The 56,597-nt window shown below is 43.7% G+C and overlaps 2 protein-coding genes across 2 annotated transcripts; one reads left to right on the top strand and one right to left on the bottom strand.

The window, feature by feature from the left end:
- The first annotated feature begins 16,541 nt into the window (after positions 1-16,541).
- On the top strand, positions 16,542-53,369 carry LOC118096576 (pancreatic lipase-related protein 2). The gene is made up of 14 exons (XM_035138534.3): positions 16,542-16,629; positions 32,696-32,782; positions 35,495-35,543; positions 37,034-37,188; positions 38,284-38,409; positions 40,702-40,836; positions 42,081-42,210; positions 46,498-46,614; positions 46,697-46,819; positions 47,441-47,559; positions 49,222-49,351; positions 50,646-50,757; positions 51,808-51,975; positions 52,449-53,369. Exons 2-14 carry the CDS (start codon positions 32,780-32,782, stop codon positions 52,510-52,512), a joined length of 1,431 nt encoding a protein of 476 aa, XP_034994425.1. The 5' UTR covers positions 16,542-16,629; positions 32,696-32,779; the 3' UTR covers positions 52,513-53,369.
- Positions 19,918-26,413, bottom strand: LOC132592799 (uncharacterized). The gene is made up of 2 exons (XM_088670532.1): positions 25,203-26,413; positions 19,918-22,242 (listed from the first exon to the last, which is right to left on the bottom strand). The coding sequence occupies exons 1-2, from the start codon at positions 26,011-26,013 to the stop codon at positions 21,668-21,670; spliced, it is 1,386 nt and encodes a 461-aa protein (XP_088526658.1). The 5' UTR covers positions 26,014-26,413; the 3' UTR covers positions 19,918-21,667.
- Positions 53,370-56,597: the final 3,228 nt, after the last annotated feature.

Raw genomic sequence — 56,597 nt, 5'->3', positions numbered from 1 at the left:
CAGGAACCACAGAACTTCAGGGAATGGCTGCTTACCCAATTTAGTGGTGAGTGGTGGTTGTGGCCTGCCACGGTGCCACCCCATGCCTATTGAGCCTTGCCATGTTTTCACGGTCATTGCTGCTCCTCTGTGGCCACCACAGAGTATTCCGGGCACTGCCAGGACCTCAGTTCAAATTCAGCCAATCCACGGCGGCCTGGGGGGCAGGGCTTAGGCAGAGGACCTGAGTGTTACAGTCTCCACTCAGGTCCACTCCCCGGGTATAAAAAGCAGGCCAGCGCTACTAAGCACTATCCACCGTTCTACCCACAGTAAATTATACCAGTCCCAGTAACATTTTGAAATTTCAAGTCCTGAGATACTTCTTAACTCAGATTCATTACTTCATTTCTAAGCTCTTTAATCACCCCTGCTTCATAAGGCAATAACTTTATAGGATGAAAGATATGAGTGTCATACAGTGTGATAAGAATGTAAGAAGTTCTGATGATACCCTAGCAGCATACTTTGCAGATGGGTACCTCTCCATGCAATTTGCAATCAATGTGAAGCACAGCCACATGACTCGGGCTGATTTGTCCTGCCTACCTGCCTTCTTACCAGAAGTGGCATTGTAGGCTCGGTGTGATAACAGGGTGTGTGTGTGTAAGCCATCTCCTAGCTTTGGCCTGATAGGCGGGATGGTTTCCCACTCTGTGTGGCCACGTTGGGGTCAGGGAGATCCTGCAAGACATTGGGGGCCAATCAGCACCAAGCTGGGTTCCTAGTAGGCGGGGCCACTGGAGCAGACCTGGGGGTAGATTTCACCCATCCAGATCAGCACAAAGGGAACAGAATGTGGGCTGTGCTGTATTTGGCACTGCAGTTCCCACGTGGCTTTCTGTTCCACCTTCCCTAATTTGCTATGGTTTCATGGCTGTCATAAGGGTGACAGCCTGATTTTCTGACCTTGCCATGGATATTGATCAATCGCTGTTTTCAGGGCCAGAGAATGATTTCCCCTGCAAAATGTTCAGGCTGGGTCTGCAGGTTTTGCCTTCCTCATAGCAACCATCACAACCTTAGGGACATGGGATCTTGGAGGGCAGTGTTTCATGTTCAGGCACCAAACTCAGGGGATGGTAGGCCATAGCCCCCCCCCCCCAATTTACCAATTGGGTTCACCGGATACAGTTCACACTGCAGGGGAACCCCTATACAGGGGTACCCTTGGTTAAGAACTTAATTCATTCCGGAGGTCCGTTCTTAACCTGAAACTGTTCTTAACCTGAAGCACCACCTTAGCTAATGGGGCCTCCTGCTGCTGCCGTGCCACCAGAGCACAATTTCTGTTCTCATCCTGAAGCAAAGTTCTTAACCTGAGGTACTATTTCTGGGTTAGCGGAGTTTGTAACCTGAAGCGTTTGTAACCTGAGGTACCACTCTATCTATGTTCATCAACCAGGAGGTGGGCTGGTTGATCATTGGATACATGCCCAATGCCTAAGCCGAACCTTTTTGTCTGTAATCAATAGAGTTGTTTCCGATTTGAATCCAACCCATGTCTCCCAGTATTTACTTGCCACCTGCAGACCTCACCATGGACTTACTGTGCCTGGGCCTGCAATAAGTGTGCTAGGGAATTTCATTGTTCATTTTCTCAACAATACAGTCATACCTCTAGTTACGTATGCTTCAGGTTGTGTACAACACAGGATACGTACGCGTCGAACCCAGAAGTAACAGAACAGGTTACTTCTGGGTTCGGCGATTCAGGCATGCGCAGACACGCTGAATGACGTCACGTGCGTGTGCAGAAGCGCCGAATTGTGCGGGGAGCATGCGCAGATTTGGCGCTTCAGGGTAAGTACTGCTCTGGAAGGGTCCGGGGCTCCGGAAAGGATCTCGTTCGTATCCAGAGGTACCACTGTAGTGACTTTGCAGTAGACTATCCACTTTCTACTAGTAAACACTAGTAACCAACTGAATGTGGTTTTCACAACTCCTACAGTTCTGGTGTGTTCATTTTACATGTGTTTCAGTTTAAAAGAACAAGTGGCATTATACCAATAAAAATGAATAGAATGTTTAAAATCAGTGTAATGACAAAGTGGAATAAAGCCTTCTCAAATAAAATTGTGATCAATATAAATCAGTAAGGTCTGAACAAATCACTCAGCAGCACTGGAATAAAATACAGTTATGGTTAAAAGAAACATTCATGCAGGGTGAGTTTAGTTTATGGTGACATATTGTATGTGAAAATGTTCAAATTAATCACCATTGTCTTATGCATAGAACAGTCTGGGGCTCATTTAAACTATTCTTGCACAAAGTGTGTGTATGAACGTCTATGTGATTCTTAAATCAAAGATGAGTAATTCTTGAAATAATGAGGAAAGAAAAGATGGATCTTATGTCATTTTTAATTAGAATGCTAGGGAACAGAACATTTCCAAATTGCTAAGGATACATGGGATTATTAGCAATACACCGGATATTCTGAGCAAAGAAAAATGCTTATAAATGAAACTCGGTAGATTTGATTTCAAAAAAAGATTAAGAACATCAATCATCTAAACAAATCTTTGCAAATGAAGAAAATGTCGGAAAAGTTTACTTTGGCTAGCAAAAAAAGTTATGATTGTCCTCATACGCTTCCAGATCTGTTCTGTGTCAACATCTAAATAATATCCCTTGACTTAAACTGAGTTGGAGGTGCAACACCTCAAGTATAGAGACACCCATAACCATGAATCCTAACTGGTAAGGCATTGGGACTTGACCTCCCACTTGTGTGCCCTAACATGTGACACAGGTCCTAAGCATGCACACCTGTCATCCCTGTGTTCATTTTGTGTAATTCTTCAGCTTCAAAGAGGGAAAATGTGGCTGAAGCAAATTAGGTGTACACATATTCCACCTAGATATCATGTTATGTTGCTGCTTTGATTGCCTTCCATAAACATAGGATTCAAAGACAAGTCAGAGTGTGTGCATCCATCTTGAGATAATACTGTTTCAGTTCAGTATCAGTTCAGACCAGCCTTCCACCCAGCTACAACTCAGCATAGCTTATGGGAGTTGTAGTCCAAAATACTGGGAGAGCCCCACGTTCAGGAAGACTGGCTTAGACAATGAACAAAATGCATCTGCTGTATCATAGACTAGTATTTCATATTTTGGCTGATTCTTGTGAGGGATCAGCCAAGCCATCAATGATTGTGTTCCTTTATTCCGTTACAGTCTTTTAACAGCAAGTCCTCATTTTAAAAATGCACAATATCACATTTCAAAGAATGGAAGCGTGGGGGCAGAATAGCCATACATTTGATGTTATATGCTCATTATTGTGCATGAAAAGAAAGTGCACATCTTTCAGAGCACTAATTAAAAGCAAAACCACCACAACAACAATGGCATTATTATGATTGCTATTCAATTTATTGTGTGCCTTTCACCATCAGGGCTCAGGTCAGGTCAGAACAATTTGGAAATTCAGTATTAAAAACAGTTTAAAACTAACTTAAATGTCCAAGGTCAAGAGATATGTTTTCAGCATATGATGCAAACTAAATAATAATAATAATAATAATAATAATAATAATAATAATTGACTGGGCGGCTTCCAACAGAAATATTAAAATATAATAATTTATTAAACATTAAAAGCTTCCCTAAACAGGGCTGCCTTCAGATGTCCTCTAAAAGTCTGGTAGTTATTTTTATCTTTGACATCTGGTAGGAGGGCGTTCCACAGGGCAGGTGCCACTACCGAGAAGGCCCTCTGCCTGGTTCCCTGTAACTTGGCTTCTCGCAGCGAGGGAACTGCCAGAAGACCCTCAGCTGGACCTCAGTGTCCAGGCAGAACGATGGAGATGGAGACGCTCCTTCAGGTATACTGGACCAAGGCCGTTTAGGGCTTTAAAGAATAATGAAACTGCCAGATGCACTTCTGTGGGAAGGAAATTCCACAACCTAGTAGCTGCCACAGAGAATGCCCTCTTTCAGTCCACCACCACCCTGAACTTCTGAGGGCGGTGGAACTACCAAAAAGACCCTCTTGGTAGGGTCAGGACACCTGAGAGTTTGCAGGGGTAGCTTTACTGGTATTCACTTAAAAAAAACAACCACCAACAAGCTAACTATTCCCCAGCAAGACTGGTACAGTGGAGGAGTACCCAGCCTTAAAAAATGATGATGATTGTGATGATGAGTTAAACTCACAGGTGGTTCAAGCTTCTGGGAATGTATTGGGGGCCATTGTCTACTTTGGCAGTCCACTTTTTCATTATTGGATTATTTCACTTGTCACCCTTGACATCACAAGTGATATCTAATACCGGTAGGTGCCAATGACAATCCTTTAACACCCATATACCCTGTGGACACACTTAAAAATACAACTACAACATATAGCTTACCTAATGCTGAGAAATGGAGGTAAAGGTAAAGGGACCCCTGACCATTAGGTCCAGTCGTGACCGACTCTGGGGTTGCGCGCTCATCTCGCATTATTGGCCGAGGGAGCCGGCGTATAGCTTCCAGGTCATGTGGCCAGCATGACAAAGCCGCTTCTGGCAAACCAGAGCAGCACATGGAAACGCCGTTTACCTTCCCGCTGTAGCGGTTCCTATTTATCTACTTGCATTTTGACGTGCTTTCGAACTGCTAGGTTGGCAGGAGCTGGGACCAAGCAACAGGAGCTCACCCCGTCACAGGGATTCGAACCGCTGACCTTCTGATCAGCAAGCCCTAGGCTCAGTGGTTTAACCACAGCGCCACCTGGGTAGTGAGAGATTTTACTTTCTTGGGTACCGTGATCACTGCAGATGGTGACAGCAGTCACAAAATTAAAAGACGCCTGCTTCTTGGGAGAAAAGCAATGGCAAACCTAGATAGCATCTTAAAAAGCAGAGACATCACCTTGCTGACAAAGGTCCGTATAGTTAAAGCTATGGTTTTCCCAGTAGTGATGTATGGAAGTGAGAGCTGGACCATAAAGAAGGCTGATCACTGAAGAATTGATGCTTTTGAATTATGGTGCTGGAGGAGACTCTTGAGAGTCCCATGGACTGCAAGAAGATCAAACTTATCAATTCTTAAGGAAATCAGCCCTGGGTGCTCACTGGAAGGACAGATCATGAAGCTGAGGCTCCAATACTTTGGCCACCTCATGAGAAGAGAAGACTCCCTGGAAAAGACCCTGATGCTGGGAAAGATTGAGGGCACAAGGAGAAGGGGACGACAGAGGATAAGATGGTTGGGCAGTGTTCTCGAAGCTACCAACATGAGTTTGACCAAACTGCGGGAGGCAGTGCAAGACAGGAGTGCCTGGCGTGCTCTGGTCCATGGGGTCATGAAGAGTCGGACACAACTAAACCACTAAACAACAACAACAATGCTGAGAAAATACAGTACGCCCACAACAGAAGCACAACCTTGAGTGTTGGTATATGGACAGTGCTTAACACAGGGATAACAACTATTTAGCTAAATGCAACATCTGAAATCAGAAATATTTCAACAAGCATGGCTCTTTGTTAAAGAGAAAGGAATCCTTCTGCACCATCTAGTGGCTTGAACTGCTATGTAAACACTAAATCCCAAATATAGTATCCTCGAACTGGTACATGAGAAACAAGACCAGCATACTCTGAACCAGCCATATTCTGAACCAACTGATCTTTCCAAACCATCTTCAAAGGCATCACTACGTTACACCAGTCAATTTTAGATGTTACTAGAATATCCATCATCATTGTATCAAAGTTATTTCTGTTAAGGAAAGGCTGTGGCTGATGTAGTAGTCTCTGCTGGTAAAAGGTGCTTCAGGCTACTGGTGATACTTGGGCATCCAAAGTAAGATCTGGGTCTAAAACCACCCCATGCTATGTCCTGTTCTTTAGGGGATGGGGGTAAGTGCAACTGGAACAGCTCAGTTTGTAGAGTGTGAGACTCTTAACATAGCTGCCAAGTTTTCCCTTTTCTCGCGAGGAAGCCTATTCAGCATAAGGGAGAACTTGGCAGCTATGTCTTAATCTCAGGATCATGGGTTTGAGCCCCATGTTGAGCAAAAGATTCCTGCATTGCAGGGGGTTGAACTAGATGACCCTTGTGGTCCCTTCCAAGTCTATGATTCTAACTCTGATCTATAATGGGTTGACCAAAAAAAGTATATTTGCAGGTTTGCATTTTTATATGGTGTTTTATTTTAAAACCATTTTAAGAGAGAATGTTTAAGACTTCACAAGAAAAGGAAGAGAAAGGTAGAATCAAGGTGCCATTCCCCTTTATGAGAGATATAACATCACAGCTTCCTTTTAGATGTTGGCTGATGTATATTCATGCTTTGCTAATTTCTATCTGATGGAGAAGAGATTCTGAAGAGGGCAATGGATGGGCCTTTGGTGTTAATCATACCCTTTCTTTAGGATGAAGGTATTTGTTTCCTAGCCACTGTGAGTAAGTAATTTCACAAAGGACAATTTCTTTCTTTGCCCATATTATTTAGAGCTTTATCCCACCTTTCCTTTCAAAGAAGGCCAGAATGGCAAGCAAAATTAAACACACACACCCCACCATGGGTCTTCGGCAGAGAGCCATAGAACTCAGTATTCCAGGGGCAGTCAACATGGCGCACCCCAGAGGTTGTCAGACTCCAACTACAGTCCACTCTAGCCAGCAGAGCCAATGGCCAGGGCTGCTGGGCCATTGGGCCCAACAGCACCAGGAGCGCACTACATTGGCTGTAGTGGATCTTGCAGTAGCAGATCTTGCGGTCTCAAATTTCAGTGGCATCCTGTGCAACACAAAATTTTTATGCCCCTCTGCCTCTCACACTCCATTGTAAATCATAGTTGTGACACCTCAGCGGGACCCCCAAGGCTCCGTGCCCACTGTGACCAAACCAGTTGCACTTCCCTAAATCTGCTACATGTATTCTGTGTAGGAGAACAAACACAACAAAAAAATCATAATTCAACTATACATCAGAACATAAGAGCCTGCTGGAGCAGGCCAAAGGCCCATCTAATATTGCACCCTTTACACACAATGGCACCATAGGAAACCCATAACCAGGACATGAATGAAACAGCACCCCCCCCCTCCAAATACCTTCCCTATTTTGGTCTTTACTTCTAGAGCTGGGAAACATTTTGTTATGTTGGGGGCTGCATCTCCTTAGGGATGTGAGTAGGTTTGGAGTCAAAAAACAAGCAGTGGGTGGGTCCACCCCCTTTTCTCTGAACCGCCCCCCCACTTCACCCCTCCTTGCCCCCAGATGAAATGAGGCCGTGGGCTGCATGTCACCCATCTCCTGCGCTATAGGAAAGATAATAAATAAAGTTCATGAAAGGATGCTGCAGCTTCCTCTGGCTTAAGATATAAAATAGCTTTCTTAAAAGTAGGCCAACAACAGTTTTGAGACTAAATTGTGGTACAAACTATCCCGAAAGAGATGGAAGCAATTCAAAGCTTCATTGTTTAACCCCCTCCCTTCAAGAATCCACTTATCCATGAAAGCTCATTACTGTAGTAAAAGGCAACAGGCAAAGAAACAATAAAACAGAAGGCAGGCATCCAAAGCTCCTAGGAAACTGACAGAAGCAAAGGATGAATTTGAAACCAGAAGTTATATTCTATACAACAACAAAAAGTTGCAATTGTATTCAAGTGCTTTATTCAAGATTGCGGTGAGCAACACTACTCAGTAAAAATAATTGAACCGTTTACTGAAGACGGTCTTGCTGATGAAATAAAATGACTCTGTGGTTTATGTCTAATAGTTGATACGTTTTATGTTTTCTAAGGCTGCAATCCTATACCCACTTGTCTGGGAGTAAACCACATTGAACTCAGTTGGACTTACTTCTAAGGAGACATGTATAGGATTGCGCTGAAGGTTTCCAGAACAAAGAAGAAAACACATTAGTTGGAGATGAATCTCAAAAGGCAATCTAGCAGCAAGTAGGAGTTCTCAGCAGAATCATCCTATCACATCGGGAAGCTCACAAGCCGCTACCCAAAATCCCTGCATCAATGCAAGTTTGGCTAAAGGCAAATGAAGATTTGCATTTGTAATGCTTATTTGCAAAAATGCAAGAACAACCACTGGAGGGAGAATGGACTTGCAGCAAAAGCCATAGCTAGGTGATCTTGTGCCGCTGGCAGAACTGTCCAGATTGCACCCCCTAGTAGCCACTGACAAATTAGCTCTTTTTTCCACCTCTGCTTCAACCCCCCCCTTCAATTCACCCTCTATTAAAAACCTTTTCTTATGAAGCAATAATCAATATTTTTATTTATAGACATATTTATGGACATATTTTTAGCGGGTTTTGTGACCCCCTGCCTGCGCCCCTGGTGCGGGCCCACTTCACCACCCTTTCATTCCCTATTGTGCTCCTGGCTACCACCCAAAATAGATTCACCAAAACGGCTACTTGCATTGGGAGGGGAATTCTCATCAGCTCCAACAGAGAACTACTCTGCGATGCAAATGGCAGCTTCAGAAGAGTGATTTTGGCCAAGAGTGCCACAGGGGAAGAAAGGGTTAAACTCCTCCTCCTCACCTGTTGCAGTCTCAATAATCAACCCTCACTCCACCCCATGGAGTAACATTTACATATTTTTTCAATACTATTCAATATTAAAGTCAAATATCCCTTTGTCTAGTTTGAGCAATTTACAGTAAAGGTTGAACAGGCATTGACAGCAAAAATGGAAAAGTAAGATGATGGTAATAATATGCAACACTAATACAGCATTTTACAGCAGGGTTGGGGAACCTCATGCTTGGTGAGCAAATGTGGTTTTCCAAGCTTCTCTAACTGGTCCTTGGGACATTAAACTCCTCTTTCCAGCCACATCTCCTATCCCCAAACCATACCCCTCTTATTGGTCATGCTTTGCACCATCCTCAAGCATTTTGATGTGTCCCTGAACTCTGATCATGCTTCTTGCTTGCCTGAATGATGGACAGAGTAGGATGTGTGAGTGTGTGTAGAAACCATTCCACTGTACAAAGGTAAAATTTTCCTGTGTTGCTCTGTCCATGTTTACCTCTGGTCCTGTTCACCACTTAGATATGATCCCTGGAAATGCAGCCCCTCAGGCTTAAAAAGTTCCCCAAACATGTCCAAAGGGCTCACACACATCATCTTATAAAGATGTAGCTGTGTCTGTTTGTTGACGCAAACCAGATCTCTGTTGTTTTTGCTGATGCAGCATGGCTCTTGTAATCGTCACAACACCTGGTAAAGCTGATTGGTATTACCATCCCCAAATTGTGATCTGAGGCTGAGAGGCTGCCTGGCCTAAAGCACATCTAGCAAGTCATAGCAGAGGCAAGATCTGAACCAGACTGGTTCTAATGCACAGCTCACAGTGCAATCCTATATATGTCGACTCAGAAATAAACCACACTGAATTCATGGGGGATTATTCCCAGCTAAGTGTACGTAGGACTGCACCTAGTAAACCCCAATAGATTCAAAAGGTCTTAACCAGTGCAGTGAGCTTCCGGCAGATTGCTTAGAAAGGAAATGGGAAGCCCTAGTTATTGCAGTTGCATTCCTTCCTCCCTTTAGGTTTGTCCAGATCAATGACCTTAGGGTGCATCACTCTGCCCATAGTGCATTCAGTGTAATTCTCTCTCTCTCTCTCTCTCTCTCTCTCTCTCTCTCTCTCTCTCTCTCTCTCTCTCTCTCTCTCTCACTGAGGTAGGAAAACGGAGAAGTTGAGAGATAACGTTTTGCTGTCAGCTTGCAGAATGTTACCATCTTAAAGTGTCAGCAATGTACTGTCCATGTAATCAGTCAAGATGGATGACATATACTTCAAGATAAGCAGCAGCACAATGCTGTTAGCGTAATCTCCATCTAAAGGGATATAAATTTATCATAGCATTCAAGATATTGAGTGAACCTCAGCTCCAGCACTCTCTGCATCCCAAATGAAATGCCTCACTTTCCCTAATGACAGAGAACACTTAGAATAAGCATATGTAGGTGTACTGTCTGGGGTCTCTGATGGAAATTGACAAGCAACTTGTCTCTGCTACTAAGGCTGAAATTAATGCTCTTTGACAGAAGGCATGGCTGTTGCATCTGTCCCTGCTTGTTCTTGTTATTAGCCAAACCTATTCAGCAGCTGTCAGTTCCTACTAATATATTTCAAACTTTTATGCAGAGAGCAACAACTGTGTCAGGCTAGGGCACCCAATTTCAACTTAAGTATATATTAGGAGCGGTGACGTGGAAATCACTTGCATTTCCTTGGAGATGTGCAACACTCTGCTTCAGAATGTTTGCCACTATATCAGGGAAGTCTAATTCTAATGTATATTTTCCAAACTTGGGTCTCCAGCTGTTTTTGGACTACAGTTACCATGATCCCTGACCACTGGTCCTGCTAGCTAGGGTTGATGGGAGTTGTAGTCCAAAAACAGCTGGAGACCCAAGTTTGGGAAACACTGCTTTAATGCTTCCACCCTTCCTTCTGGGCCATAGCTAGAATCCTCTTATAAAAAGGGAGGTTATACCCAGAACCCTGTTATATGCTGAACCCTGTATCCATAAGCTTACCATCTGGAGTAAGCAACCTTCTTCAGCCTCAGGGCTGCATTCTCCTCTGGGCAACATTCTGGGGGCTGTGTACCAGAAGTGGGTGGGGCCAGAGACAAAACTGGGTGGAACACTCACCTTCTTACAGTAGAATAGTTTCTGCACACTGATATACCTCTCTGCACTCCATCCAGGCAAGTATTATCAGAGTTCAAGGTCATAACCCAGCCCAGCAAAACTCTTGAGGAGGTTGGAGAACAAGAACAGTGAGGGTTGTAACCTGGGGATAGGGTATGTTCTGAAAAGAGTCTTGGGGGCCAGATAGAGAGGCCTGGATAACTGCATTTGGTGGCCTCTAGGCCTGAGGTTCTGAATACATGACTTACATGATTAGAGGTAACCTCCTGCCAACCTAGCAGTTCGAAAGCACGTCAAAATGCAAGTAGATAAATAGGAACCGCTACAGCGGGAAGGTAAACGGCGTTTCCGTGTGCTGCTCTGGTTCGCCAGAAGTGGCTTTGTCATGCTGGCCATATGACCTGGAAGCTATACGCCGGCTCCCTCGGCCAATAATGCGAGATGAGCGCGCAACCCCAGAGTTGTTCACAACAGGACCTAATGGTCAGGGGTCCCTCTACCTTTAGCTTTAACCCATTTGCTGATACAGTTGTCAAAAGTGAGTGGCAGAGTGGGGTGGCAGCCACCACTAGACCTCCAATACAAGGATGGAAAGTGGGAGGGGTGAAGCACTAGCACAGCCAGCATGGTGCAAATGTACCAGCAGGAGCACCAAATTGGCCCTGCCAATGTATTTCCACCATGTTGACCTCACCACTGCCTTGCCCCTCTCCCTCTCTGCCCGGGTACGCAGCAGCAATACAGGCGACTGGAAGTCAGGTGAATGCCCCCTCCACCATCCGCTGCTTCCAGTAACTGTCCAACAACACCTTGATGTCCAACAACACAGAAAACAATGAGAGGGCCATTGAGTCTACCCTCAGAAGCCCAGAATTAATGTAAATGCGGCATTACATTAACTGCTATTACATATCACCACATTTTACATGACTCAAATGCAATTCTCCTGATATTCTCCTGATATTATTAACATTTTAATGCCAAGTCATCTGCTGCAATGTCATCAAAACCTGCATTTTCTTGGGGAAAATATGCATGTAAGAGAACAAGAAAGGGTTTTTGCAGCTTAGGGACTATAAACCCCAGGAGACAGTGTGATCTGAAGTTAAATATATGTGAGCAGGACTCATACAAAACTTTATGCATTACACTTACAAGTGAGATTTTGCACACTAAACTATCCCAGGGCTTGTGAATGATAAAGCTTTGACAGAATGGAAGTGCAAACAGAACAGGCTACAAATGTAATTTGTCAAAGGACTTTCTACATAATTCCACTGCTCAGGGACAGGAAAACAGAACTGAAAACCAAACTCCTGCTGCAAGTTACGCACAAGACTAAATGTGATATTTAGCAATCTAAGTCTAGATGACACTATTTAATTGGAAACATAATAGTACTGACTCATGCCTACAGGAGGCTGCCAATTTTCTTATCTCTGGCAGACATACAAACTTGTTGAGTGAAGAGTGTCATTTCTAAACGCTTCACTGGCAAGGGGTGTGGCGTGTGGATAATCCTTTCTGATACATTACAACATGTCTTCAATACATAGGACTGTTTACTATTCTGCAGCAATTTACCCTTGGATAACAAAGTAGAAGCTTTTAGGATTTATTCATTTTATCCTTAGGTAAATTAATTACTCCCCCCCTCCAATAGGATATGAGAAGGATTATTTTATTTAATCTTCTATCCCCTAAATTAGAGCTCTTTGCCAAGAAAAACCTAGCTGCAAAGGGCTTGAGAGACATAGAAACTTAGAATGGGACCTCTTTACCTTAGTTCTTACTTATTATTAGAATTCCCCACCTTATTGTTATTTCTTTATTGTTTCAGTATTTTATTAGGTAGAAAAAATAGGTTTTCTTATACTAGTTGTCTGAGATCCCTTTTTTCTTTGTTTAATATACCGTATTTTTCCGTGCATAAGACAATGTTTTTATTACTAAAAATGTTAAAAATTGGGGGTAGTCTTATACACAGATAGTGCAGAGGGGGGATGGGCAATTGGTGTTAGCCGCAAGCATGAGTTTGTAAGCGGCGATTGGGCTGGTGATTGGTGGCTGCGTCAAGGCCTGTTGCTGATTGGCTGCACCCCCCCAAAATGCTTAGGAATTCTGGGCAATCTCCCCCCATTTCCTAAATTTGGGGTCCCAAAAATAGGGGTCGTCTTATACACGGGGGCGTGTTACACATGGGAAAATACAGTACAGTGGTGCCTCGCAAGACGAATTTAATTCGTCCCACGAGTCGCTTTGTATAGCGAAAAATTCATTTTGCGAAGCGGCTCCCATAGGAACGCATTGAAGTGCGGTTTCCCATAGGGTGCCTTGCAAGACGAATTTTAAATTTTAAAAATTCGTCTTGCGAGGCACCCTATGGGATGAAAAAAATTCATCTTGCGAAGCGCACCATAGGAAACTTCGTCTTGCGAGTCTCCATTGAAATCGCAAAACGCCTTTGTCTTGCGAAAAGTTCGTCTTGTGAAGCACTCGTCTAAGCGAGGTACCACTATACTTATATTTCTTTGCACACTGTTAATGCGTTTAAAAGATACTGTGAGCTGACATGAGTCCACCTAGTGGGGAAAAGTAGAATATAAAGTCAGTTCCTTCCAGCAATTGATCACAACAGCATAGGGTGCCTTGTGGCTCCCAAGATCATGCATGGTTGAAAATAAATAGCTAACTAGAGGGGACTAAGCACCGTGGCTGGAAGACCAAACCCTTTCCAGGCTATATATCTATATTATCTACAATCTATAGTTTATAGATCTATACCAGTAGGACTATAACTATGCTGCAGTATCTCAAACTTCTTCCACCCCTAGATAATGGTTGTTGAGGAGAGGAAGACACACTGAAAAGAATATATATAAGTAAAAGTAGCTATGTAGCGAGTGAGACCGGTCTCATTTTATGGACTGTTCAATACAAACTCCCTTCCCTACATGTGGTTTCCTCCAAAGAACTTGTTAGAACCTGAATCTTGCCTGTGTAACAAGTCCTCGCTGCTGTGCTGAGTTGCTTATGTTGCTCATGGATAAACACAACTACTGAAGCTCAGACTCCTGATGCTTCTTGGTATTAGGCAAGGTTTCCTCACACAATGAGGACCTTTTCCAAACTCACGGGATACAGGTGGCCAACTTTACAGAGTCTTCTATTTGTCCAGTCCCTGTCCAACTTAATGATGAAGAACCCTAAAAAGGGAGTGTGGGAGAGACTCTGAAGTTGCCCATCATCAGTGAGCACCTGGACAGCAAATTGAATAGGCAGGCACACAAGTCACCAAAGTTACAGTTTTCCCCACGATGGTGAGACGTATTTCTATTTTTATTGCTTTTATTATACACTGACATATTTTTTTTTAAGAGTTGGCAGTTTAGAAATAATCTTATAAGTAAAAAATAGGTAAATATTTGTTGTTGTTGTTTAGTTGTTTAGTCGTGTCCAACTCTTCGTGACCCCATGGACCAGAGCACGCCAGGCACTTGCCTGTTGTCTTTGTCCATGGAGTTTTCTTGGCAGGGATACTGGAGTGGCTTGCCAGTTCCTGCTCCAGGTGGATCATGTTTAGTCAAAACTCTCCACTATGACCTGTGCATCTTGGGTGGCCCTGCACGGCATAGCTCATAGCTTCTCCGAGTTATTCAAGCCCCTTCGCCACGACAAGGGGCAGTGATCCGTGAAAGGGAGGTAAATATTTAAATTACAGTAAATATGCATCTATACATATCTATTAGCATATACACATTTTATACAAATCTGTGTCCTCTTTTGTCCTCTTTTTAAGTGACGCATCAAGTGTCAAACAATAACTTCAGATGACCCAGAAGCTTTGCCATTTTAAAACCAGTAACATAATTGAATGCCATTTTAAAAACAAAAACAAGCAAGACCTAATGTTATAATCAAATCTATGTATAGTTCTGAAGACTCATCATATGTTGTCTGAAACACCTGTGTGTATGTGTGTCCCTAAACTGGACTTCCCATAATTCTCCACTTTTTAGATATGATTTGCCAATATTTTTTTAATGTTAGCACTAAGATACAGTACTATAAGCTACATTGTGGCATAAGACCCACCAGGTGGCAGTACAGACATGTATCTAGAGAGAATTTTCTGCGTTAGCAAATTGTAAGAGCTTTGCAAAATTCTGACCGGGAAGATTGCTCAACTCTGAGAAGACCTAATATAGTAGGTAGAAAGTTGAACAGTCCATAAACTGCTCACAGTCTTTGATTGGCATAGATCTGGTTGAAAAGCTTTTGAGCAAACTTGTGTTTCTAAACTGGTGTCTCTGATTTTGGTACAGCTGGGCTGAAAGTAGGGTGGAGGAACAGAGCTCTTTAACATTTTCTCTGCCTGAAAATGGTCCCCCCGTTTCAAATTTTTTATGGGCACAAAGGGGCACAAAAATGTTGGGGAACAGTCCCCAAAACATTATTTCCTTTTTGTTGCCTGGGGTGGGGGTGGGGGTGCTTCAATCAATCAAGAACATTCAGATACCACTCCTCTTCCAACCTAGTTCTCCTCCCCTATGACGTCCCAAATTTAGGGCATTCAGACAGTGATGGATCTCCAGAATAAGCTCTTCACAACCTGATTGGCCTTCACTGATGTTGCACAACCACATCTACAGGCAATTGGAGACGCCAAGAGCAGAGAACCAGCATGTAAACAGTAGGCTTGTGGGGGGGGAGGAGAGGGAGGGGGTTCTCATCTTACCTAAATATTTGTGGGGTTTTTTGGGGGGGGGATAGAAAAAATGTTCTCACTAAACATTCAGCTCTACTCTGTATTCTGCAGTTTCTGTAGCTCATCTCTGTTCCTGCATATTTGCATGTTGTTTTCATTTATTTTTATGCACACTTCCCCCTTTTGTACACATATTTCCCTGGAGGATTATGCTACAAAATTCAGAGAAATGTGAATCATGAATTTTTGGAGGCTCATAGAATTGTAGGGTTGGAAGGGATTCCCAAGGCTCATCTAGTCCACGCCCTGCAATGCAGGATAACTGTGTTCAAGTTTTCCCTTTTTTCAGGAGGTGCAAATTAGGGTATGTCCCCATTGAAATAGGAATTGATCCAAAACTTTTCCCACCTCTTGCCCATGCAGTACGAAAGTCTCACCTGTAGGGCAATGGGTCCAGAGGCTTTGGCAACTGACATCTTAAGGGCAATAGAATAAAACCAATGCATATTGAGTTTTTATAGTAAGTTCCTCTCCTCTTTTAGATAAGAACATAAGGTGATCCTGCTGGATTGGGCCAATGGCCCATTGAGTCCGGCATCCTGTGCTCAGGGTGGGGTGGCTATTCGCAGAGTCATAGCGGGGAGGGGGGCTAGTCGAGTTTTTTGGCCCAGGTGAAGCCTCTAGAGGGGCACCATTGAGGCTCCCAGCCCCCCCCAGTGTGTACACAAATGCATGTGGGGGAGGGCTGCCAAACTGGGTCTTTGACCTGGGTGATATAAAGCCCAGTTTCAACCCTGGCGACCCAGGTGCTCACGGGAAGTCTGCAAAATGGATGTAAGTGCAACAGTGCTCTACCCTCCCCCTCCCTGTGATTCCCAGCATCTGCTAATCAGATGATTTGGTGCACTGTGGGCAAGGAGATCCTGCTGCTTAGCTATAATTTCCCCGTGCCCATGTTGCTGCTCTGTGTGCACACAACAATTTATCAACTACTTTGAAGATACAAATCACAACTTGATTACAGTCAGGCAGCTGGTTGTCAAATATGCCTCTCCCATGCCGTAGGCAAGTACTCCCTCTGCTTTTGTGCAGTTGCCTTCTGTGCCTTGTAGTGCTGCTTCCTGAGTTACAGTGCAGTCAGGTACATGTCCACTTGGAGAAATAAGCCCCATGGAGTTCAAGGAGCTTTCTCTTACTGAGATGCTTATAGAGTTGTAATATTTGCTCTACAGTGGGGTGAGTGGTATGCAGGGTCTTGAAACCTTAATTTGTAGCCAGGGCAAATGGAAACATTACTTTTTAAGACAATTCTCCCCTTCACAAATATTTAAAGAAGGGGTGAGACAGAGGAGAGGGAGAGACATTAGGCTAAAAGTGGGAGGAGGTGGGTGGGATAGAGTTTGTCAATTACATTGAGGGGCCTCACACCCCCCCCCAACTGCTTGAAACCTAGCTTTGTGACCTCCAGCTGTTTTGGACTACAATTTCCATCAACCCCAGCTAACATGGCCACTGACTGATAAGATACAATAGGAACTGTAGCAGATTCAGAAAGGCTGGACAAAACATCTGGACAGGCGGTTGGGGGAGGCTGTTTTGGAGCAGATGTTGTTGGACTACAACTCCACTCAGCCCTAGCTAGCATGGCCAATAGTCAGGCATGATGATAGCTGGAGTCCAACAGCAGTTGTAGGGCCATAGGTTCCAAATCCCTGTTCTGCAGAGTATGTCAGCTCGTCTGAAACTAGGTCCTCATTCTGCAGGGAAATGACTGCTGGAGAAATCTATGGAAAACATTGGGCTCTGATGAACAAATTCAATTCACATTTTGAGGAGTGAGTGCATTAGAATTAATAAGGAAAACAACCTGTGCACCTGTGTGCTTTGGATGTAATAATTATGATTAACAGTGTAGTTATGTTCCTCAGTATTTATGTGGGTGGAGTCTTGTGGAAACTGGTCTGGACCTGTTGAGTGTATCCTTTTAAATATATTAATACAGATAATCGGTGAGATTTGATGGAAGTGTGGAACCTTGTGCTCACATGAGAGAGAGAGATCAGAGACAAACCTAATAACTAAAAACAAGACTAAAAATGGCGGACTGCTTGGGAATGGTGGGTACTGGCACAACCTTTGTTTCACGGGATTGCTCTCTACAGGCCTTATGCATAGATAACCATGACAGGTATATAACAGTGGGTCTGTATGTTTTTGGAGCGTTGCTCATTAGGCAGGGTACAAATGTGTTTGTAGCACTAGCCTCTGCACTTTTACTCAGAAGTAAGCCCCACTGTGCTCAGTAGGACTTATTCCTAGAGGTCTGTGTTTGGGTTGCAGCCTTAATTATTAATTAAAACAGTTGTCCATTGTTGTGGCAAGTGTAAATATAATTGTGTTCCAGAATGTTAAGTTTTCTTTGGAATTTAGGAGTACTTGAGTTTATTTGATGCTAATAGGCAAGTAGATTTCTCTTCTCACAGAGAGGAACATAGCAACAACTGTCTTATATTGAGTCGGACCATTGATCTATCTCACTCAATATTGTCTCCACTGACTGGCAGCAGCTCTGCAGGATATCAACATACATAACTCAGCAACAAACTTTTGACAAACTGCCTGCTTGGTTCCTCACACTCATCCCCAGTGCCCCCCTACACTATAAAAAAGCATTATTCAGAATAGTGGTTTGCACAACCCACTAAGGAAGACAATACAGTAAATTAAAATTCAAAACAGTGACAATTAATTGCACATTCCTTCAAAATCCTATTTAAACCATTTAGTTTAATTAACTCAACAAAACTGATGAACTTCATCCAGTGATTCCAGCTTTTCAAGTCTGATAGTCATGTAGACCTCTTGCCACCCCGTTGCCTCTTAGAGCTCACCTAGGTAATTCCTCCCAGTGAGGAAGTTATGGTTTATCTAAAATGGAAGAAGTAAAATAATGGTCTTCATGGCCTTGTTGTAGGAGGAGAGAGTAGGGTCTGTGCACTTAAGGAAGGCAAGACTCACTGTGGCTCATCTTTGTGCATTTGAATCTGACCATTGTTTTACCAGTACTATGTATAGAATAGGTCGACAACGTCTAGCCCATGGACCGGATGCAGCCCACGAAGGCTGTTTATCCAGCCCACAGACCACCCGTGAACCGAGCCGTCCGCTCAGCGAGTCCCCCGTGCGCTGCGCTAAACCGGTACAGTGCAACTCGGGGACTTGCCGAGCGGTGCCGAAAATGGCGCCTGCGCAGATGCTGGAAATCGCGTCTACGCAGCTGCGGACATGCGCAGAAGCCATTTCTGGTGCCACGCTGCCCATGTTCAGGACGCCGGAAATGGCTTCTGTGCATGTCCAGCCCACAGATGATAGTCCGTTTGAATCCTCTGGCCCAAGGCTGGAAAACGTTGCTGACGCCTGGTGTATAGACATAAAGAGGCATTATACAAGGCAGCTGCTCTATACATTTCAGTGGATAGGGCAGCTCTGTGCATATAAAGCTCTTCAAATGAATGCAGTTTGCTGGGGACTCTGTGTACATTTTGGAATACCTGTGGGGCACCAGATTTGTGATACTGTATTAAGGCATTAATTGCATTATTTAGGATTATCTTAATGCACCTCAGCAAATCTTGACTCTAACTTCTGATGTGGGCAAGTTTTTTTGTACTGCACAGGAATCACAATGGATGAAATGTCTTTGCATAAATGCATAGAGTCTTTAAAAAGAATGTGCCCTGCTTATGAGATTAACATCATCTGCCTAAAGGCAATTATATTTAAATACATGAAGCTAACTCCATATGGTGTAGCTTCTTTATGTTTAATAGAACATTAAGCCACTAATCTGGGTGAAGATTGAAGTTGAATTGCCTTTTGTGATTGTAGCCCAAGGACTAAAAGCATGATTTTGCATTTTGGGTACAGTGTTTATTATTCTCTCTAATAGCACTACCAGTGCAACCTGAAGGTCTAAGACGAGTTGATGAAAAGGAGAAGACAAAATTTTTCCATTTTATTGAAGTATACTTTTGATTATTATTATTTTTTGAGGGGGGCATTTATTTATCCTGAAAAATATTAAATATTAAATATTAGTTGTTTTTATTTTCTAGATCTTGTATTTTGTATTTTGATCAGGCTGAAATTTTGTATTTTGACTATGCGGAAATTTTGCAAAAACTTGCACTTTGCTGAAACACACATGGGCTTTTTTTTGCCAGCTGTAACTGAGAATGCAGAATAAACTATTTCTCCTTTATAGGTGTCATTAGTCAGTTCTTCTAAAAATGGGTTCCTTTAAATGTTTTGTTATCATCATCACTAGAGTTATAACTTTCAGAACAAGAGAGCCTTAGATGGCCCATTGCTCGAGAAAGGTCCAGCCTTAACAACCGTAAAACCTTATGCCACCATAATATTCTTACTAATCATGCAGTGTTTTAAAAGGGTTTATGGTTTAGGTTTTTGTGTGTCGAGGCTTCCCAGAAAATTACCTTAAATAACTCACAACTGACAACAGAATTATGGTTTGGTTTTTGGCAAATAATTTAGGGCCACAACTTTATTAAATACACAATTTAATCCGAGTGTTGGCTTAGGCTTTTGGTTATTCACTCGTCCTTCCTAAAGAAGGACTATCCCCATCTGTCCATCCAGGACAGGACTCAATCAGCTGTCCCCTTAGGACAGGACTCACCTCATCTGCCCCACGTGGCAGGACTCACATCAGCTGTCACCATTGGACAGGACTCACCTCATCTGCCCACGTGGCAGGACTCACATCAGCTGTCACCATTGGACAGGACTCACCTCATCTGCCCACGTGGCAGGACTCACGTCAGCTGTCACCATAGGACAGGACTCACCACTGTCCGCTTGGACAGTTCCTGCTCCGACTTCCGCATGGAAGTCAAGTAAACATACCTGGGAGTGAGGAGGTGGCTGCGCCCAGTCATTCCCTCCTCACCTTCACCAAGAATGTTCCTCAAGGCTCTTGCTCTTAAAATTGGGCCCACCATTCCCGCCAATGGCGGGATGGTAAGGACAAGAGTGTAAGCCCCGAGATTCCTTTAACGGAATACTTCTATATGGAGCAAACGGAGGTGAGGGTAGGCATCCGTGTGCCACCCCCTCTACCAACCGATTAACCAACCAAAAGCCTAACCGCCAACCTAACAAGTTGTGACAATTTGCTAGCGCAGTAGGCGAAAACCAAGAGGCACAGCCAATCAGCCAATTGGAAAAATTCCTACTGACCCCTGAATACAGGCGGCCCCGAAGGCAATAGCAATGTCGTGCTAACCTGCAAGAAAGAAAGGGCGGGTGGGAGGGGTTCAAACGCCAGGCAAAAATGTGACCAGAAAATGGTGGACGCAGCTTTAAGAGGGGCCCCACCAACCAATCAGATCCAAGGAATTTGCATACACACGCCCCCCATTACTCAGCATGAGCTGTGGCCTTACACAAACCAAACCCTAAGCTAAATTTCTTAACAGCCCTACCACAATCCGCTTTATATTATATGATATAAAGCGCTTTGTGTGTCGAGGCTTCCCAGAAAATTACCTTAAATAACTCACAACTGACAACAGAATTATGGTTTGGTTTTTGGCAAATAATTTAGGGCCACAACTTTATTAAATACACAATTTAATCCGAGTGTTGGCTTAGGCTTTTGGTTATTCACTCGTCCTTCCTAAAGAAGGACTATCCCCATCTGTCCATCCAGGACAGGACTCAATCAGCTGTCCCCTTAGGACAGGACTCACCTCATCTGCCCCACGTGGCAGGACTCACATCAGCTGTCACCATTGGACAGGACTCACCTCATCTGCCCACGTGGCAGGACTCACATCAGCTGTCACCATTGGACAGGACTCACCTCATCTGCCCACGTGGCAGGACTCACGTCAGCTGTCACCATAGGACAGGACTCACCACTGTCCGCTTGGACAGTTCCTGCTCCGACTTCCGCATGGAAGTCAAGTAAACATACCTGGGAGTGAGGAGGTGGCTGCGCCCAGTCATTCCCTCCTCACCTTCACCAAGAATGTTCCTCAAGGCTCTTGCTCTTAAAATTGGGCCCACCATTCCCGCCAATGGCGGGATGGTAAGGACAAGAGTGTAAGCCCCGAGATTCCTTTAACGGAATACTTCTATATGGAGCAAACGGAGGTGAGGGTAGGCATCCGTGTGCCACCCCCTCTACCAACCGATTAACCAACCAAAAGCCTAACCGCCAATCAAGCCAGCCCTGGCTTGCCGCCAACACTCAGAGACCTAACCAACTTTTTAAACCCTCAGACACATCACGCAGCCAAATGTCATACCCATCAGGGGATAAGTGAACCCCATCATCCCGATATAAAAGCGGGGCTCTAACATTAATTGCGGGATGACGAATCAAACTCCCCCCGATTTCGTACACCCGTTTGGATGCTGCGCTGTTAACCCTCTTCCTAGCTCTTTCCCCAGCCAGAGGAGGAATATCACCCCGCCATTGCATCCTCTGCAACATTTGGGACCAAAAAACGACGGTATCAGGGAACCAAGTCCTTATCTCCAACAAATCTCGTAGGATAGCCAGGCGAAGAGATAACGGGTCCACAGCGGGGATGTCATTTTCTCCCAGCTGGATCACCAGGGCGGACGGGCACCCGAGCAAGAGGGCTTTGCGCCGCAGCAAAGGGAGAAGCTCCCCCCAGCGCATGCCCCTCTTGCCCATCCAGGTCACTTGGATGTTGGATGGAAGGCCAAGTCGAGGACCCAATGGCGTTTGGCCAGCGCGAAGGCCTGCCCAATAGACTATGGAATGTCCCACCATCCATATGTGCACGTCCGCGAGCCCTGGGAAAACATTGGAAAACAAACGACAAAGTTAGGAGCGCTTCCGAACATAAGATCTATACGCTGCAGATTTCCACCTGCCCAAATCCTTAATAGCATCAACCGAAATACCCCAGTGGGCCGCCGTAGTGGCGGCCCCAATGCGAAAGGAATGAGGAGCGTAATTAGCGGCCACGCAACCGCATGCCGCTATCACCTTCCTCATAACTCTAGTAAATTGCAGCCTAGTCATCGGGTTACCATCCTGATGCACAAACAAGGGGCCCTCCCCAGCTGGCCTTTCCGCCAAGAATTTGGCTACGTCCTTAACCGGGCAGGGGCCCGTCTGCCCCGTAGCAGGCAGTCGCATTACTGCTCCTTTACCAGCCTGGTCGGTCTTGGAACTCCGAATCGTGATTAACAATTCCGTTGGTGACAGACGTATGTCCTGGAGTAGCAAACCCCCTGGCACCCCCTGACGCATCTGACCCCCTACAATTTCACCAATTCTCAAAGCGCCAAAAAAGGCCACTGAGAAGGCGGCCGAAAACAAACGGGCCTCATATTTAGACCAACACACCACCCTAAGCTTCAATCTCATTTTAGTGAGAAGATCAAAAGAAATCGGGTTCCTGGTAGGGGAACGGGGAGGACAAAGCCTACCCCATCCCTCCATGGCCTTACGCACCACAAATTTGGCGCAAGGGTCCCTATTAAAAAAAACAATTTCGAGAAAAATGAAATGGCCGCAGACTGGAGCTTTATGGTCCTGGCAGCCCTTCCCAGGTGAAACAGGTGTGCCAAATATTGAAGCACCTGGGAAGAAGAGGGGCGGGCCGCTCCCTCCACCGCGAGCGACTGACTGCGAAAAGTTAAAAAGTCAGTCCAAGCTTTTTGATAAGCCCGCAGGGTAGAGGGGGAAACAGAAGCAGCTACTCCCTGCAAGACTAGCAGCTGCCAAGGTTCCAAAGACGATCCGGGAAAATCTCCGGCTGATGTTGTGCGTCTGGAACCAGGGACCTGAAGCGCTCCATCTGAAATCGTGACAAAGCGTCAGCTATATCGTTGGCCACGCCCGGGACAAAACGCGCAGAGAAAATAATGTTAAAACGCAGGCACTGCAGCACGAATGCCCGCAGCAGAGCCGATACCCGAGTTGACTTAGAAGATTGTTTCGCAAGGACAGTCACCACAGCCTGGTTATCTGACCAAAAGCATACGCGGCGGTCCTTGAAGTCGTCAACCCAAATATGGACTGCAACTGCTATAGGAAAGAACTCAAGAAAAGTTAAATCCCGCGTGATTTCAGTGTCCCGCCAAGCAGGGGGCCATCTTTGTGCGCACCACCTGCCATTCCAAAACAAACCAAATCCCAGGGAACCCGCCGCATCGGAGTGCACTTGGAAATCGTTGTGCAGGTTTAAAACATCCTGCCACAAGGATACCCCATTGTATTCCTCCAGGAATACCAGCCACATCCTCATGTCAGCCTTCTCACCCTGCGATAAGCGCTCGAAGGCCGCACAGGCTACGGAGCAGCCCATTGGCATGGCCTTATCAAAATAATAGGCGCCTTCCAACTGAAAGCCCAGCAACCAAAAATCATGCGGATGAATTGGTAATAATCGGAAAGCCGATTCGATATCACATTTTGCCAACAAGGCCCCCGGCCCAAACTTTCTGATCATTTTAATTGCCTGGTCGAGAGAAGCGTATTTGACCGTACAAAGCTCCGGAGGGATCACGTCGTTCACGGACGTGTCCCTAGGGTGAGACAAATTATGAATGAGCCGAAACTCACCCGGAGCCTTCTTGGGGACGATTCCCAAGGGAGAGAGGTGCAGATTGGGAAAAGGCGGAGACGCAAAAGGACCAGCCATGCGCTGGAGGGCTATTTCTTTATTAACCTTCCGCCTTGCGACCTCGTGCATCTCTCTCACCGACTTCTGGTTCCTAGGATTCCTAGCCAGGGGAACCGAAGCTATCGGAATCCGGAACCCGAAGGAGAAACCATCCCGAAGATATGCAGCCGCCTCAATATTGGGATAGGAGGCTAACCAATGTTTAAGGGCCGGTAACTTAATGGGAGAAAAAGCTAACTGAAGCAATTCACTTTGATGTGGAAGCTGCGGGGGGAGCGGGGAGGGCAGGGGCGGAACCCCTTGGCGCCTGCCTGAATCCTCCCCGACCCCCACGAAAGGGCCGCCGGCCCGCATAGCAGTTAACAGCCGGGTGGCTACCGCCACACCGGTCACAAGTGTGCGCATAAATACACCGCGGGCGCTGACACATTCCTTTATTGAAATCCCAGCAGCGCAATTTAGGTGCCGCCTTAAAAGGCTGGGTCTTAGCCCTTTGCTGCTCGGCGGGTTTCCGTGAAACCGACGGAGCCACATACGTGGTCCAAAGGTCCAAGTCTTTCCTGTCAAAGCGGGCGGTGTCAATTTTTGACGCCCGCCTGCGAAATCTTTCATCATAAGCAATTGCGGCCGCTTCCCCTGCCATGTTATATGCTGACCTTACGATGGACTGGTACACGATAAGGTGTAGAGCCCTGCGGGGATATGCCGCTACTACTACCCCGGAAAAAACTTGATAACAATCGAGCCAACGCTCGAAAGTCCGCTCCACCTTTCTCCCCCTGCCTTTCTTCTTAGTACCAACGAGGGCGTTTTCTTGCTCAGGGACCACCTCCTCTGGTGGAGCTAAATCAAAAATGTCTACATATTTACCATCCAATATCCTAGACCTCAATTTAGAGGACAAGTGACTGCCCGGAATAATATCCCTAGTACTGTTGGTGGAAACCGTGGTTTCCGGGACCAACTCTCCGTCGAGACATTCTTGAACAGCTCCATAACGAGCACGATGCGAATTCGCTCGACGAGCCCAGGCCCAACGAGGAAGGCCAGAATCCACTTCCCCGTAAGCCCAGTACAACCCCATAGAGTGATCAGAACCCTCGGAGCTAGAGGACGAACCTGAGGTGGTCGAAGCCGAGGTATCGTCCTTGCGCCTCTTTGCCCGCCTCCTGGAACGACTTTTGTGACGACGTTTTCCGCCACTCGACGCTCTAGCCGGCACTGGGAGGGCTTCCTCGCCGGATGCCGACGAAAGCCCCTCGCGCCGCGAGGCGACGGCAAGAGTCTGGGATGGAGCAACGGGCGAAACAACAACATTAGAGGAGGCCCCCGTCCGCCCCCCCTGCCCTTGCCCACTTACTCTGCCCTTAGCCTGCCTCGCCCTCCTGGTGCGCCGAGGCTGCTTCCCCTCACTTCGTCGTTTGACGGGAGGGGGCGCCGGCACCACCATAGGAGTGGAAGAGGCATTCGGCATCAGAACACCAGAAGGCCCCACGAAGTCGTCATCCGACGAGTCAACTGGCCCAGACGTGGTGGTCTCAGGCAGTCCCAGAATGGTCGCCATGGGGGACAGAGGCTGCGACGCCGCCACCGTAGCTTGCCCGGGGTCCAGGGATACACCTGCAGAGGTAGAGGGGGCAGAAAGAGGGTCTGGGCCTTGCCGGTCTGGAGGCATGGCCGTAGTCGCCGCCTCCCGCCCTGCTTCCAGAGGTAAACCAGCAGAGGTCGAGGCGGCAGGATGAGAGGCCGGGTTCTGTAATAAGGCATCAAGCCCAGATCCAAGCTGGGCCAGGGCCTGTGGGTCACCAGCAATGCTAGCGATGAATGCTTCCACGCGACCCGCTGCCTGCGAGGCTGGCGAACGCAGCTTCTGCGAAGCGCCCTTAATGACCCTCTTAGATTTCCCTGAAGTGGATGGGTGGGCCGCCATCCTGAACTATTAACTACTTGGAATAACAAGCAAACACACGTGGAATCACACAGGGGTGCGTATTACCACTTTAACCACTAGGCGGCGTCACCCCACCCCTCAAATATTGGAGCCTTCCCAACCAATCTGCAAAACTAACTGCAAAATATTTGGGGACACCCAGGCCTCTGAAAGGCCCCAGGGAAATCAGTTAGACTTGTATTGCAGGCTGGTGTAGGCCGGACCCCGGCACACGCCCCGGCCCCCCCCCCTAAAAGGGGGGAGAGGGAAAATGCGCAGGCCAAAGCCAAACTCCCACCCACGCAACCAAATAGAATCCTTACCCAGAATACGTGAAAACTAAATTAACGTGAATTAAAATTAAATTGAATTAAACAATGGACATCAATTAAGCCAATTAAACAATGCAAGAAACCCAAAACGCAGGCCAAGCAATGTATTCCCTATCTATTGGGAAGGAACAGTATCAAAACTAACAAGGTGCGATAACCCCCTTGAGGCCAGCCGATGGCATAGAGAACCTAAAGTAGGCTGCAGTACTCAGGCCTCCAATTAAAGGCAAGGAGTAAAAGTTTTTTCCTTTCACTTAACCAAAGCAAGCCCACGCAGGTCAAAGCCAATTATAATCCAATTGAATCAATTAAGATTCCTAAATAAAAGGATATAAATTAAATCAAGTAATTAAAGGAAACCAATAAGTTAAAATGACCCAATAAGCTAGTCAGGCAACACAATAAAGTCAAAGCCTGTTCAAGGGACTTCAATATAGGCTGAGGGAAAAGGCAATTAAATTTGTAGGTGTAGTAACAACTCGTGGCCAGTAGATGGCGCCAAACGCCCAGAAACTGGCTGCAAGCACTCAAGCCTCGAAATAAACTGCAGCCAGGAAAAAATTTTTCCTCAGCTAAAACAGATGCAAACAGAAAACAAACGCTATACAGGACACAAAAACTAGAGGCCCCCCAGGTGAATCAAGTGAGGGGACCCCCTCCCAAGGTCCTAAAGACCCAGCAACCCCCCTCAAACCGCTCCCCCCAATGCACAAGCAGCAGCTCTCTGCTTAATAGCAAAGGGGGTTGCAAGCATTAAAATGGCGGACGCAACGTGCAAACCAGGCACAATAACGGCCTGGCGCCCTCCCAATGATGCACCCCCACCCCGCAGGCACCCCAGGGGGGGCGGCAAACGCCACAGCCCCCAATAAGCCAAATTAGAGGCCCCCAGCAGAGCGCAAGCAGCCTCAATGCTCCTCAGCCGGCAACAGCCCTATTAACCACCCACGTGGCTCCAGCCCAGCCCAGCCCAGCCCCAGCAGGAAAACGGCCAGGCAAGGAGCCAGGAGCCAAGGCTCCCTCAGGGTACCAAGGCCCCCTTGCCCACCAAGAGCCACAGCAGGCTAGCCAAGGCAAGCGGGGGGGGGGGAATTTAAAGAATTTAAAGGAATCTAAAGGGGGGTGCACCCTTTAAATAAAGTGGGATGCCTGTGCGGGGGGGGGGGACTCCCAACGCCCCCAGCCGAGGCCGAGCCGTAGGGGAAGGGAGTGGGGAGGGAGGGGAGGGGGAGAATCAAAACGGAGCTAAATAAGGCAGTAAATGAAAGCTAAAAATCAAAAGCAAGCAATAAGCTGAATAAATCAGCAAATTAAATAAGCCAGATACAACCAGACTCCAGGAATCCAGGAACGCTCTCTTGCCAGACAGGAACCGATAGAAACACACAGTTCAAACGCCAGGCAAAAATGTGACCAGAAAATGGTGGACGCAGCTTTAAGAGGGGCCCCACCAACCAATCAGATCCAAGGAATTTGCATACACACGCCCCCCATTACTCAGCATGAGCTGTGGCCTTACACAAACCAAACCCTAAGCTAAATTTCTTAACAGCCCTACCACAATCCGCTTTATATTATATGATATAAAGCGCTTTTTCAGAAGCGTAGCCAGTGCTTTTTTTCTAAAAAATAAATAAATGTTTAAGGGTACTTTTATTTTCCTACCGTACTCATATTCAAATACTGCCCCACAATGAGGCCAAACTTAGATTCACAAAATGTAATGGGGTATGTGTGTCCCCCCAGAAAAAAGCATTGGGCGTAGCTGGGGGGGAGGCGGGGAGTGGGGTGCACTGCTTTTTCGAGCAGTGTGGGCGTTGTGTCTGCCTGCTGCCTCCCCCTCAGCCACTCTACAGCTGAGAGGGGGCGGGCGGATAGACTCCCTGCAGACTCTGTGCTACTCGAAAAAGCAACATGGGCCTACAGGGCACCAGAGCAGAATGCAGCCTTGCCCCGCACTGCAGGCGTCTCACCCCACCCCACCCCCACCCTTGTGCGCAGCACATGCACCACACTGGACACCCAAGCGAATAGCTACGCTGCTGTTTTGTTTTGTTATTTTAGGTTTTTACAAAAATATTCTTCCTTGTCAGTTAAATGCATCACTTTCACCACTAGAGGGGTCCTTCTCCAAGTATTTCATTTATAAACTGTAGTAAAATGCAAGTTTTTCATTTAAACAAGCAATCATTTCAGGCTGTCTCCTCATACGGATTGCATGCGCATTTCTCGGACGATGGATGATCCACTAAACACCATTAATATTAGAAAAGCTCCAAAAACCCCACATTCTTAGCTAATGCATTTGTGGTATCTGAGGCTTGGTTTAGACTGTATGTATGCAATAGACACCTGTTTTTCTGCTTCTCCATTCTGTATCTCTGTATACTAGATGAAGGAATGCTTCATAATGTTTTACAGGGAAAGGCATAACTATAAATACTAGAAAGGATATCATGGAGCTGTAGTGGGTCATGTCCCCCCCCTCCCCAGTGCATTTTTTTTTAGAAAAAGAGGTGCCAGAACTCACCATGAACCCCTCCCTTGTTCTCTTATAATGGGAATGTTGCCCAACTGAGTTCCCAGAACTGTCTGGCAAGTTCCGGCTGAAAAAAAATCCCTGGTTCCCCCACCATGCATCCACCAGGAGTTGACAGATATGTGTACTGTTTGAAATTGTACAGCTGCATAAAGTCTCCATTGCCCTAAGTACCTTAAAGATAATCCTGGGAAATGACAGCTCTTCAGAGCAGACATAAGGGGAAAGTCAGTACTTGCTTACAGACTGAAACAGCTCCTTGCCATCAGAAGTGGTTCATTCAGTCAGAGAGACTAGGTAACCAAAGCAGGGTCTGCAACATGCCCCTGTTTCAATTCTGGGCCCTATTCTTACTTTAGCAACACTTTTGTTAAACTTTAAATACAGTATACGCCAAATCACAGGGAGTTAATTCAACTGCCTGTCCCTCAGTGTGGCACATGTTTTATTGCAATGAATGCCACAGAAGAATAAAGCCACAGTGTTTGTTTAGTCAGTAAGCATTCTACATGTTTTGAACTCAGCTCTTTAGCAGGGCAAAATCTATAATACACTGAGGAAGAGAGTACTGCCTGAAAGATAATTGTGGGGCTAATGAACCCTAAGGCGGTAACTCACCCCTTTATGAAAGAGCTGCCACACTCAAAATGCAAATAAAGTTTTGTAAGCACTGACTGACTTATTTTGTGTCTGAGCTCATTGTACACGCCTGGCTACCTGAACTCTGTCAAGTTAAGTGGTCGGGTTAGGTGTTGAAATGGCATTCATATACACTATGAAATGGTCATTTGAGCATTCTACCAAAGGCACAATGGCTGGACAAGAATTAAAACAACAGCCACACACCTGAGAGAAATATGCATTTGTCTTGAGTTGGTTGCCATTTTAAAAATGGTAGGGGGATGGAGCCTTACCTTTTGGGGGCAGATGAGTTGTGCTTGTTTGTATTTATGTTGTGCATCGTACCTATTTCTCAGCCCCCAGGTGCATTTCTCCCTTGATGAAAATGATAAGACTTAATTATCTGTTGGTCGAAACAGGTATCCCTAGCAAGGCAGATGATGTGTTTAACAAGGAGCCCCATACCATGACTGTTGTCATCAGGGCCGTCCTTTCCATTTGGCTTAGTGCCGCGGTGCGGCACGGCTCCTCCCCATCAGGGGCGCTGGGGCTCCTTTTGGTGCGCTGTTCCCACCATGTCCCCTCGCAACAGCAGGGTTGCTAGCTGCCATTCCAATGGTGCCTAGCAAGCCCGGCCAGGCGAGGGGGCGGCGGGAGCAGCGCCCGAAAGGGCTCCTTTCGGTGTGCTGTTCCCGCCACGCCCCCTCACAACAGCAGGCTTGCTGGCCGCTGTTCCAATGGTGCCTAGCAAAGCCCACCCAGGCGAGGGGAGGGAGCAGTGCCCGAAAGGGTTCCTTTCGGTGTGCTGTTCTCGCCCCGCCTCACAACAGCAGGCTTGCTAGCAGCCGTTCCAACAGCGCCTAGCAAGGCGGGGGTGTGTGTGCCACCGGAGGGATTTTGCACCACGGTGCTGGATACCCTTAAGACTGCCCTGGTTGTCATATCAGTGTTGCATGGGTGAGGTTATTGTGTTTGTATCAGCATGACTATCAGAAGGGCGTGAATGACATCCTGAGGCTTACAAAGTATTGCAAAGAAGCAAAGGCCTCATTAACCATGGGAACAGTTGCAAAACCTTAGGAGAGCATATGCATCAGATGTTTGTAAGTTTTAGGGCTGACCCAAGGCATCCCCTCCCAATTCCTCATACAAAAGCCAGTCAGACTGGCAGCTGAATCTTCCTTCAAGGCTGACGAAAGCATTCTCCACCATATCTGTGGGCAGTGTGTGGTAAGCTTAGGACAGCCCACATGTAGTACACATAGCCCTGTACTACAACATCTCAGTATCACTCACTGCTCCCCAGTCTCTGCTGCCTGAGGAAGACATTCCACTTTGTCTAATGGTGTGGCCAGCCCTGGGTATTTTAAATGGCACTTAGGACATTCATACAGTTGTTTACTATCTATCAGCTGTGAGACAGGAGATGTAACCACCACCCACACTCTCCTAGACTGGATGGATGTCATATAATGCCCAAAGCAAACCAGTCATATAATGCCCAAAGCAAACCAAATTGCAATAACTACACATAAATGAAACACAATAACCCCCATACAAAGAAAAATATGAACATCAGCTTCCCCTTCCACTTGCCAGATGTCAAGTCAGTATTCTTATTCATATTATATTGTATGATCCTCACTCAACTTTGTTCACTATTATCCACTCACTGGGGATTCCAGCGTGGATGGCTGTTGCCGCATGGTGGGTCTGGGGAGGCTGCCATCTTCTGGCATGGCCAGGGAAGGAGATAGTGGACACTGCCAACTTCCAGCTGTGTTGGGCCCACTAGTAAGGGTGGGCAGTGACCACTTAGCCAATTTCTCATTCCTTCACCAGGGATCTTCTATATCATATTGTCACACATCACCTCGATCTCCACTGAGTGACTATGAGATTCCAGGAGTTCCAGATGCTCACCAAGGGCTGTGTTTCCATTGGGAATTCAAGGCACAGCAGAGGCTAATGTCTTTGAGAAATACAATTTATTTACACATTTTTACATCAAACGTCTTCAACAGAGGGAGTGCAGAGCATTATACCCCAAGAGTGTCTCTCATTGCTCCTGTCATAGCTTCAGCAAATTTAAGTGCAAAGTAGTCATGGCTCCATTCTCCCAATGCAGCCATCTCCAGTCAGCGCTGTCTACTTCCTCCTACTTATTCCCAGAAGTCTTTGCAGAAAACAATTCAACCTGTTCTGCTTCCAGCATCCCACCATCTCTCTGTGACCTCCATTTCAAAAGACTCCTACAAAAGGCACTTTTTCCTGTGGAGACATCATGCCCCCGATAATCCTGGCAGCCTCCCCTTTATTGTCTCACCTTTTGTCAATGTAATGCCTCTGCTATCACTTGCCTTTGTTCTTAGATGGCACCTCTCTAAACCCAGCTCCCGAGGAAGCTGCCTTGAATTCAAGCTCCACATTTACCAATTTTAGAAATTAAGGGGAGAACCTTGAACCCAGGATTTTTAGGGGTGATCCTTGCCCCCTGCAAACCCATAACAATATCATAGTAGTCTTCATAACCCAAAGGAGATCAGGCACAAACAAACAAACAAACATAATTTTAGAAAGGGAAAGCAATCAGGAAGTCCAGAGCTGTACTGATGCAGCAGGCATAATGTTCTCCATTGTCATACAGCAGGGGTCCCCAGACTACGGTCCACAGGCTGGATACAGCCCAAAGGCCTCTTTTATCTGGCCCGCGGACGCCCGCTGTCACCGCCCGCTCTTAGCAGCCCTGGGTCCTAACTGGATAACTCTTTACTCATACATAGATGAAGAAGCATTAGGTAACTCCACATTTCTCGTCCTCAGAGTCTCTTTCATCAATTTAAATACACTTGCTTTGCTTCTTTTGCATAGCTTGTGACTTCAGCAAGTAACATTCAAAATATTAGCTCCTCCTATGTCTGTTGTTGAAGTAAATGGTGAAACTTCAGAGGGAGTCGGTCCACAAACAATGAGTCAAAGATGACAGAGGCAGGAGGATGAAGCAAGAAGGAAGGAATAGCAGAAGCCCAAATATTACAAGCTGCCTGGCTGTTTCATGCATATAAAGCTGCCTGATTAGCATCCATAGAGGGAAAATACACTCCCACCAACTTGGATCTTCTCCAGACATATCATTTCCGGAAGAATATTCTTTGATATTTCTCTCTCTCTGTGATTCTTATGTGCACAGGAGAGAGAGGGTGGAATAGCACAGCAGCAGGAGAGAACCACCTGAAAGGGGATTTCACAGCATTTATGAACTTCAGGCTTTAGAATGGTAAGTGACTGGTCATACATACTGATGTTCAGGGTACTGTAACTTATTTGATGTAGAAAATACTATTTTCTGTAAAGAGAATGGAAATGCCACTGGGAAACTAGGTTTTATTATCCAGTCTTAATAGGGAAAGACAACCAATAATACTTTAATGAATACTACTGTAAATTGATCCAAAAGGAAATGTCAGACACGATGAATTCCTAGTGTTTGAAGGTTATGTGGGAGACTATGTGGAAGACTAAGGCTATGTTGTGGTGAACTAATGACATCTCCACATTCATGTGCCTTCTGATCCATATCAAATATTTTGCAGTATAATTCTCACACCCACCCCATACCATGCTTCTTAATTGCTATCTTGGTTCAATTCCAAGAAGCACTGCCATAGTGTAGGAGGCCAGGAATGAGGCTTAGGTATTTCATGTACTGTATTTGATACTACTGCCTGCCTTGGTTTACAAGTAATTGGTCTTTAACTTGGTTAACAAGTAGTTGGTCTTTAAGGTGCTACTGAAGGAATTTTTTTATTTTGTTTCGACTCAGACCAACACGGCTACCTACCTGTAACTTGGTTTACAAGTGCTTTGCTGGGTTTTGCAAGCCCAAAGACTTTTGCAACACAAGAGGAGGGTTCCTTTCCATCAAACAATACAATAAAAAACAAATTAAATATAAAAAAGTAAAGAGCAAAGAAAATAAAAAGTCCTCCCTTCTCAAGGGTAAATCTTTTTTAAAAAAATTTTTTTATAATATTTACATATATTTAAAATCCCAAAAAATTGATATGCAATAAAGATAGAAAAAGGAAAAGAAAAAAGGAAAAAAAGGAAAAAGTAGAAAATTAGAAAAGAAAGAAGAAAAAGAAAAGAAAAGAAAAATTGGAAAGGAAAAGAAAAACTGGATCAACAGTCATCTCTTATCTACATTTGTTACATCTTATAGTACTTCCACCGCACTGAACACAGAAATAAACCTTTCAATACTTTTATACAATTGTCTTCTAAATAGCAATCACAATTACGTATACTAAGAGAAGAAGCACTTTAAACTTCTTTTTATACATTTACCCTGCATAGTTATTCTAAACACAACCATGTTTCCTTCCCCACTCCTAATTTCCTTAAGTATTTGTTTAGACATTCCCACTGGATCTTGGTTCAATTTCTAGGTTTGTTACGTATCAAGTCTGTTAATTTAGCTAGCTCCAGATATTCACAGAGCTTATCAATCCAGTCCCCTTCTCAAGGGTAAATCTTAACTCTTATCCCAGTCAGAACTCCCCCAGCTCTCACCTGGGAGCTTCCCTTTCTTCTTCCAGCTTCCCACTCTGAGATATCTTCCCTTCCCTGCCTCTCACACAGGGTCCTTCACCTTCATGTGTGTATGATCCCCTTAGTGACCCAGAGCAGAGGACACCAAAACAAGAAAAAAGAAGAAAAAGAAGCAGGAAGATAAAAATAATAAAAAATTAAAGAAGAAAAAGGGAGAGAGAGAAATAAAAAGGGCTTCTAATTCTCTGTCTGTCAGTTATATACATATAAAGGTTATTCAAAGTATTCATTCCAGAATGAAATGCAGCTGTTCCTCCTTCTGCTAGGTGATATTTTCCCAGTCTCCAGATCCAGACATCTCAAGTTTGTTCATTTCCCCTTCCAAACAAAAAAGATTTAAAGGGCTTCTCCAATTATTATTATTGATAAATGTCAAAAATAGTCTTCCCCACTCCAGCACAACAGCTATACCTCCAAAAACTTCAAGAACCATTCCTCCATGTTGAAAAAGAATATATCCTTCATCTTTATTCACACAGAAGTCTCTCTGCTGTGGTCTTTTATTAAAATAGTGATCCATAGCTATTTATTATTGTATATTCATTAATTCACACTCAGTTCCTTATCTTCCAATCCCATTTCCTGTTGACCGTGATCTCTCATCTGGATTGTTTTAAAAATTTTTACTCCTTCCATTTCAGCTTCTTACATTCTTTTTCCAGGAATGTTGCCAGAGGCTTGGTAGCTTTTCCCTCTAAATTCACTCCAAATTGAGCACACATTCCTTTCTCTCTCAGCTCTATCTCTACCAGCTCAGAATATCTCCACCCATGGTTTCATTCCACTCCTCTAACATTGTAACTCCACCGCTTGATTGTTTCACAGACACCTGTGTGAAGCTCCTCTCCATTTCACCATCTATTGCCTCTAGCTTTACCGTTCCATTTTCCTGTTCTGGCAGTCCTTTATCAATATTAGTCTCCAAAGGATCTGTGTCTTCTTTAACCTCATCTTTTCTGGTCCATTTTCATTCACCATCTTGTCCAGCAATTGCCGCATGATGCAAACAGTCCAACAGTGTTTTTGTCGTACTAAGCATTATTGGTATTATTAATAACTCACTCTCCACCTTAGGGGCTTACAGTCTCTGCCTTAAAAGCTTGAGTCTCCCATCGAGGCAGGTTTTGTTTTTTTTGTGTCACATATCTAAGGCCCAATGCATCCCTATTATGTTTGCTATAGAGAAGAAAATAAACACTATCCACAGTATTTCACGTCTAGCAGGAAAGGATATAAGGTCATGGTGGAAGAGGACCTTGTACTGTGCTGTATATTGGCTGCACTGTTAAGGAACTTGTTTCAGCAAATGAGTGGTTCTGGAATAGCAAAACTGCCATTGTATAGATCTACTTAGCATGTTTATTTAAATTTATTGCAGATTCCTGTAGTTTGGATTGGTGCTTTCCTCCTCCTTGGCACAGCAAAAGGTGAGGGAATACTTTTTACATTATGTATTTCAAGAGAACAATTTCATGATTAAACAAACTAAGCTAAAGCTTCTCCCAGTTTGCCACCAAATGGCATCAACATCCTTTTGACTTCATGAGTGACAAAAAACAGGCAGAGAACCAAAGACTGAAACATTCTAGAAAATGTCACTTTGCAATTTGTGGCATGACAATGTGACATTTAGGGGATGCGCCACAGCTCAGTGGCAGAACATTTGCTTTGCATGTGGAAGTTTCCAGATTCAATCCACAAAATTGCTAAAGCAGGACTGGTAGAGATTCCTTTCCTGAAAACCTGGAGAGTCACTGCCAGTCAGTGTAGTGAACTAGTAGATGGACTAGTGGCAATACTTCCCAGATGTTATGACTGAAATTCAGTGACAACCAGGCTCTTTTTTTCCTGTGTGGACAACTTTTTCCCCAGGATAGTAAGTAAGTATGGAGGAAGAATAGGCTCTTATTGTCAACCTCCACACATTTATTAGGCCTCTGCATAGAACATATGCATGTACACATTTATAACATCCAACCTGAGACATCCTTAAAATGATCTGTGGAAACACATTTAAACATATGCATTCTTACAAGAGCAATGGGTCAAATGCAGACTATGTTACATAAGTAATGTCTAGCCTATCCCATTGATTTTAATGGGAATCAAGATATGGTTAACTTCTTTATAATTTATTTCAATTCAACAGTTTCTATATTGCTTAATTACAATTGTCTCTAAGTAGCGCACAAGAAACTCGGTGTATAAAACGGTTGATTATTATTGGTTTTGGTTAATAAAAGAAGCATTTCCTGAATCCCTGTCTGGTAAGAGAGCCACAGCAGATATTTAAAATCACAAAACTTCCAGCAAAGTAAAGCATGGGAATGTAGGCAGCTGGACTTTTAAAATATCCCTTTTTAAGTTACTTACAAGGCTCCCCCTGTATAGCATAGAAAAGACCATGCAGATTGGAAAGTTTAAAAATGTTTTTTACTTACAAACATTTTCAAAGGTCAGATTCATGTGTTTTTCCATACAGCAGCAAGAGAAGAGAGGCAATAAAGCTTAGCTTCAAAACTGGTAGTAAAATGGTTTTAAACATGTGGTCTGGGCTTGGAGTGATTAGCCCAGACATCTTCTGTGGTCAGATTCACATGGTGGAAGGGAATGAACAAAGAAACTTGACTTCATTAATTCCAAGTTGAGCGGGCGTGATCTAGTTAAGTCTAGCAGAATAGCTTGTTCTATGGTCTTAACCCCTTCATGCATTAACTAGAGCTAATCATGTTGGATATATGAGGCTAATTTATACCACTAAAATGTAGGCAGTAGTCCTAACCACATTTACCTGTAAGTCTGGATCAAACTCACTATAATACGTAATATTAGACATTTGTAATAGGCGATGCTATAGGGGATACAATGTTTGGTGAATGCCATGTACTTAACAATTTTTGCCTTGCACGCTCTCTAGCCAATGAAGTCTGCTATAAACGTCTAGGTTGCTTTTCTGATAAGCCCCCTTGGTCAGGAATACCTGGGAGAAAGCTATTTGGCTTACCAGCATCTCCTGAAAGTATGAATATCTCTTTTTCGCTTTTCACTAGAGAGACTGGGAATCTTTCACAGGTGAGACAACCTTTTTTAATTGTTTATTTAAGAACTGTTGGCAATGTCTGTGTATGCCTGTATGTGCTAGGTCTGATCCTGTCTAATCAGACAGTGGCATTTGCTAAGACAGAGGTTCTCAGCCTCCTTGTCTCACCATTTGTATTACAGCAACCATCTGACAGGGTTGCCATGCCTGTGAATGACAGAGACTATGAAGCTCTTTCCACATTGAAAATGGTATCTCAGGCATAGGCAAACTTGGCCCTCCAGATGTTTTGGGACTACAGTTCCCATCATCCCTGACCACTGGTCCTGTTAGCTAGGGATCATGGGAGTTGTAGTCCCAAAACATCTGGAGGGCCGAGTTTGCCTGTGCCTGTGGTATATAATTGCTAATGAGGGATGGGAGAGAAAGTTAATTCAGTTCTCCTTTGAAAACTAACTCACCTGTCACGCTTTCCAAAACAAATCACAAACTGAAATGCAGCTGTGCTTTGAAATTCACACTCCTCTGGATTTTGCAATGCAGTTCTCCAGCCAAGAATGTGCACAGAAGTGCATCTACTCATGTAAAGTGTGCACATAATTGCATATGTTACTGAAAATAAAATAGAAAATACATCATAATAGGAGAAAATGCTTTGGAAAAAATGTGTACTTTGGGCAAATTGCATACAAAAATGTGTCTACTAGGAGAAATTGGCACTGAAGAAGTTTCATGACAACTTTTTAATATTAAAAATAGCTTGCAAATGTGGGAATATGGAGAGCTGAAGATTGGGAAAATGAGAAACTGATATAGACATATTTACTCATCCTGATGGATAACTAATTCATGATAGGAATTGAGATATATATGCTTGTAACGCAGGCTAGAGATGAGCTAGCATTGAAATTTGTATTGCCAAGGAGCATATGAGGCACTTGAGGATTTGGTAAAGCTCAGATTCTAGGGTCTTTTCACAAGATATTAGTGACAACAGTTGAAAAATCAAGCACAATTCTAGCCAGTAGAACTTTATGAGAATGTTGGTACCTGAGAATAAGTGAGAAAACATACTTTGCTTGAAGATCCTTAAAATAAATTAATTTTATATTTTAAATTCCCAACAGAAACTGTTATACAATGAAAGATCAACTGTTCGAAATTCTTATTTCTCTCCATTGAGGAAAACTCACTTTGTTATCCATGGATTTACCAGCACCGGAAAATATGGCTGGGTTGTGGAGATGTGCTTGGTATGAGATTTATTTTGTTTTGTTTTTTAAAAAAGAATTTCTATTAATTTTCACATAAGCACACAAATTAACAAACATATAACAAACATACCCACTAAAGCAAAAAAGAAAGGAAAAGGAAAAGGAAAAGGAAAAGGAAAAAAGATAAAACAAAAACGACTTCCCTCCCTCCTGTCTTTCGGATTTGTTTTTTCCACCCTTATCCTGCAGTTTCTTTTACCTACTCATTCCAAGTCAATTCGTAGGATTTATTTTAGTCCTGCAAGTGTCCTTAGACCTCTACAGTTCCTCTCCATGTATTCCACGAATTTACTCCATTCTTTTTGGAACTTTGTTTCTCCCTGATAGCGGATCCCGTGGGTCAGCTTAGCTAATTCTGCATAATCCATCATCTTCTTCCTCCACTCCTCAATTGTCGGTAAATCCTGTAATTTCCATTTTGGGGCCAATAAAGTTCTTGCCGTGGTTGTAGCAAACATAAAAAGTATCTGATCTTCTTTAGCTATTTCCCCTCCCATTATACCCATTTTTTAAAAAAACTTCAGGTTTTTTGGGAAAGGTATATCTTAACATCTTTTTCAACTCATTATATATTAATTCCCAATATTTTTTGACCTTTTCGCATGTCCACCACATGTGATAAAATTCACCATCCTTCTCTTGACATTTCCAGCACTTTATATTACCTGTTCTATACATTTTTGCTAATTTAACTGGTGTTAAATACCATCTATACATCATTTTCATAACATTTTCTTTCAATGCGGTACATGCCGTAAATTTCAATGTTTCATTCCATAATTTCAACCACGCATCATAGTCAATATTATACCCAAAATCTCTTGCCCATCTTATCATCACTTCTTTTGTTAGTTCATCTTTTGTACACCATTCAAGCAACAAATTGTACATCTTTGACAATAATTTTACTCTGCCTCCCAACAATTCTGTTTGAAATTTGGACCTTTTGTTTTCAAATCCTAATTTCTTATCTTTTGTCAATACATCATTCACTTGATGATATTGTAGCCATCCTGTCAAAACCTCCTTAATTTCTTCAAATGGTTTTAATTTCCAACCTCTATCTGACTTTATCACATTTCTTCATCAGTGGCCCTCCTTACCTCCATATTTAACTTTTTAACCGTTAATACATCTACTGGTGAAATCCACCAAGGCGTTTTAACCTCTAACAGCATCTTATTTCTTTCCCAAACTTCAAATAATGACCTTCTTATCACATGATTTGAAAAACCTTTATGGGCTTTAATCTTTTCATACCATAAATAGGCATGCCATCCAAATTAATTGTCGTGACCTTCTAGGTCTAACAAATCTGTGTTTTCAAATGTTATCCATTCTCTTATCCAGCAGAGACAGGACGCTTCATAATATAACCTTAAGTCTGGCATGGAGAATCCACCTCTTTCCTTCTTGTCAGTTAGCAATTTAAACCTTATTCTTGGTTTCTTCCCCTGCCAAACAAATCTTGATAAAATTTTCTGCCATTCTTTGAATTGTCCGCTCCCTTTTATTATAGGAATTGTTTGGAATAACAATAACATCTTGGGTAACACGTTCATCTTAATAGCAGTAATTCTTCCCATAAACGACAACTTCATTCTGTTCCCTATCTCAAGATCTTTCTTTATCTCCCTCCATACTGGATCGTAATTGTCATTAAATAAATTAATATTCTTTGCTGTCATCCAGATTCCCAAATATTTTACCTTTTTGGCCACTTCGATTCCATGTTTTTGTTGGATTTCCTCTTTTCCTTCTTTGCTTAAATTCTTAACCATCATTTTTGTTTTCCCTCTATTCAACTTAAATCCAGCCAACTGTCCAAATCTATCAATTTCTTCTAATGCTTCCGCAACACTTTCTGGTATGAGATTTATATTGACTAGTTTCCTTCTTCAGTTACAGAATCTAGGACATGGGGAAAATTATGCAGACACACAGGGTCACAATAACATCAGTATGTCATTTTGCCTTTTCCAAACTTGTGGGATGCATTGGTTTGCATTAGTCTTTGGGCTCTTGCTCTAAAGTCACACCTTACTGTACAGTTGCTGTCTACCTGTTGTGCACTGTGACCTGGATTGTATAGGCTAAACTGTAGAAGGTGGGCAGGAGGCTAGCCCTGTCTCTGGGTGTGAGATTGGACTACCTAGTTTTTGGATCCTTTGAAACTGGTGATCAAGTACATTTGAAAGAACTTCCAATGTTTCTGATTGCATTAGCAACCTCTAACATATTACTTTTTTCTGAAACATACATGTGATGCAGCTGCTGGTGAAGGTGGAGAACGTAAACTGCATTGCTGTAGATTGGGAAGATGGTGCCAAATGTACCTACTTCACAGCCGCAAGCAACATTCGTGTTTTAGGGGCTGTAACAGCTTATCTTATCAACACTTTAATGGTAAGAATTATGTTACGTTTCAGAGCCAGATACTATATCCTACCAAATCAGCTCTATTTTTAAAATATATTTTATGTTTTTCTCTATAGGTATAGAAAATAAAAATGCATATAATAGAAACATTATACATGCAAGAAGATTCTAAGCAGATAGAAGACCCGAGTATATTCGAATAAAATGTCAAATCTATTTCGTTATAGTAGCACAAACTTCCCAATATGAATTCCGCCAGGTCAAATGTAGGTGCACCTCATCTTACATAGGAGTTCAGTTCCAGGGATTATGCGTAGATGTGGAAATTGCATCTTGCCAAACCCTTGGATCCACCCCACAACTAGCCAGCCTGCCTTCTATAAGGGGGGAGGGAAAGAGAGGACCCTCAGCATTCCCAGAGCCAGTGTGCTAAGTGGACATTGTCCCACAAGCAAGGCTAAGAGCTTAAAAGCTCTTTTCACACAAGGACCGCTTGGAGTTACCCACCGTGACAAGTGCTTTGAAGCTCTTGGCCTTGCCTCTTGGGGAAGCCTGCTCACTGTGCTGACTCTAGAAGTGTTAGGGATACTCTTGCAAGACCTTGCAGGAAGTCAAATTGTCCCATGGAGTCTCAAGAGAGCATCCCTACCAGTGGCAGAGACAGCACATTGAATGGCCTTGCCTGGGAAGAAGGTCGAAAGCTTAAAAGCTATTTTTGTACCAGGTCACCCAAAGTGGACCCGGTGTGAAAACAGCATTTAAATCTCTCGGCCTTGACTTGAGCAGTTTCAATCAGCCCACCTTCAACTGTGTATAGCCGGAATTGTGCAAGTCAAATGCACTTAAGATGAGGTATTACTGCATGTTATAATGGATACAACTTTGTATGTAACATCCTAGATTTTATTCCGTTCCTACTTTATACCCTTTTATGTAATTTTTGCATTCATTTTTTCACATTCTGTTTTTATTGCACTGCCAACAAGTTGCATGTACAGTTTTAGTCATCTTTTGAAGCAAGGATGGTGTGTCTAGTTTCACAGCTTGAGGCAAAACAGGAAGTGCCCCCACCTTGCTTCTGCTGCCCCTGCTGAAGAATCCTTAACTTATCCAGTTCACTCAATGCAGACAGTGTCAACATAATTCCTGAGTCCATGTCAATTGCATTACAGCACATATGCAAAACTCTCTGCTTTATAATGTAAGAATGATGTCTCCTTTACTAATCATTTAAGCTTATATATTCCACACCCCCATTCTTGAATCACTAGAAAGCGTATCACTATTGTCCATCCAAGATCCACCTCATTGGTCATAGTCTTGGTGCTCACACTGCTGGAGAAGTAGGAAGACGACTTCGAGGCGTTGGCAGAAAATTTACAGGCATTGGCAGAATAACTGGTATGAATTCCTATGAAACTGCATTTTAATCTGTGTTGTGTATACACCATACATTTAAAGCACATTTTCCCCAAAGAATCCTGGTAACTGTAGTTCGCACTTGGTCACGCTGGTCGATGATCTCCGGCGAGCTGGGGACAAAGGTGAGAGCTGTTTCCTAGTTCTGCTGGATCTCTCAGCAGCCTTTGATACAATCGACCATAACATCCTTCTGGACCGTCTAGAGGGGTTGGGAGCTGGGGGCACTGTTATACAATGGTTCTGCTCCTTTCTCCGGGGCCAGAAAGTGGTGTTGGGGGATGAGTGTTCAGACTCCTGGGCACTCACTTGTGGGGTGCCTCAGGGTTTCGTTCTCTTCCCCATGCTTTTTAACATCTACATGCAGCCACTGGGAGAGATCATCAGGGGGTTTGGTCTGGGTGTTCATCAGTATGCAGATGACATCCAGCTCTACCTCTCTTTTAAATCAGAACCAGTGAAGGCGGTGAATGTCTTGTGTGAGTGCCTGGAGGCGGTTGGAGGATGGATGGCAGCTAACGGATTGAGGTTGAATCCTGACAAGACAGAAGTACTGTTTTTTGGGGACAGGGGGTGGGTGGGTGTTGGGGACTCCCTGGTCCTGAATGGGGTAATTGTGCCCCTGAAGGACCAGGTGTGCAGCCAGGGAGTCATTTTGGACTCACAGCTGTCCATGGAGGCGCAGGTTAATTCTTTGGATTTTTTGAATAGTCAAGTTACTTTAGAGCCGGTCTAATGTAAATACTGTCTGTTTAAGAGAAACAGGTGCAGGTGATTTCTGTTAATTGCCCACAGGCGTGGGCTCTGCTTTTTGTATAGAAGACTCTGCCAGAAAGCCTTCTGCATCTCTTAGTTAGATCTTCCAGTTTGATTCATCTCTAAGTAGATCACTCTCTCAGTTGTTCTCAGTTTAAGAGATTCCTTAGTTGAATCTTAGTATGAGAGTTGCTTAGTTATAATGCTAGTTTGCTGTTAATTCTTGGGTAGTTTAATGGGAGTTTTGTGGGAGGTTTTGAATGTGGGTAGATTACATTGCTAAGAGAGAAAGCATTTATCTTTAGTTTAAAGTCTCTTTAGAGTCAGTTTGTTTTTCAGTTAAAGAAACCCAACCGTTTATATTTTCATCTGCATACTTTTACAAGTATGCAGCTAGTAAGGGGTTTCATTTAAGGGAGATAATTCCCTACGCTCTTGGTGGTGTTTTCTTAGCCAGGTCAACTTTTGACTCCGTATACTCTGCGTGAAGCGTACTTTAAAGGGCCGGTGTAAAACTGGGATATATGATTTAGGTTGAGCAGGTTTCAATATCCAGTTTTCTCCAATATTATTCTTATCACATATATATTATTATCCAATAAATTCTGTGTCTAGGGTGGCTGTCTACCAGCCCCATCTGATACGCAGGCTGAGACCCTACCTGCCCGCAGACTGTCTCGCCAGAGTGGTGCATGCTCTGGTTATCTCCCACTTGGATTGCTGCAATGCACTCTATGTGGGGCTACCTTTGAAGGTGACCCGGAAACTGCAATTAATCCAGAATGCGGCAGCTAGACTGGTGACTGGGCGTGGCCGCCGGGACCACATAACACCGGTCCTGAGAGATCTACATTGGCTCACAGTATGTTTCCGAGCACAATTCAAAGTGGTGGTGTCGACCTTTAAAGCCCTAAACGGCCTTGGTCCTGTATACCTGAAGGAGCGTCTCCACCCCTATCATTTAGCCCGGACACTGAGATCCAGCACCAAGTGCCTTCTGGCGGTTCCCTCATTGCGAGAAGTGGGGTTACAGGGAACCAGACAAAGGGCTTTCTCGGTAGTGGCACTCGCCCTGTGGAACACCCTTCCAACAGATGTCAAGGAAATAAGCAGCTATCCTATTTTTAAAAGACATCTGAAGGCAGCCCTGTTTAGGAGTTTTTTTAATATTCAATGCTGTATTGTTTTGATATCCGATTGGAAGCCACCCAGAGTGGCTGGGGAGACTCAGCCAGATGGGCGGGGTACAAATAATAAATTATTACTATTATTATAATTATTATTATTCCCACAGAGCTACAGTTCCAAGCATCCATAGCAAACTACAGATCCCAGGATTCCGTTTGGGGGACAGGGGATATGCTTTAAATGGTTGGTGTGAATACCACATTAGAAAGCTTGATTGGTGAAAGATAGTCATTGGGAAAATGTGGGATCTCATCTGATTGATAAAGGCAAACCAGATGCTGACCTATGGCCAAGCTCGTTCAGATGCAACATCATTAGGAAATGTTGGATGTATAAGGACCATTGATAAAATGCACTGTAACACAATTGCAAGGCAAAGCATTACATCATAACAGTATAGCTGACTGAAAAAGATGTCATACATTCTGCATTTCAGCTTTCTCACCACATTCCAGCCATGCTGGAGATTGGAAAAAGAAGGTGGGAGTGAAACGCAAGGAGCTAGGAACAGGGAATAGATGTGCCTTATCCTGATTTTTAGGACAAAGATACTGGGTGGGTAAGGAGGTTTCTATAGTTTCATGTGACAGCAGCATCTTTTGAGCCTTGTTTACTGTGTCAGCATAATGGCCTGGTGTAGATGTTACTGTTGAAGAAATTTAAAAGGGGTTCCTAGAATAGAGGTAGCGCTTCCAGAAACCCAAAGAAAAGGGTGCAGGCTGCATGTGAAAATACAGGCCTTCATTGAAATAAAGATGTGCACAGGGACAGCCCAAAAATAAAGAGGCTCTGAAGTAACATACAGGAACATGAACTCTTATACACTTCTACGCTAGCCTGTGATTACAACCAACCAATCAAATGATTACAACAACTTTCCCAAAGCAATTACAATCCATAGTCGTCATTCTAAATCAGAGATCCTTAGCTAGCCTACCCCAACCTTCTCATATATCATTAAACACTGCTGTCCTTCAAGAACTAATTTAATTAATTTCTGATTAATTAAGCTATTCTTTACCTTTCTACAAACATCTGTTATTAATTTATTATTAATATATCCTTTCTCTATGTTAACTTAAAATTAAATGATACTGTTCCACCTAGCCAATCTCCTTCCATGTATTCTCAGTTTTCATCCTTTCAGAATTTTATTAATCTCCACTTAAAACAATCTGTTTTTTTCCTACCTAGAGGAGTTGGTGAGGGTTCATATATGAATTGCTAAAGAGCACTGCTAATATGTTTGCTCGCCTTTTCCAGTGGGTGGCATTGCAGCCAGGCATCCAGGCTGCTGCAGTGATCTGGCGGGGGGGGCGGAGATTGACCCCCCCCTCGTGCCATCCTGGCTACGTCACTGGCACTGGGTGGGGCCACAGCTAGGGGTGGCCCTGCTGTCCAATCAGCGCTGGTAGGGGACATGGCTGTGGGAAACTTAAACCACAGCGCAGGTGGGGGCCCCTCCTCTTTTGCCCTTTGCCGAATCTGCCTGCCTGCCTGCCTGCCTACCCACCCACCCACCCTCTTTTTATGCTTTGCAATGACACAACCTTGCTATGGACAAATGTCGTCTGCCATATTGTTGGGACTGGGTAGGAATTTTTTTCCACTTGGCAAATTGACACCAGCCATTTGGTTTTCGCCTACCTTGTAGCAATCGTCACAACTTTGTGAGGTTAGGCATTGAGTAAGCCTTTGTTTGGATGGAGGGGAGGTTGTAGCCTCCACCTGCCCCTCCTCATTAAGGGTATCTGGGGGTGTGGATTCTGTCTGATGCCCGGATGTGGGCTAGGGCCATGCCATGACCCCAATGGGGACCCCTCAGGGTGTCCATATTTGATGTAAGTCATAGGGCTCCTCCTATTGGTGGTTTACCCTTAGATGGACTCCCTGGAGGTGGGCAGGGGTAGAGATATAGCCTGGCTATACCCAATGCCTAAGCCAAACCACTCACATCTGTAATCAATAAAGTTGTGGCCCATTTGAACCCATAAACCTAAATACTCATGTCCATGTGTTTATTAACCACTAGGGAAGTGTGGGTCATGGGGCCTTGACACACAGCAAATATGGAGCTTTAACAAACCAAATAGAGTCCTAACACAGAAATATAGGGAGATAGAAAAATCTCCTTCATTACCATTCATAATCAGGATGCAGAAGTGTCTCTCAAGCTTGAGATTTCAAATGTTGTTGGACTACAACCTCCATCAGCTCGAAGCAGCAAGGCTAATGGTCAGGGATTTGGGGGGTTGTATTCTTGGACCCAGAAAAAAACAAAACAGGTTTGCTAATTCCTAACTGGATTGTTTTATGTTTATTTAGGCTTGGATCCAGCTGGGATAGGTTTTGAAGGTTTCCCTGATATGGTCAGGCTGGATCCTTCTGATGCTCAGTTTGTGGATGTCATACATACCAATGCTGGAAAGTTTCCCACGATAGGTAACTGCTAAACAAACATGGATTTTGTGCTGAAAGTTGAAGCATGGACCAAACTAATTATTGCCCTATGAATCTATTTCAGGATTTGGTATGTTCAACGCCACTGGTGATCTTGACTTTTACCCTAATGGTGGAAGGGTTATGCCGGGATGTGATGAGAAGAATACAACACTAGTTCAAACTGACTTTGAGGACTTTGATACAGGTAAGCCTGTCTGCATTGTTAATAGCAGGGGTTGCCAAACTTTTTGGACCAGTGTAGTTCAAGTTTTGAAAGTGTGCTGGGGACACCGGTCACAAGTATGGCTGCTGTGGGGAGAGTGCCATATCATAAAATTAGATGTAGGCTAAGACGACTGGGCGTATAAGACGACCCCCAACTTTTCCAGTTAAAATATAGAGTTTGGGATATACTGTACTTGCCATATAAGAAATACGACCCGGTGTATAAGATGACCCCCGACTTTTGAGAAGATTTTCCTGGGTTAAAAAGTAGTCTTATACGCAGGAATAATGATATCATTCAAAAAGTAGAAATAAATCTATTAGAGTTCATATATACAATATAACAGACCAGTGGCGCAGAACATCAAGCCATGTGTTCAAGATAGGCATCAAAGATCAGTCTCACAATGGCTATTAACAGAAGACTTCTCAAAAGTCTAAAAAGTAAAGTTTTCTGAATAGTTTTTCAAAAGCTTCAGTGGGAGACGTCCCAAAAGTCTCAAGGACAGTTAATTTTGAAAAAACTATTGTCTATATTTCTGTGATTGGTTCTCATTGCAACACAGGGGTTTGTTTTTGGGATATATTTTTTCTTTGGCAGAAATGCAAGGTGTTGGAAACTGCCACCACTCAAGAAGCCATGAGTACTATAGGTACAGCATTCTCTTTCCTGGAGGATTTGTTGCTTACCCATGTGAAACATATGAATCCTTCAAAGAGGTAAGCATGGTGGTCTAATTTGATTACATTATATCAGCATAGCAGGGCCAATACCAAACTTGGAAAGGAACACATGACTTGGCGCGGTGCCGTGCCAATGAGGGGCCCTCCACCCCCACCCTGCAACTGGGGCAGGGCCTAGCATGGACTACAGTTTTATGAAATTAATAAATAGCCTGCATCTATTTTTTCCCATAGAAGAATTACATTTTCAAAGCTTTACTAGCAGAACTCAAGTTTCAAATGTTAATCTTACAAAACCTCTTTCTCACACTTACTGAGCCCAGTGTGAGACTTAAGAACATATTTTACTAAAATGTAGCTTTTCCAGTTAGCAATACAAAATAGGTACTCTGTCTCTCTGAGCCAAAACCCAGATAGAGAGAGACTACACATAGTTTTTGCACATGCAAGCAATCTCATTAGCATATATAAACATTTGTAGTAGTATCCAAACCTTGTGATTCAATCACAAGCTCAAGCTGCCTCACCTTGAGTGGTAAAAACACCAGTTCCATGGAAAAATACTGGCCATGTGCTTAAACATTATTTACAGTAACTTGAATACAATGCATTTAAAATATCCAACACAACTTGCACAGACTCCATACACATCAAGGGTTAGGCACATACCTGCCAAGTCCTGGACAAAAAAATCCGAGATCGGCAGCCTGTGACACCGGAAGTGGTGTAGACGCTACTTTCGGTGGCGTTTTGCCCTTCTATGGGCACCAGAAAATGGCGGCGCCAGTGCCGGAAGTCGCTTCTATGCATGACCGGAAACGTGTAAAAGCGACTTCTGGTGCCAGCGCCGGCATTTTCTGGTGCCCATAGAAGGGCAAAGCGCCACCGGAAGTTGCGTCTAAGTGTTTCCAGACACGCCTAGAAGCGACTTCCGGTGCCGGCATCGCCATTTTCTGGTGCCCATAGAAGGGCAAAGTGGCACCAGAAAAATGGCCGCTGGCAGAAGTGGATTCAAGGGAGAATAATGGGATAAAAACCTATACGGGAGACTACCGGGAAACGGTAGGGGAAAAAGGGGGTTTCCCGGTAAAAACGGGATACTTGGCAGCTATGGTTAGGCACAAAGACTTTCAGAGCAGAATGTGTCAGCCTTGAATACCAACACCTCACTGTAGAAATTAAGGGCAATTCAACTACCACATCCCATCAGTGCAAGGATTTCTGCTTGCACAATAGGACTTCCCCCTCCCCCTCCCTCAAGCATGCCCCAAGCCCTCCCCAGATCTGCCCTGGAGAGTTGGGGGAACCACTAGAACAGATTTAGGGAGTGTGCAGGTGGAGGAGAGGGGAGAATGATCCATTGTGTAAGCAGAAAACCTTGTGTTGATGGAACAAGAAAGTTAGAAGTATGTTGGTTACAATCCCATGAATCAGCAGCACTCCAAACCTTGTTTACCAGGGATTAAGTTCCATTGTCTTCTACCAGACTTGCTTTTGAGTACTCAGGGTTAGGATTGCAGGTCTTGAGTACTCAGGGTTAGTATGGGGGAAATTGCCGAAAAATAATAGTTCTTACTCTTCATAGTTTGAGACAATACGGCAGAACAGCAACAAAGGAGGCGTGAACTGACACCATAACAAATGTTCGAATGGAAACAAGCTTATGCTCTCTTGACCAATGCATTAGTTTTCTCCTAGGGAAACTGCTTTCCATGCCCCAGAGAAGGCTGCCCAATGATGGGCCACTATGCTGATCGGTTCCGTAATAAACTGAGGATGAACAACCCAAAGTACTTTTTAGATACAGCACCTAAGAAGCCATTTACCAGTAAGTGCACAAATTAAAGTCAGTTCAGTACAGATACACATAGGTGTCATTGCTGTGAAATCTGTTGATATAAAAGACTATTTTCAGCAGTCCATGCGGTGATCACAATTTTGGGAATCAAAACAGGACACATAGCTGTGACTTCCCCTATTGTTTTCCATGCAGAGAAATGAACACATTTTCAACTGGAATCATTTCCAAGCACCAACACAGTGCAGGGAGGATTACTGTGGATTTTCTTATCCCAGGTGACCTTGTACAAGCCCCAAGAATGTGTTTGAAGTTGCAAGGAACAGATTACAAAGTTCCTGGTCAATTTTCTCTCTCTCCAAGTGTGAAACCTTGGATAGGAAACATTTGTTGTTGTTGTTGTTTAGTCGTTTAGTCGTGTCCGACTCTTCGTGACCCCATGGACCATAGCACGCCAGGCACTCCTGTCTTGGATAGGAAACATAGAAAGCTGCTTTATGCTGAGTCAGACCATTGGTCCATCTAACTCAGTACAGTCTTCACTAACTAGCTGTTGCTCTTCAGGGTTTCAGACAGAAATCCTACCTGGAGATGCCATGGATAGAACCTGGGACCTTCTGCATGCAAAGCACGAGTTCTGCCACTGAGCTACAGCCCATCCCTAATGTGTGAAATGATTAAAGATCACATATAAAAAAGCACAGGAAGCAATCATATATGCGTGGATAATATTCACACACCTTCATGCTGCAATCTCTGACCTCATTGAGATTCATTTCTTAATCATAAAATTCCCACTCCTAATTAGGATTGTCTAATTGGGCAATGTTGATGATCGAGGTACAAATAAATGCTGTTTTTTATGGGCAAAATACATGGGGAGAGGCAATGAAATACTTCACACATTTGGGCACTGCACATTTTCCTTTTTTTGTTGTTGCTAGTTTTAAAATTCAAGGTGTCAGGGGGGGGATAACTGGGTCAAACGTAACATCAGCTTCTTAAAAATTAAAGAAATTAAGCTCTTCCCACACTGCAGTGGATTTAAAACAATACACCTTTAAATTTATTTTTAAAATCTAAGCTTCGGACTAACACAGCAACAGTGGCCTGGATCCAAATTTCAAGTAATGAAAGTCTTGTTCAACTCACCTCTTCCCAAATTTCTTAAGAATCTTTAAAACTACCAGCTATTAAAGTAACCACGGTTGCTTTTTCATTTGCATCAGGCATAAATGCTAAATGCATAAAATTCTTCCTCTCTGTTTGCAGTTCTTGCTCTTCCTACTTTCACATCTTGATTCATTATATATTTTTTGTGCAGGCTGGCTATATAATATATCGGTCAAGCTATCTGGAATGACAGGCGTGAAGGGAGAAATGGACATAGCTTTCCAAACGAAAGATGGAAAGACAAAAGAATACCAAATTGGGAGGTATGTTTTATGATGTAGTGAAATAGCAGGTTTTGCAGTTTTGCTCATACATGAATATATTAATCACCATTATACCTGTTTATAAGTTGGGTGCAGATATTTCACAAGTCAGCTGTTCTGTTTATATGCTGTAATGTTAATGTATACTTAGTTTCAGTTGTCTGTCACCAGGGCTGTCTTAAGCATATGCGGCCCGCCCCCTGGTTGCCCAGTCCCAGGTGCCAGGAGAGCGGAGCCGGCCAGCCGCCTCAGTGTCTCGCTGGCTTGGTCGCCCCCAAACTTGTGGCACAGAACCACCCGCAGCAGAAGAGTCCGCCGTGGCACTCTGACCGACGGATGGGCTCTTCCCCGGACTCAACTCTTGGGCCCCGGACTCTTGGCCTGGTGCCCCTGAGAGCCTGGCGCCCAGGTGCCCCACACCCCTAGCGCCTATGGGTAAGATAGCCCTGCCTGTCACACTTAAATAATTGCAGGTATGACAGTCCACAGCCTGCTGATGCTCTGAGGAATGCATAGGGCTGCTATGGACACCAACAATTTTTAACCTTCAACATGGAACCTACTTTTGCTCTTTTGACTGTCTCTCTCTCTTTCTCTGATTGTGTATTTTGTCGTCGCCCCCCCCCCCCCCGGCCACCTTTCTACTTCTCTTAAATGAAATCCTAAACAAAAAAGTTGTCAGATGTAGAGAGGAAACTGTAACAAAGAACTAAAACAATTACATGATCAACTAGTCTTTGCAATGGAGAACTTAATGGGTGGCACTGTAAAAGTTCAAGAGCAGATTTTATAACACCTTGATGCCCTCTTTTAGAAGTTGGTATGTAATAATAACGTACAACAATTTCATGGATTTATTGGGTGATCTTTAACAAGCCACGCTTTCAGCCTCACCTGCTCATCCATCTTGAAATATATGTATGTGAGTGACACGAAATGTGAATGAGCAACAATAATTTCGCAGATTACCTGACTATGAAGTTGACAATTGCAAAGCACAACTGTTGTATTGATTCTCTCTAATGACCTTCTTTGTTTGCCCACTTTCAGTGGCAGCCTTAACCAAGGGCAAACCTACTCAAAGCTCATCAGTGTCGAAATTAATCCTGCAAAAGCTTCACGAGTTGAATTTATTTGGCATAAGAAATTCTTCACTTTACTCTGGGTTAAACTGGGAGCTGAAAGAGTGCGCCTAGTCCGTGGAGAGGATGGGCAGGAGTAAGTATGGCTATTCTGAATGTTTTGATTTAATAATTTATACCATCAGGGGTGGGGGGTGGGGGGTGTCATCATCTGGGCAGCCCAGGACCTCCATACAAACTTCCCTGGCTTGTGCCCTAGAGAGTGCACTTTGGTGCTGTGAATGCAGCAAAAATAATGCAGGAGGCAGAAATTACAAGTTACGAGTCCCTGCAGTCACAGCATCCACTGAGATGCTGTAGTCAGGGCCAGAGCTCCCTATTCCTGCTTTAAAGACTACATACTTGGATAATTAACAATTCTGTTGGAACAAACCACAGCTTTCCAGTTGAGAAAATCATGTACATTCCTTAATTTACCAGTCTTATGCTCACACTTGGCTATCTCTGCTTCTTTTCAACATTCAGCAAAATATATTGAGGAGGGGCAAGAAAAACTTACTGGACGTGGGAGATTTATTGACATGGTTGTTTCTGCCTTTTCTTTCCCAGATCTTTCTTTTGTGGCAGTGGGACAGCAACTGATGGAGTTCCTCAAATACTTACACCTTGCTGAGCATTAAAAGGACCGATATGAAATAAGCAGCACAAAGACGGCACACAAAAAGCTACCACACTATTCCACATTCTCAGAACATTAAAAGGAAGCAGATTGTATATATCTAAACTACAAGAGCATAGAACTGCTTTTTTCACTTGGCCACTGAAAGAGCTTGAATGTCTGAAACATGTTTGTGCTTCTTTCTTAGTCTGCTCTGTGCAAAATCATGGTTTGTTTTTAAAACAAGAAGTCATTGTTATAATTTCTATCTGCTTTCTAAATACATGAAAGTACTATAAACATAAAAAATTGAGGTTTTGATGTATACTGGGAGTTCATTCCTGATCCAGAAATAGGGCACAATAGATCAGTAGAAAAGAAAGGACACAGCCACGTAGGGTCATGATGTGTCCTCAAGAGAGGTCCCCTAGAAGGCAAAGAGACCCTTGAATTGTTAATCCTGAGCACCCTCATTGCACAAATCCAACCATGTCTGTACATTCTGACAACTGATTGAATTGATATGTCCAAATGGGGAAGTGTGTGTGTGTGTGTGTGTGTGTGTGTGTGTGTGTGTGTGTGTAATAGGAATCTGTTGCTCACATTTCTACAGAGACATCCTACCTCACATTTTGACCATCAAGTAGCACAGCATGATATGTACATAACAATAGCTGCTCCAGACTATATTGAACCCTCATGCAAAATATTGTATTTAGTGCTTCGTAGAGATAGTATATTATTATCTGTTACAATAGCTGTGTGCCTTTTAGCTGAAGAGCAGGGGTATGTATGCATTTTTTTCAGACTAATTAATGAATGGCTGCAAAAAACAACAACACAATAAAGAAATTGCAACAACTGAGTAAAAATGTTGCTCGCCTTCTTATTTTAATACCTGTGATAGAATCCCAAACTCTCTCTACAAAAGTCTATAAATGGTGAAAGAATTCTATCTATCTCTCTCTCTCTCTCTCTCTCTCTCTCTCTCTCTATCTATCTATCTATCTATCATCTATCGATCTCTATCAATCTCTATCTATCTATCTATCTATCTATCTATCTATCTATCAATCATCTATCTATCTATCATCTATCTGCTTCATTTATCCAGTAAATTTATAAACTGATTCCTCATTAAGAAATTGGTGTACATATCTGATTACACATGACTAAAACATGAGTCAGTTATTCTTTTTATCATTTTTTGCCTGATTATTTCCATACACGCTACCCACACTTGTGCCCAGGGGAGAACACTTTGGTGCTGCAGATGCAGCGTTTGACTTCACCCCCCAGAAGTGCACGTCATTATCTCTCGAGACAGATGGATGCCAACAGCAAAATCTTCAACACAACACAATAACTCCAGTCCTGCCATATTTGAGTTTCAACTCCTGAACGTAATAGTCCATGACCTTTCTTCCAAATGGTTATTTGAAGATTAGTTCCATAAACTGAGGGTCCCGTGGGACCTCTAAGTAACTTGGAGGGCACTGTAGCTTACAATATGTTAATTAATTTCACCCTCTTTATTCTAGTACTTTAGCAACTTGGAAACATGTCAGGTATATTAGGCCACATCTTCAGAGTTATCTGCTCACTCAGTATGAACTGTTGACCTAAAACTCATACAAGTCAAGAGGGTGGGTGGGTGAGGGGTTCAGGTTTTTTTTAAAAAAGAGAGAGAAGCAGATAAGCTGCTTCTGTACATAGAAGTCCAATACACGTTAATGGTTTACTTGCTTCCATCATCTGACAACAGCTGACAAATATTTCATATATATAAATGATACCCTGTGCACCCAGGTGGCACTGTGGGTTAAATCACAGAGTCTAGGGCTTGCTGATCAGAAGGTCGGCGGTTCGAATCCCTGCAACGGGGTGAGCTCCCATTGCTCAGTCCCTGCTCCTTTTTTTTAAATAATATTTTTATTAAGATTTTTCAGAATACAAAAAGAAAAAAGCACAAAAGAAAAAACAAAACACAACAATAATAACACTACAAAAAGAATAGACACACAAAATCAAATTGCTTATTCCTTAATCCCTTCACATTGTCTATAGGGACCCCCTCGGGTTTCCCTCCCTGTGGTCCTTTAATAAGTTTATAATTAGCAAATTCTATCTCATTTTAATCACCTTGTATATCTTATTTATCATCTCACATCTTATTAATTTCCACAGTTTATTTACAACTTAATTTCTATTCTAATATGTTACTTTAGCATGTTTTTAAAGATATAATTTAAATTCTTTCCATTCTTCTTCCATCGCTTCTTCTCCCTGGTTGCGGATTCTTCTGGTCATCTCAGCCAGTTCCATAAACTCCATCATCTTCATCTGCCAGTTATGCTCAGTCCCTGCTCCTGCCCACCTAGCAGTTCGAAAGCACATCAAAGTGCAAGTAGATAAATAGAGACCGCTCCGGCGGGAAGGTAAACGGCGTTTCCGTGCACTGATCTGGTTCACCAGAAGCAGCTTTGTCATGCTGGCCACATGACCCGGAAGCTGTCTGCGGACAAACGCCGGCTCCCTCGGCCTATAGAGTGAGATGAGCGCCGCAACCCCAGAGTCGGACACGGCTGGACCTGATGGTCAGGGGCCCCTTTACCTTTACCTTACCCTGTGCACATAACTTCAAATATTTTGCAGCAGGTGAGTTTTGTCTCTTCATCACATACAAAAGCCCAGAGATCAATGACTTGCAGCTCTTCCAAACCATTTAGCCCCCATCACATTGTATCACTGTGTAAGTCATGGGGCAGAGCACTGTGGGCAGAGCATATGCTACAAATAATGTTAAAAATCATGGGGGGCTTCAGAGGGTGACCTCAGTCTGTCAAAATGCAAAGTCCCCTATTACCTTTACAGATTTTGATTTGCTCCCCATCAGGAAAAACAAAACAAGCTGTAGCAACATTTATGAACATACGCTTGTTTCTGCTCCTTGAAGACAGAGCCATTGATAGCCTTATCCTCCATGAATTTGTCCAATCCTCTTTTAAAGCCATCCAGGTGGGAGTGCTTTTGGAAGATGCTGAAGACTTATGTTTTTCAGTTGGCTTTCCAGGTATTGTTTATTAATTAGGTGGTCGAATTATGTTTTTACACACACACACACACACACAGAGAGAAAAAAATAAAATGTTGCTGAGTTGTGGTTTTCAGATTTGTGTTCTTTTTATATGTCATTGTTTCAAACTATAAGTTGCTTTTGATGGACGTTTGACCAGAAAAGCAGTCTTAAAATATTTGCAATAATCTTAGCAAACAACAAAAGTATGTTTTGAGAAAAAAAGGTGAAGGTCCTTCCATACTTGCTTAGCAACAGCTGGAATAAGTCCCTGAATACAAATAAAAATTAGCCGGCTGTTTTTAATGGAACTTTTCTTATATAATTTGGCAGCTTCGTATTTGTGTGCACAGGTGGTGTCCTTTTATTCCTTCACACATCTAGTGACTGGAGCTACCAAAGCCTGCAATAAAATGCAATTCTAGGAATACTGCTTCTGGCTATAAGACCACAGGTGAAATGGAATCCCCTGAAAAAGAGGAAGGGTATATGTACCACCTTATCCCAAGCATATCAGTGGGATGTGAGAATACATGTTTATTATGTAGTGCCTCTGTACAGGATATTAATTTGTTGTCATCAAATCACAATTCTGCCATCTGTATAGCCTGATCTTATCCATGTTTACTCAGTTGAACTTAATAGGATTGATGTCTAGATAAACATGCAATAGGAGTGTATTCTTACAGCACAATCCTACACATGGCTACTCCGGATGTAATTTCGATTATTACTCCCAGGTAAGTGTATAGAGACTTGCAGCCTCAGTTATTTTTTTTAAAAAAGCTTTCTTCTTCCTTAATTCTAAAATAAAGCAACTGGGAAAGTCCTCTTTAAATGCCTCAGAAATCCTGTACATGTTAGGTTTTTTCAGATGAATGTAGGGCCCCTATTACTATGGTAGGGTGTGGGACTGATGGTTTGCAAGCACAGGCTGAAAACTGACCCCTCCAAGTTTTATAAGCTCCAGAAGTGAAAGCTGTGAAGAATAGTCAAGTATTTTTTCCAGTAGAACATTTCAGCA

Source organism: Zootoca vivipara, chromosome 5 (genome assembly GCF_965207765.1).
Source record: "Zootoca vivipara chromosome 5, rZooViv2.hap1.1, whole genome shotgun sequence".
In the NCBI taxonomy this organism is placed as follows: domain Eukaryota; kingdom Metazoa; phylum Chordata; class Lepidosauria; order Squamata; family Lacertidae; genus Zootoca; species Zootoca vivipara.
This window is presented reverse-complemented; position numbering and strand designations above follow the sequence as displayed.

Coding starts and splice junctions, on each gene's coding strand:
- LOC132592799 (XM_088670532.1), bottom strand. CDS start 26,013: ATGGCGGCCCACCCATCCACTTCAGGGAAATCTAAGAGGGTCATTAAG. Junction 22,243..25,202: donor CTCGGCTTCGACCACCTCAG/GTTCGTCCTCTA, acceptor ATGTTTTCCCAG/GGCTCGCGGACGTGCACATA.
- LOC118096576 (XM_035138534.3), top strand. Junction 37,189..38,283: donor AGACTGGGAATCTTTCACAG/GTGAGACAACCT, acceptor AATTCCCAACAG/AAACTGTTATACAATGAAAG. Junction 46,615..46,696: donor TGGAAAGTTTCCCACGATAG/GTAACTGCTAAA, acceptor AATCTATTTCAG/GATTTGGTATGTTCAACGCC.